Raw genomic sequence first — 67,386 nt, 5'->3', positions numbered from 1 at the left:
CCAGTCGACATTTGTGGTGCCTACAACTCAGAAATTGTTAACTACGTACACGACCAGATACAAAGCACTAATGTTGAAGCACTGTCTAGACTGGCTGAAACATTTTCTTACGGTAAAAATATAAACAAATAAAGTAATCAGCTAGAGATTGTTTGTTTCTGAAAATTTGGTATAATTTTTTTTATATCTACTACTTAGCACTGACAAATGTAATAGCGGAAGCAGAGTAGAATCTCACAGTCATGTTAGAATCGTTGGGTGGAACGGAACAGCAGATTCATGTATAGGCGATTTCGCATTTGTTTATATAGAAACTGCTGCGGATCATGTTAGAAGTGCCGGTTAAAGGTCAATGTCACTGTTTAAGGTCAAGTAAAAGTTGTTCCAACTCAATAACGTTTATATGTATTGAAAGGTTTCCCTTTAATTACTACACCTTAATGTTCCCATTGATTAGAATATGTGTCCCACACATATCCCATAGTTGTCAGTCAAAGGTCATTGTCACTATTAAAGGTCAATTTAAATTGCTTCCACTCCTTAACTTTTATGTACATTGAGGGAATGTCTTAGCATGGCACTAAAATTTCCCCATGATAAGAAAATTTGTCGCTTACATGATCTTTGCTTGTAGGTCAAGGTCACTATTCAAATTTAGGCAAAGTATTGATTTCCTAACTCCTAATTGCCTAGAAGCATTGTCAGTCCTAACACTGTTGCTAAACAAACACAAGAGACGGACACTAACAAAGTTTTCCACCGCTGCTGACTTCTGTCTTGCCGCTGCTGTACTCTGTCGCTTGATAATTAAAGTCTATTTACAAGTCTTATTTTTTATAAATATGATTCTTCATGTGAGGAAGCCATCCAGCTGGCTAACGGAGGGTCGGTGGTTCTATCAAGGTGCCTGCTCGTGACGAAATAATGTACGGATCCTGGGGCACCTGGGGTCTTCATCCACCATAAAAGCTGGAAAGTTACCATATGACCTATGGTTGTGTCGGTGCGACGTTAAACCTAACGAAATAAATAAATTAAACATTTTAGACAAGAAAAGCAGATGATCGTCTGACTGAGTCTGTTAATAAATGGTTAAGAAATTTCAAGAGCCGACAATTTAAAAAAAATCCTTTAGTTGAATTAAATGTTTGTGATATTGGCAAAACAGCAAGACAGTTATTTATTAATGGCTTTTATCGGCCACTGTTGACTCAGTTATGTGATTTTATTCTATCAAAGTGAACTTTATATTTGCTGTTGGTTTTACCCTGTACAGTTAAAATCGACACATTGTCATACATGAATTACTGCATTATTGACATCCTGGTTATCATTAACAAAAGTATAAAACAATATTATACACTAGAGATAAGTTGACAAAGATGTATGCAATATAATCGCCTGACATATATATAATTACCATAAGGAAACATTTTAAATTACCGCGATAGCCGTTCCTTACGAGTAATCAAATGAACCGAGTAATAACACTATAGAATTTTTAACATTTGTGTCTTTCAGCCCTACATTATAACCAATTATTTGGATAATTGTATCAGATATGGATGTCATCCAAGTTCAACTTGTAAAAACAGGCCGACCTTGTAATAATGTAACATCACCTGTCTATACCTCCAAGGAGGGTATTTATTTCGATTTAATTGACCGTCATGTATATGTGTCCAAATGCAATATAAATACGTTTTTATGACAGTTTTGTATAATATTGTGAATGAATGTTCTTTGATAGCTGTTTCAGTGAAAAGTTTGCAAATATTTGTTTATTTCACATGTATGCCAACTTTCTGATATATATATTACAGCTACTTGTAAAGCATAAATTCTAAACAGAAATGACAGCGCCAGAATCTATTAACGTATTTAGATGGTTTGCATTCTCGAATTGATTTTAACTGGAACAGAAAAATAAGGAAACTTCACAGGTCGCTCAACACGACAAAAACGAAAATGTTGCAGGCTCTGTTTGATTGAGCCTGGCCACGGTAGTGGAAATGAAAGCTACCGTCCACGCCCTCTAGCCCCGGGTTGAGCAGAACTCAATGTTTACACATGCTAAAAGTACAAAAAGCAATTTAGAGACATCCGCAGATGTATTCAAACGGCGGTGAACATGTGTCACGTGTACCGAGCGTTACTAATTATTAAACTGTATATATATAATTTTTCTCAAGCTATCTGCTTTTGATTACTATAAAACGTGTATAATGAATTTTCCTTAAGCTGCCTTGCTTCTGATTGGTTTTACCAATGATTTGTAAATGACTGTTTGAAACATAAATGAACTAAAAATCGAGCAGATAATCAGTTTACCATGCGGTCCTTCTTGTACACAAGCTGGTTTCAAACAACCTAAATTTATGACCTTTAACCAGCTGTTTCAAACCGTACGTTTCAACACTGTCACGAACCACTCGACCTAGAATGTGTATTTGGATTGGAAACCCCACAAATATGAGCATACGCTGCAAGGATGAGAGACTGACCTTTTCCACAACCCACCTAGGTCCAAACCTTAACACTATTTCAAACCAAATGTCTCAAACACCTAACAGTTTTCGCTTAAACCTATGTTTTAAACCTTGTCTCAAACCTACCAAAGTTCAGCACTGTAACCTAAAACCATCAGCTTATACTGCGACCCGAACCAATAAGATAATATAGCTATCAAGAGGACCCAGCAAGGATGAGTCTAAGCTGCAAATATGAGAGTGCCTCAGCTAAATTATTTAAACCAAAGTCCCAGTAATAATTATTATATAAATTATCTCTCCAGTTTCTCTTCGATGTGCACTCTTCGAGCTCCCAGGACAATCTGCTCAAACTGGATGCGCAGTGTGTATTTATATGGCCGTATGACGTCACATGCATACGGACATACCTTCGACTTTTACAATGACTACTGTATACTAATACAATTTACCGAAATGCACTTAAAGCGCGAAAAGACCAATTTCGCGACACATGGAACTTTCAATGATACACATGTTGAGGCGTGTAATTCCATGAAGAGCGGCGTTTGGCCCATAATAACAACATAACAGCTCCTTTTAAATCCGACTGTTAGAGTAAGAGAAATAAAAAGAAATAGTCACGTTATTACACTGCAGGTTCCGCCCTTCTTCATCGAATTTGCAAAACTATTTACCAATAAGTAAAATGATATAAAAAGACTTGACGTTCACGCAAATAATCTAGATTGCTTCATATTTACAATTTAACACTCCAAATAGGGCTTCGAACCTTCATTGGTGAGAGGCAAGAGAATAGAAATTAGCGAACTTAACCACTTGGTCACGATGGCTTCTTGAAACCCTTTACATATAAGGTCAGGAGAGAACAATGAAAGCAGGGGGTCGAACGTAAAGTGTTGTGGGAGTCTTTATGTGAGGAGTTTTGTTGTGGGAGTAGTCAAAATGGCGGAAAATGACGGGGTTTTTTTTTTGACGGGAATTTTCATGACACCAGGAATGAAATTTTGACTAATTTTGCTTTAAGATAGTTCTGCACGTTCGGATCGAATTGTCTTCAACAATGTAGAATTTGATTAAACCCTGATTGTTCAATCAAAACTTCAGAATAAACTTCAGCAAATAAAAATGATAAGGCCTTGTGCTTAATTTAATGCTAGACCGATTTGAAAGAATGGGACCTCGCGCAATTTTTCATAAAAGGAGTCTATGGGGAAATTACTACATTCTTAACAATGTAGGTTTTAATGAAATATCTTAAATAGACATATGGTCTATTATATGGTGAAATAAAATGTATAGGTCCGTGAGTTAATTTTTAAGATGTTTGATATGATTTAATTGAACTGCATATTCTATGCTAATTCTAAGACATTATTTTGAATTATTAAACGTGTCAGATTTTTGAATATCATATTTTAATCCTAGATAGATAGTAATAGTGCAATTGTAATAAATTTACTCAACGGTTGCCATTAATTAATAAAATGAGCCATGCCATGAGCAAATCAACATAATGACTTTGCGACCAGCATGGATCCAGACCAGCCTGCGCATCCGCGCAGTCTGATCAGGATCCATGCTGTTCCCTAACAGTTTCTCCAATTGCAATAGGCTTTGAAAGCGAACAGCATGGATCCTGACCAGACTGCGCGGATGCGTAACTTACGTAACATTTTTATGACTGCAGCTTTCGACACGAGATAAAGAGCACCGTACCCGGCCTGGAGTATACTATTCTGCGGTAGTGTTCCATATTGTACGTATAGCTTGGTTTTTGCTCGAAAACGCGAACAGTTGGCAAAGAGGGTATGAGCTGTACCACACTTTTGTCTAAGAAAGTGAGTTTTGACCGTATTTTCGTGAAATGAGGGCAGTTTTGACGCTCATTTAATATCAGTGACTAGCATAATAGTCAACCATTGTTTTATGTTGCTGTTTACAAGGATATCTGACGATATTTTATTCAAAACAAACAACATTATTAAAATGAGAACATCCACACTGACGACTTTGTTGGAGAACATCCACACTCTTAATTACCATTATTGCAAATATGCTTCCTGAATGCTGTGTCTTAGGCAGTCAAGCTACGTTGTTCAACAACAAATGTCGTCTATACATACAATCAGCAGTTCAAACCATTTACCGCGAGGCTGTAGACCAGTTAAAATAGATCTGCCAAATCATATAGCAATGGCTGAGCACATGTTAACATGAGCTAACATTAATCTCTGTGTATAGTGTGGCATAAGGACACGGTGTTCAGATTGATTGCATCTTAGGAAAAACATTATTTTAAGATAACAAGACAAATTCGCGTATAAGTCCTGCACACAAAGTTTAAAAGCAAATAGAGGATTGGAATAGTTATTGTATTGTTATTTTGTTTATAACTATATCCATCCCAAAGTGCATAAAACACGGATAGTTAGTACTTTAACTAAATATTATAACTGTAAGATAATTTAAGATATTTTAAATCTTATTTCAGCAAATGGAAGTCTCTTTCAAATATCAAATACAATCAAACCTTATACATAAAAAGGGCATTATAACTTAAGGTGATTATGCACATTTGATAAACCGACAGAAAGGCATACGATGTATTATCATTACGTAGACTAAAGCCTGGGTTCTGCATACGGAACCGAAATTCATTTATTGAATGGCAATCCCATGACAACAATATTATATTTCTAAAGATAAAACATGATATTAAAATTGTTCGAACATTAAATAGTTCTAAATAGTGTCTTTAAATCAGCTTGAAATGCGCTGATCTCTTACAATAAAGGCAACGTCTATAGCCTAGTGATAGAGCGTCCGCTTCGAGTGCGCGAGGTCGTGGGTTCGATCCCCGGCCGCGTCATACCAAAGACGTGAAAAATGGTACCAGTAGCTCCCTTGCTTGGCGCTCAGTATTAAAAGGGAAACTGGCCTCTTCTCTCATACCCTCGTGGCGACTGATCCCATCAGGAACGAGGGGTCGAGAGTGATTAAAATAAGTTGTAGAACTTCCTTCACAATCGACCTAAAATGAATTCTGTAAAAACTAAAATAAAGGCAAACATAAAAGCACACGGTTTTATACATTTGATTTAATCACACGTAAGACCGTAGCTTATATTTTCGACTGAGAGGATTCATTAAAAGCTTCATTGGGGACAATTTACTTTTGAAAAGATGATTTCCTATAGGCACATATTACAAAAAGTTATTTACGGTCAAACATTTTGTTTAGCAGAAAAAGCACATGACACTATCAATTTACATTTGCCAAAAGTTGCAAGTTTATTCTAAAATCGGAGTTTAATCAAATTTCAAATCAGTGAAGAAAAAAAATGGATCCGAACTTGTAGAACTACCTTAAGCATCATACGGGAAAGATTTTCATGTGACGCCATAAACTTTCGTCAGTACTTATACACCTTTCCACACTCCTCACATCCTTGGTTTTCTCTCTCCGCTGTGACTGTCTAAGTGTTCCCGCAGAGCAGGTTTTCCGGCTGAAGCTTAGCCCCTAATATCGCACTTCAATCAAATGCTGATTTATTAAAATAAATTTCCCATAATTTGAAATGTACTGCAATGCCGTTGGACAAAAAATAATTTCAAACACTAAATACTGTTACAACTGTTTTAATAAATTAACTGGTTGCGGACACCTATTCACAATAGCAGATCTTAATAATTTCAAATGTTTTATAGAGCTTGTGCCGTATTGGTCGTTAATAGTAGTTCAGCCAGGAAAATTGTAAGGGTGTTCAAAAGAAATTTACATATACTTTGTTATCTCGCATATGTAATTGGTGCCAAAATAATTTAAATGGGATGAGAAGTTTTATTTTTCTAACTGTTGGCTAACCTGTTAAGTGTTTAAAATTATTTTTTGTTTACATATTTAAGCTCCGCGTACAGTATGTGACTTACCGGGTTAATAAACGACTGGATGTAAATGTTGATTTACCAAAATTTACTTCCCCATAATTCCAAAAATACTGCAATGACATTGGAGAAAAATAATTTCAAACACTAAAAGGGTGGAAAAAAGATTTATGTTTTCTTTTCCATTTTTATATCATATATTATATTATATATAACACACTCTTATTCATGTAGAATCTACTCTTAGACTACTAAATATTTATATAGATCAAACGCCCTACGGATTGCAACAATATTTTCAAATTGACATTATTAAATTTATGTCATAAAAAGAAACAAATACTGTCATCCGAAACAAAATAATGAATGACGCGCAGATTGAATGCAGTGAAACTTATCACTTTTACTTTACTTTTTCACATGTCAGATTTTAAAACAAAAACGGGTTTGTCTTAGATTTTTCTAAATAGTGCATGATAATAGTGTGGATGTTCTCCAACAAAGTCGTCAGTGTGGATGTTCTCATTTTTATAATGTTGTTTGTTTTGAATAAAATATCGTCAGATATCCTTGAAAATAGCAAAATAAAACAATGATTGACTATTATGCTAGTCACTGATATTAAATGAGCGTCAAATCTGTCCTCATGGTACAGCTCATACCCTCTTTGCCAACTGTTCGCGTTTTCGAGCAAAAACCAAGCTATACGTACAATATGGAACACTACCGCAGAATAGTATACTCCAGGCCGGGTACGGTGCTCTTTATCTGGAGTTGAAAGCTGCAGTAATAAAAAGGTTACAAGACTTTTCTGGCCTGAATCGACGTAAATTTGTGTGTGGTCAGCTCATTTGCGCTGGGTTTTGATGACGTTGCATTCTTGGTTTCCCCACCGTGAAGCCTATATGTTGGTTTTCTCATGGCGCGGCTCAAATGGTTTTGATTTTAGTACTCTGAATCTAGGCTTTATTCTACGTTTTCGGATAAATGACGTTACGCCATCACTTCCGGTTTATCAAACTTGCAGAACTACCTTATACCTAATTTTTACCTTTAATACAAAAAACAATGTAAGTATATTCCATATACTTGAAAACAATTTAAAAAAAGAAGAAACAATAATTAGAAAGAATTCATAGCGCTTTGAATTTAGTGGAAAGATATTCGTGCTCTTGAAGTTATCAACTGAGAAATATATCCATACATGTTTCAAATCAATCTTTTGAATGTAAAGAGCCAGCGGGAAATAGCGGCTAGAATAGAAGTCCCCTGTAGTATCAGGAGTGCTGTTTTATTTTGCGAAAATAATCTTAGTATTCAAGTTTCGAACAGATCTATACAAAAGAGAATGTTCTTATATACATAATAATATCTGCTTTACATGTATTGAGAAATTATCCTTTAACTACAAAGTTGATGCCATTTTGATTTGTTTAAAAGCATTGTCGGCAAAAAAGGACTATCACTGATATACGTCACATATTAATATTAATAGGACATTTATTCCTTAGACTGTATGATGTGTATAATACTTGTTTGCTAGTAAGCGGGACATATTTCAATAGACATTTGTTTTTTTTTATTTAGTTCAACTGTGAGTAATACTTCACAGATACAAGATCATTATGGCCATCTTGGTTTAAGATAAAGCTATTTCAACTGCTCGATATCGTATCTGGAGCAAACAAAATCTCATCTGGAGAACATTACATCTAACTCCAGCGTAAGATGGCACCTTGTCCCGATCAAACATCATCTTATCATCTTTACCCAAGCTCACAACATTTTATCTGAATCGCCCGACATCATTTCTCAAACACATGATATTATTTCCCGAGCTAAGGATATCTTTTCATCAGCGCACTATATCTTGTCTCGAGCGCATGACATCTAATCTGAATTGCACGGCATCTTTTCATTCGACCGAATCGATGTTTGGTACTAACTACGAAAATGCATCAGGCATAGTCCAGTACCAGTCTTAATGTAGTATCATAATACTTTGGATATTTATACAACACACATAAAACAGTATAATGATTAATTATATTGTTTTTGTGATTGTTTTCGACCATTTTTGTTTGACGAATGAGAAAATATTAGTTCAAATTAAATTCAAGTCTACTACCAAAAATGGAGATTCGAGTAAAAAAACTGCAAACTCAATTCAAGTAAAAGAGAATAGAATTTTTTACACTCTTAATCAAAGAAATATTTATGTGTGCACCAAAAACGAAACTTTGTGTTAGATTCCTAAATATCATAACTTTAAAATTTGTGTATTGTCTTATCTCAGGAGGGTTCCAAAAACCACTGCTTGCATTTAAGGATGAAAAAAAAGAAAAAAAAGAAAAAGAAAAACTACTTCAACATTTTACTGCAGCAAGGTGTCAGCTCAAGAATTGTAAACATAGTTTATAATATTCCAAATTTGTGCATAGCTAACAAAGATCTCCTTGATGACCCCTCAAACACCACTAAAGGCTTTATTATTTAAGAAAAATGCATATGCTCATGACTGCAGAAAATATTTTGTTTCAATGTAAGTAAATACCAGGTATCGGCAAATGACATCAAAACGCTAGAACACTTTAAAAAATAATGTCAATGTTCTCATCCTTTCTTAGTAACCCTTGTAACACATTTTCCAATACCGAAATTCAGTGAGTTTCTGAAGTAACTACAATATTCTGATGCGTTACCTTTATCTGTGTATTAAGCATACTGCGCTTCAAAGATCACAGACTATAATGTCGCGTCAAACTGACAATGATAAGTGTATGAGCACAATTCGTTTGAGTTATTTCAGCCACAAATAAAATAGAAAAAAAACTACACAGGTCACCCAACACGACAAGAATGAATATGATGCACGCTCTTACTTGTTGCGCCTATTTATGGACAATAGTGGTATTGCATGCTATAGTCCGCGCCCTCTAGTCCCGAGTTGAGCAGAACGCAACATTTACACATGTCGTAAGTAGAAGAATATTCTTTAGAGACGCGTAAGCAGAATAATACAAAGGTTAACGTAAAAACGTGGTTTTCAAAATGAAAGCAAGCATATTAAAGTCTTCGTTCAGTTGCCTAGTATGAAATCTTTTGACCATACAAAAGTAGTAATAACGACTATACAATGATGAACATGTGAAACAGTGGATTCTATTTTGTATCCAAAGAATGTACTGGGATGTATCAAATATGCACATGATTTATGGATGTACAGGGAGTCTGTTCTAGAATTTCGAGTAATTCTTGTTCTGATACATTTATCGACTTAAACTAATCAAAGATATCAATACGGTACTTGCTAAAATGCTGAGTACATTCTATACCAAATTATCATGTATAAATATTCAAATCTTTAAAAGTAAAGTCTTAAAGTTCTAAACATAATATATTAGACATTGTTATCTATTTGATTATTTAGCTTATATATTTAGTTAATGGCGTACATGTGTAGTCTTGTTTCACATTTAAACTGACACCAATTCTAAATAAATCGCTTTATTGTTATTTTGTTCATTTTAAACACTATTCGTTTGCCAGAAGCCGTACAAACACGAGTTACTGATCCGGATGCGCTTTTGACGAAATCGTTTTAATTGGGTCGTATGGCATTGTCTTGAATGTTAAATCAGATCAGATATTGAATTACGTAGTTTGCTGAAGAGGCAATGCGGTGAATGTGTGATAATTACATACTATATGTTTTACTATTAATGTAAAGGGTTTAAACAGTGAAGATCATACCAACGCTTTTATCTCCCCTTCTATAACAGAGCCTATTTTAAAGTTAATAACAATTATTCATCATCCCTTGTTGAATCTTTAGACTCTCTTAATGATACGAACATATATCAGCATCTTAATTGCACTAGCTTGATTCAACCTAATAACACCCTAGACAGCCCTAACCTATCCATTTTGTCAATATATGGCTCCTCAGCACATTACGCAACTCCCCGAGCTACCTCGACTCCTCATACGAAATCTAAAGCCAGTACAAAGACACGGCAAAACCCAGTATAAATGAAAGAATTACCACCCTGAACATCAACTGTCGATTCATCAAGATTAAAATTCCCGAACTTCACCAAGTAATTGAACAGACCAAACCAGACATCATTTGTTGTACTGAAACTAGGCTTAAACCAGAAATAAAAACGTCAGATATTTGCCCCCTAGTCTTAACTTATATATAGATGATAGAACCAACAGCCAGGGTGGTGGCGTACTGGTAGCCATATCAAAGTCAATACATAGTCAGGAACAACCAGACCTGAAGACAGACTGCAATCTCTGCTGGGCTAAAATCACCATATCAGGTATCCGGTCAGTCTTTATTGGTTCTTATTACAAGCCCCATGAGAATGATGCTAAATCCCTCGATCAACTTTGGTAATTTTTAAACATCATCCCCAAAAATTGCATTATATGGCTGCTTGGAGATTTCAACTGAAATCTTTTAAACACATATTTTATTCACTTTGTGTGCATATCAAATTACAACTAACATGATCTGCTATACACTAACTGACTAATGGGAAAATATGGGGATTACCCAAAATAATTTAGTTTCAGTTCATGTATGTTTAGCACATATCTAACAAAAGTAAGAAAATATTTCAATGAAGCATTTAGGAGACGATTGAAGTCAGACTGACAAATTTTTGAACTAGTGATCGACATTGGTTTGAAATATAGGATAATGAAACCATATCTTTATTGTGTAATCATTTTCAGTAGTTTTCTGATATACTCATAATACAGATATTTAAGGTCAAACTATCGCAAATAGTGCTCCTATATATTATATATAGTAAAATAACATTTTTAATGAGCTACCAAACACAGGTAGACCCTTTTCAGAGAACAAATCCTTACTTCATTTGAAAGAGTTATGATAAAACTGACATAAAATGCCTACTGTAAAATCACATTAAAATCGCACTGCTGTAACCCGGAAGTACTACTCAAATTGAGATTCACTTCACCAAAAATGTCAAAGAACACCCACAATGAAATTTGAACAGAAACCAACTTTAAATTAGACCGCTCTCGGTATGCCAGTGTTCAAAAACCTGTCCGCCATTATGCGACCAAATGCTGATTCTTTTACTTTAGTTAGGCCTTAAACGTGTCAGACTAAAAACTGAGAAAAGGTAATTTATATAGCACCGTCTGGACGTTATATTATCGTTTGAAAAACTCGTTGATAATATAGTCACTTACCACTGAAAATGTGTCTTCTGTCAATAAATTGACAAATATCGCCACTTTTTTCTTGCCTAAAACAGCAAATATTAATAACAAAATACGTCCACCCCATGATATAATCGAATAAAAAGTAAAATTATCTTGTATTAATTAAAAATTAAAATTATATTATATATATATAATTAAAGTTATTCAACCATGCAACATTTGCATAAATCACGTCAAGTAAGTTATGTAGGGCCCCAAGTTTTAGATATTTAAATCTGATATCTATGTAATAGGGACGTATTAAAAATGATTTAAGAATCATCAACACTAAAATGTCTTTACAGTAAAATCAAAACATCATTCTAGTTGTTCCCATCATGCCTAATATTTTGAATCAAAATTTAACAGGCGGTTAGTTTGACAGCCGATTACAATTTCGAACAATTGTGCCCTGCATGAAGTTTATAAACGTGATAATTTTTGTTTTCATCTACAAACACCATTCAGTGATTGATAAATAACCAGATAGTTCAGATTGCTTTCGGGTTGTAAAAAGTTCATTGTATATATGTATGATTAAAAACAAAATATAAAGAAAGGAACACTATCACTTACTAAAATGTGTCGGGTACTATGTGATAGAACAAAATGCCCAACGTGATGTAAATATGTTTGTCGACAATAAGGGTATGACATTTATATTGCATGAAACACCCGTGTAAAACATATTATTTTATAGTTTCAGTACACCAGGGTTTGATACAATATGTTATTTTATCTCTGCTTTTTGTATATATGACATAAGAAACTGTAAGTTTATTTATTTTAGTTTGCTACTTAAATATACATTACCGTACACATTAAAATCCGTTTATAGCGAACTCCTTGAGACAAAATGTGTTTGTTATAGCCAGAGTTTCTTCTGTACCTGTTCTTTTGCTGTTCAGTATATAATACAATGTCATAAATTGATTAAATATATTTGAGAAAATCGGTTGCATTTTCAACTCTAAAAGGTTTTGAATAGGACATTATGCCGGGTAGTTAAACACTACAGATTTAATTTGTCTCTCGTAATGATTATTCTTCTTTTTTGCAGGTATCATAGATATATCTTATTGTTATTACAAGGTTGAAGAAAATATAATCTGAGAGAAATCAAATAATTACACCAATTTGAAATTATGTGTAATACAGAGGTAATAAGACCGATACAAAGTCATGCGATATACAAGTACCTTTTGTGTTTAATAAGATAACTATGGTCTTTCTTTATAATTGGTTGCACATTTTTCATTCATTGGTATCATACCTAAATTGCATGTATCATATTTCAGAAAACCTTAAAGATTATCAATCAAGATTTCAGAGATAAATGTACTTGGTTTTAAATGCCATTAAGATAAATCAACAATCAGGCTGTTATTTAAATTACTTTTATGGTTTTGGGTTCTGCTAACCAATAATATCGTAAAATCCGTTCATAAAAGATACTGACAATAATATTGTAGGGTCGCCTTTTCCTGTGTTATCATTCAATGTATTTGGATATTTGGATCTTTTATTTAATCTCGGCGATATATGACCATTTTGTGTCGATTCGCCGTAAAACCCAACTCACTCACTCACTTTTATTTAATAATTCATGATACAGATATTCAGCGAGGTTATGGAGAACAAGGAATCCACCACCATATAACAGCGTGTTGTCTATAAAATGTGTTGAAACAGTAGACTCAACTTTTTTTTATTGATAAAACCTGTATTAATATAGCTTGAAAAGTAAAATGGGGTTTTTCCTAAAATACACGTCTGATTTATAATTTCCATGCAAATTGTCACGAATATTGGATTGATTTTGTGATGATTTGTCATTATTGATTATGTTAGTGTTCATGTTTCACGAAGCAGTCTTATGAGTAAAAAAAGTTTGAACATCAATAAATCATAGAAAGAAAGTAAGTTTAAGAAACAAACATCAAAGCAATGAACCAGATTGTCACCATACATTTGTACCTGTACTTATGGAACAAATATCAATTATGCTTATTTGATAAACGACATTGTGTCTGAAATCATTAGTCCTCCACCTCTGATTTATGTGGGGAAATTGGCAGTTACTTGCGGAGAACAGGTTTGTACTGGTACAGAATCCAGGAACACTGGTTAGGATAACTGCCCGCCGTTACATGACTGAAATACTGTTCAAAAACGGCGTTAAACCCAAAACAAACAAATAATAGCAAATAGTGCATGACTCGCAAGTTTTGTTTTCAATTTTTATGATGTCCTTGAAATATGCCATTGCTGTATACATTTGTACAGTTATTATTTATTTTATGGTCTGTCCATTAAGATATCGGATTAAATAAGTACTTGTGTTAAATCTGAAAAAAAGAGATTTTCATACAGGGAATTAATTGTTGAAGGCAGTTTGAATGTACAGACACTTTCAAGGGTTAAATTACCTAACAAAAATGAATGGCCGTGAAGTGAACCTACACATATTGTTAAGACATGATTTATTATGTCAAGCTTTTGAATTATGCTCATTAAAGATTCTTTTTCAAAATGCTATATTTCATGCATAATTGATGAAAGGCCTGCCTGGATAATTCCTCCTACTTTTCAATTGTAGAAAGAGAAAGTTTGATTAAATCTATAGCTAAAAGTGAAGGCCTGGTATATTGGAAATAACATGGATTGCAAATAAAATGAGCAATATAAGTATTGTTATTTTCCATTTACATTTACCTTAAATCACAAAATAATGTGGATCACGCAAACAAAAGCAGATAATGAATCTATATGATGACAAACAAGTGAGGAATATATGTGATTAAGGGGCATGTTATCCCAAACCGACGGCCAATTTATTTGATGACTTCTAACTTATTCTCGTGTATTCATCATCGGCCTGAAATCGACTATTCCGTCATCACAAAGATTCTTCGTTGGCTTGAAGTAGCTAGTTGTTATCAAGTAGATTGTACGTCGGTTCGAGATAGCTTCTACCGCATTCAAATGTATTCGTCATTGGCCTGAAAATGGCTGTTTTCATTTGCTTGAAGCAGCTAGTTCTTTTTCAAATAGTTTGTCTTAAGAGCTACGATGTTTTAAAGATTTATAGAATGGTTTACTGACATGTAGATAGAATATTCTTGAACACTGTACATTAGTTTAAATAAATGAATAAAAAAAGTCATGGTTTGTAGTGTAGCAATTTTACAGCCTCGAACTCACAACACCGTTATAGGCAGCTGTATCTGTGTCAGCTAAGAAATGCATATCTTCTTAGTTTTAACGCTATTTAGGTTCGGACATAAGATTAGATTACGGAAATATTCGAAATATTCATGAGTGCCGGGTCAGGATTTAAGTAAAACAATGTGTCCAGTTTCATTCGATTTTGTCAAAATGTGGTAGAGATGAAATAACAAGTTAGAAAAATTGTTGAGTATATTTCACAAATACTTTTAACAAAGGTGTTAATTTCGCGAGGTGTTTGTCAATATTATATATACGTTTCTTATCAGTTCTATGTAAGTGAAGATCTCCGAGTTTGCACTGACTGTATATCAATTTTGTACAGATTGCTGAACTAAGCCGACAGACCTTGAACGACAATATCACCTTTCAAGGCAGACGGTTTATTTTATGACCTACAGATCAAACAAAATAACTCCATATATAGTTATCAAACTAACTATTCTAGCTATTCAATGTCAAGGGTATATGCATGTAGTTTGTTCAAGTGTGACATTTTAACGTTTACGTTTTCTTTGCAAACCTTGCATTGATTTGATATGTACATAATATGTTGTATGTAACTTCTACTTTGGGTAATAAATTGAAACCTTTTTATTAAACTCAGTTCTTAAAAAAAGAACTTTGAATTTCTTGGGCGAAATAAATTTTTGAAAGTTGAATTACAAATACAGGGCTATATGTTCATTCCAAACCAATATTTACGTTCACCATGCATGTATTTGCATAAAACAACTTTACATATAAACAAAATTAGTGCATAATACCATGGGTCACCTCAACTGATGAGATGTTATTTACATAAAATGGCGTCAATCGAAAGTAATCTTCTAAAAGCAACAACTGCATTTTAATTAAAGCTACTCGCCAACAGCTTGTTGTTTTTTTTTTCAACATGTTAATTTCCACCAAGTTTGTCATACAATGAATTTATTGGAGAGGCAGATAGACAGGGAGACAAAAAAAAACGACCGACCAGGAAATGTCACTATCTTTCCGTATAATATGAAACACTTACGGAAAATGACATTGACCCAGTTACCATGACGACAAGTGCTACGGACCTGCATTATAAAACCAATAACCAAACATATATTCGTGTTAACAAAGCATTTATTAACATTGTTATTAATTATATTTGATTATTTATTCAAGATTTTCAAACTGACACGGCTTAATTATGAAGCGTTGGTCGCCGCCAAGATATCTTGACCCTGATTGTCACTTAGCACATAAGAAGTACATATTTGAGTATGGTTGCTAGCAACGGGTGTGGCGACTACTAGCAACCCTAATGTCTATTTGACAAATTACACAGTGTGACATTATTGATAAAGTCTGACGCTGTTTGCACACATCTAAGAAGGTACTCATTCTTTTCACATTCAAGACTGTCGACAAAGAAAACATGTTCCGCTTTGTATAAAGGCATGTTGTTGAGTCTCTCAAGAAAAGAAAGAGAAACAGCAGCAGCAATGTTTCCCAAACAAGCTTTCCCAAATTTACCATAACAATTTATATATATTTGCATCTTCACAGAGTTAGATAGTAATGTATTTCTGCTTTGTCTTTGATGTGACAAGGAGTAACCATTTGTTTTGGCATAAACATGATTTTGGCCAGATTTTTTGCCGTTTAAAACTTTTACAACAGTAACTAAGTTATTAACAGACGGGCAGTTACCGGAACAATAAGATATTTTATTTTTCAAATGTTGCTTGAAATTGCAAGAGAAGCCTTCTAGGTGGAGAAGGATGGGTATCATTTTCTAACCCGTTGTTTGCTGAAGAGGCAATGCGGTGAATGTGTTAATTAATTATAAACTACATATTTACCGTAAAAGGGAAATAACCAGTGGAGATCATACCGATGCTGTTATCCCCCCTCCAATAACAGAGCCTATTTTAAAGGAATAGGTACCATTATGACACTTAAAAAACTGGTATAGTATATGAGAATACAAGTTAGATAATGATACAAATGCAAGAAGAATGTCATTTTTTCTGCATTATTATGCCCCCCTTCGAAGAAGGAGGGGTATATTGTTTTGCAGATGTCGGTCGGTCGGTCGGTCGGAATGTAGACCAATCCGTTTCCGGATGATAACTCAAGAACGCTTGGGCCTAGGATCATGAAAGTTGATAGGGAGGTTGGTCATCACAAGCAGATGACCCCTATTGATTTTGAGGTCTGTATGTCAAAGGTCAAGGTCACAGTGACCCTGAATAGTAAAACGGTTTCCGGATGATAACTCAAGAACACTTGGGCCTAGGATCATGAAAGTTGATAGGGAGATTGGTCATCACCAGCAGATGACCCCTATTGATTTTGAGGTCTGTATGTCAAAGGTCAATGTCACAGTGACCCTGAATTGTGAAACGGTTTCCGGATGATAACTCAAAAACACTTGGGCCTAGGATCATGAAAGTTGATAGATAGGTTGGTAATGATCAGCAGATGACCCCTATTGATTTTGAGGTCAGTATGTTAAAGGTCAAGGTCACAGTGACCCTGAACAGTAAAACGGTATCCAGATGATAACTCAAGAACGCTGAGGCCTAGGGTCACGAAAGTTGATAAGAAGGTTGGTCATGACCAGCAGATGACCTCCTATTGATTTTGAGGTCAGTATGTCAAAGGTCAAGGTCACAGTGACCAGAAACAGTAAAATGGCTCCTAGGCAATAACTCTAGAATGCTTGGGCCTAGTGTCAGGAAAATTGATAGTTTGGCCATGACTAGCAGATGACCCCTATTGACTTTGAGGTCATTAGGTCAAAGGTCAAGGTCACAAGGTCACAAACAAGGAACAGTTAAAACGGTTTCTGATCTTCTTGTCCAAAACCATAGGGCCTAGGGCTTTGATATTTGGTAGCTTTCAAATTTGGACCACATACACATTGTTTTGTACCGAAATGAAATTTGACATTGATTTTGACCTTGAGCTAGTCTTGAAATTTGAAACATTCAAAAATGGCTCAGCGGATGGAGCCAGGATCACTCTGTAATCTCTTGTTAGGTTAATAGGTTAAAGGTCAAGGTCAGATTAAACCAGAATAGTAGAACTTTTGTTTTATATAATACAGTGAGCATATAATTTCTGTTCCTTGTGCAATTATTAAATGCATCAAGGGGGGGCATTTCGTGTTCGACGAGCTCTTGTTTCAATAGCGTTGTAGCAGTTAATTACTTTCTGCACACTATTTTGGTTATTTATAAAAATATTGTTCAAAAACCTTATGTCTATAAATTTGGAGTACTCATTATATCTTTCCCCCACCACCCCACCCCCTCTGGGGAAGGCATATTGTTTTTGCCATGTCCGTCCGTCCGTACATACGTACGTCACACTTCATTTCCGATCAATAACTGGATAACGATTTAATCTAGAACCTTCAAACTTCATAGGATTGTAGGGCTGCTGGAGTAGACGACCCCTATTGTTTTTGGGGTCACTCCATCAAAGGTCAAGGTCACAGTGGCCTGAACATTGAAAACCATTTCCGATCAATAACTAGAGAACCACTTAGCCCAGAATGTTGAAACTTCATAGGATGATTGCTCATATAGAGTAAATGACCCCTATTCTTTTTGGGGTCACTCCGTTAAAGGTCAAGGTCACAGGGGCCTGAACATTGAAAACCATTTCCGATCAATAACTTGAGTACCACTTGACCCAGATTGTTGAAACTTCATAAGATGATTGAACATGCAATGTAGATGACCTCTATTGATTTTAGGGTCACTCTGTTAAAGGTCAAGGTCACAGAAGCCTAAACGTTAAAAACCATTTCCGGTCAGTAACTTGAACCACTTGACCCAGAATGTTGAAACTTAATAGGGTGATTGATCATGCAGAGTAGACCCCTATCGATTTTGGGGTTACTTTGTTAAAGGGCAAGGTAACAGGGGCCTGAACATGGAAAACCGTTTCCGATCAATAACTTGAGAACTTCTTAGCCCAGAATGTTAAAACTTCATAGGATAATTGGACATGCAGTGTTAATGACTCCAATTAATTTTGGGGTCACTCTGTTAAAGGTCAATGTCACAGGGGCCTAAACATGGAAAACAATTTCCGGTCAGTAACTTGAGAACCACTCGACCCAGAATGTTGAAACTTCATAGAATGATTAGTCATGCAGAGTAAATGACCCCTATTGCTTTTGGGGTCACTCCGTTAAAGGTCAAGGTCACAGGGGCCTGAACATTGAAAACCATTTCCGATCAATAACTTGAGAACCTCTTGATCCAGAATGTTGAAACTTCATAGGATGATTGAACATGCAGAGTAGATGATTTCTATCAATTTTGGGGTCACTCTTAAAGGTCAAGGTCATAGGAGACTGAACATAGAAAATAATTTCCGATCAATACCTTGAGAACCCCTTGACCCAAAATGTTGAAACTTCATAGGATGATTGAACTTGCAGAGTAGATGACCCCTATTGATTTTTTGGTCAGACTGTTAAAGGTGAAGGTCATAAGGGCCTGATCATGTAAAATCATTTCCGGAAAATAACTTGAGAGCCACTTGACCTAGAATGTTGAAACTTAATAGGATGATTGGACATGCAGAGTAGATGACCCCTATTTATTTTGGGGTCACTTGTTCAAAGGTCAAGGTCACAGGAGCCTGAATAGTGACTTGAGAACCACTAGGCGAAGAGTGTTGAAACTTAGCGGGATGACTGGACATGCCAAGTAGATGATCCCTATTGCAGCCAGCCATCAGTGTCTCTTTGACTTTCGCTCCTGACCCCTATTGACTTTTTGCCTATACGACTTTGCATTGGGGGAGACATGCGCTTTTTTACAAAAGCATCTTCTAGTTTCACTTTTTCACTTATTATATGTGTAAGTACCTTGAAAACTAAACTTCACAGTCGGCACGACTGTTTATGTTATCAGGTTTTTTTTATTCAGGAGCTGTAATGTTATCAAAAGGCGAAATACAATAAGGCGTGAAAAAATGTTTGTTCCGGTATCTCAACCTACCCTAAATTTTTGGCCCGACCCTATATGTTTTTATGGCCTTGGAGATTTTTTAAAAACTTTTTAATAAAATGTTGCAAAACTACACTTTTTATGCTTTAAACATGGCCAGTGATGTTAGAAATCAACTTGTTGATGATCTAAAGACATTGCGCCCTTATTTGCATTCATTTTTGACACAAAATGATTTCAGAAAAGTCTCCCTTAATAAAAAATCAAAAAAAAAAAAAAAAAAAATCAGACCTACCTACCCTATTTTTTAGCATGTTACCAGAAACAAAGAATTTAGATTTTTTTTAGGCCTAAATCTTCTTGTTTGCTGGAGAGGCAAGTCACGGGTCGTAACCGCAATGTTACGGATGTTTGTGTTCAGTAGTTTTCATTTTGTATGTTATATCTGTATACTAACACGTATTTTTGATGGCAGTATGAACAGAATAAATAAATACCACTTTAACAGTATGAGATATATATACTTCTGCATTTCTCACAACATATTCCTCTTTAATGTATTAACAAATATTCTAAATTTATCTTTATTTAACACATAAAACAATTAATCGGAATGCGTTCTACTTTTATTACATTTATACCCTGCGTGTATAATCACAAATGTTAAATTAAACAAAATCGACAATTTAATTAACACGAACCGATTCATTTTCCTATTCAACAAAGAAGGCTGAAAACAGTGAATAATAATACAACAATTTTTTTTTCTGACGTTACAATAAATACGTCATAGCGTCAAACGGCTTAGCGGTGCACTTGGTAACGTGATATATCTTGTTCAGATGCGTATTATTATATCACTCGGGCTGCGACAATTCATTGCCTTATATTATAATATTGCAACGTGCGTTAGCACGTGGACAGTTTAAGTGTTGTGATTATATGAAGACATTGATGAACACATTTATTAAACAGACAATGGATTATAGCTTTCTGAGGCACAATCAAAGGGAATAGACGCGCTTAGCTAAGGTGACTTTAGTTACATCTATTTAGTCTGTTTTTGATAATTTTCAATTCAGAGGAAAATATTTTTTGGCGAGTGTAATACTTTAATAACCCGATTTAAGGCTCGATAGAAGCTAAAAACGCTGTGTAACGCCCTTCTACTTTATTTTCCATAACTACTAATAAAACTTCCAGAAGAAGTACTAAAAAGTAGTTCACCAAACTGCATGAATGAAAGCCAGTTTGTTAATATTTCTTCAATTGCCCTATCTCCGCCGAAGCTGCCTCACTGGCCCGAGGACAATCGTAAGCTACAATAGCTTTCTGTCCAATTCCTTAACTTAATAATGTTTTGTGATGGTTTCATGAATTTCAGAAGTCATATATGTTCAAATTGAAGCCGCCACGCGGTTGCAGTACCTACATCAGTCTCCCGTCTAGTCCTATTGCCTGCTGATTTAGAAGGACTTGTCAAAATGCATTACAAGTGCAATAATTTCATATCATGAAAAGGATCAGCCTTCAAAAATATGATATTTAAAAGCTACCGTAGTATACACACCTATAAATATCTTAGTAACTACTTTTACTGTAAGATCTTATCTGGTTTCGAAAACAAATTCATTAATTACATCGTAATTTATTAATTGATTAAGCGGTTGAATGGTGTTATTGCAGATATTGTATTTGTTTCGCCTTAGTTCCCACAGGCAAGAATGAATTTTAATTTATAAAATATGTTTTAGCAAAACTATATACATTAAATTAGAAAACAGCATTGTGCGTTATGAATGCAGAATCATTTTAATAGAAAAGCTCTAAAAACGATGAGAACAAACTATTAAAATATAAAACCTTGTGTGATTAATGATTTAAGAAACTATCTTAAAAGGGGGTTGTGCTTTGGTGAACTATTTCTCAGTGAGCTAATATTAATCAAGTTAACGTATCAGATCAGATATTGTCTGGAATCGCTGCAATAGTACTTCTTTACTTCTAACATGAATATAATATTGGTAATTTGTAATACATACTTTTTTGGTCATTATGGAGTCTGTACAATAACAGAATGGCAAAATGTTATTCGAAATTGTTTTTTGTATAATACTATAAAGAGTCTTGGCAGTCATAAGTTTGATAATTAAACAATCAATGTGATACTAGATATCAAAACTTCTATACATTTTTCCATTAGGGACGCTGTATTTGAAAAAATAACTGGAACGAAAGTACGATGGTACGGTGTAGAGCAGACATATCCTACATGTTTGACAATGCGCGTGTCTGCTATTTATTTATTTATTTATTTATTTATAGTTAATTAAAGTAGTTCCGTAGTTATCAACGTTGAATTAGTTTTATGACATCTAACATTGAATAAGTTCCATTGTACATAACGTTGAATTAGTTCCGCAATACCTAAGTTGAATTAGTTCCATAGGACACAACGTTAAATTAGTTTTATAGAACTTTGCTTTGATGAGTTCCATAATTCGTAGTACCTAGATTTGAATAATATTTATAATACCTAATGTTTCGAAGTACATAACGCTGATTAAATTCTATTTACGTAGCGCTGGAATAGCTTAGTAGTAAAACGCGTTGAATAAGAATCATAGAACCTGACATTGAATTTGTTTCACAGTACTAAACGTTTGATGAAATCAGTAATATATAACGCTGAATTAGTAATGAGCTTCTCGTTGTGTTTTTGTAATAATTGGATCAAAACAAGCAATTATTAAAGAGTGAAATATCTTGTGCGCACGACATCTTATCTCATGCGCCCGACATCTCATCTCGTACACACGACGTCTTATCTCGTGCCCTGGAAATGTAATCTCGAGAGCTGGACATCTTATCTCGTGCTTAAGACATCTCATCTCGAGTGCACATTATCTTATCTCATGCGCACGACATCCTACTACGACATTTGAGCATTTGGAAATAAGCATGACACACCGGCCTTCCGTGGGCTCATTACAAAAGTGGAATATTTTCTCTGTTATCAAAAACCCGCTCCAAAAAGATAAATATGAAAGTAATTGTTACGGTTTAGCAGTATATCACAAAACAACAGATTTTTTAGCGAATGAACAGCATCTTGACACACAACTTATCTGTCCAATACATGTTTAACTTTTCTGTCCCACAGAGTTGGATACCTAAAATGTTCTAAATGGGTTGCCCCCCTTTAAATAAGAATGCCATTTGTAAAGAAATAAATGTAACATTATACCTCAGTTCCTGAAAACTGACCAGATCCCACTGTGGGTTCGAAAATTATGGCACCTTAAAAAGTTATGTCGAAATTTCCTATTTTTGGCTTGTGAACAGGATATAGACCTCATTTTTTAATTGATTTAAATAAAACTTGCATTGGCATAATATCCCGGTTTCTTTAAAATAAAAAAAGCTAGATCCCATTATGGTTTCTAGAGTTGTGGCCCCTTAAAGGGGATCGGCGATCTAGTGGATAAGGTGCCGGCCGCTCAGTCCAGGGGTCGTGGGTTCGAGCCCCACTGCGGTCACGACCACGACTTCTCATATGACATCAGTATACTGGTTTTTCCTTGAAGCGGACTCGAGAGTGGTTCCAATAAGCTTGAGTATAAACTAAAGGGCCGAAATTTGCTATTTTTGGCTTGTAAGCAAGATGGAAAGCACATTTTGCAACTGATTCAATAAAACTTGCATGCATCTTGTATTGGCATAATCTCGGTTCTTTTAGAAAACTGGCCACATTCCATCAAAGGTTCTAGAGTTATGGCCAAACATTGCTCTTTTGGCTTTGGCAGCCATATAGAGATTTCGTATATGGTTTGATTTCATACAAACTTGCAAAATCTCTCTTTAACAACAATATATCTTGGATTCCATGATGAATCCGGCAGGTCAAATCATTGGTTCCAGAGTTACCGCCCCTGATTGACCCCTGAAAGTGCCAATATTTGTTAATTTTACCTTATATTCGAATATTCGATTATTTACCAGATTTTACAGTAGGAGAGAATTGGAGAGAACTTCATCGTTTAAGTATTTTACATATACAGTCTGTGTTGAAAAGTTATCAATTACTCGCAGAGAATAGGATAGTACTGGTACAAAATCCAGGCACATAATTTAGGTTAGCTGCGCACCGTTTCAAATAGGACGGATTACACCAAACCGGAAGTGACTACTCAGTGTTACATGTCAAGTAGTCCAAAATCTAGTTCCATGCTATGGATGAAATCTGGTATAATGAGTGACATGAGGAGGTGACAGTTAAATTTTTGGCTTATGTATATTGCTTATAGTATTGAGAATAGATCTAGACCATTTTCATTGTAAAATTCTTGGAATAAGTTTTATTCTTTGCGATAAATGTCTACCTACACGTAACTGCTAAACGGCTGTTTTCATGGGGGCATTTTTAGAGGGTGATGTTTCTCAGAACAGATTATTTTTCTTATATACAACATAACATGTCAATATTTTTCTACTTTTGATAAGAAGACATGTTATACTAAATGACCATATATGGTTTTCATATCATTGAAATGCTCTAAAGTGCTGAAAATGAGGTCTGAATGTTTTGTTATTAATATGAAATAAATAAGGAATTAAATTGGTAGAATGTAACCTATAAGTTGTGCAGGGGTAAAAATTGAAACTTGTTTAGATGTGGCTGTAAACAGGCTAGTTTGGACAGATTATGATAGAAAATGACAATTTCAGTGCAATTTAGCAGAGAAAAAGAAGAAAAACTAAAAATATTTCAAAATCACTGTTTTGGGTGTATTTTTTTCAAAAAATGCATATTTATTGACTAAATATTGGTAAGTTTTATGTGACAGGGGTGAGTTTGAGTATATTTTACAGTAACAGTGTGTGATTTGAGTGCAGTTTATGGTAAAACCTGATAAAATATGGCAAAAATAAGCTCAAGCAAGGAAATGTGGTCAAAAATGATGTCGCGACAGCTTTTTTCCAGGAAATTTGGCACACTAGCATACGTTACTGAAAAAGCCATAAAACCTTGAAAATTGATTGTATCAAACTGAAACTGGTATTTTTTTTCATACATTTAGGTTACTGGTACAATTTAAGTGAAAATAACACATTTTGAGTATGAAAAATGTTTCTTTAAGAACGGATTACATACACCAAACCGGAAGTGACTACTCAGTGTTACATGTGAAGTAGTCCAAAATGTAGTTCCATGCTATGGATGAAATCTGGTATAATGAGTGACATGAGGAGGTGACAGTTAAATTTTTGGCTTTTGTTTATTGCTTATAGTATTGAAAATAGATCTAGACCATTTTCATTGTAAATTTCTTGGAATAAGTTTTATTCCTTGCGAAACATATGGGAAAATTAAACCCATCGTGAAAATCACCATAAAAACCGATAATACGTTTGGCCAGGTAAATCGGCTGTCGGGACTGTTTGCTAGTTTTCGGCCTACTCCGTATTTCAGGCCGATGACTACCACTTCTCCGCCAGATAGATTAGAAAATAGAAAACCTAAATGGTTGTTTAATCAGAATACTATTTATAACGGTATTCTCAACAAACACATTATTATAAAACCAAACAATGACTCTCCAAAAGTAATTTCTACTTTCTTACAATCAGATGGAAACTCGCTTTTATTATACTTTCTTTGATGTTCATGATTATGAATAAAGATTTTAAGTAGTTTTTTTATGTAATCAAATAACTGCACACTTATTATTATGTCGTGAGCAGTGTCCAACTACCTTAGAATTTTATGCCAGCTCGAAGATCAAAATTCAACTTCATAACTTATCGAATTTTGATCCTAAGTACACCTGAAGATTGAAAAACGTCAAATTGCAAGATAGCTTTTAATTTCGGGCCAGCTCAATGATCGAAATTTATAATATTCCAAAAGCCAAATTTTGATCTCGTATTAAATGAACAGCCTGTTCCAAGATTGATATTGAAATGAAAAAGTCAAATATCGAGCAAACAATTAGTGTCGAGCCATCTCGAAAATCGTACTTTTGAAAAGCTAAATTTCAGTATAATACTGAAACTGCGATCTGCTCAAGATTCAAAGATTAAAAATCGTGCAAGATCGGATATATCAAAATTCAACATTTTATGCCCCCGACATCTACTGATGCGGGAGGCATATGATGATTTCCTGTCCGTCCACCCGCCCGTTCGTCCGTCCGTCCATCCATCCGTACGAGGTTAACCAAATGGGACCGTTTCGTCTAGCATCAATACCCTTACTAGAATGACTTGATAAAAATGCAGATGTAACCTGTGACCATTCCTCATCTTCAGACATCACCTGACCTCAGTTTGACCTTGACCTTGAACTTAACCTCGTTTTGGACTTGGGCTGCTTTGTATCGACAAGGATGCCACCGGGGGCATCAAGTGCTTATTGAACACAGCTCCTGGTTAAAGATCTAAATAGATTATTCTCGGTATTATATTTCAAACATGCTCGAATTTTCAAAGCAATCGAATTTAAAACTGGTATCAAATGTGAAACTATCTTTTAAACAGCCAGCTTCCGGGAAAACCTAGTACTGGTGTCATATGAGAAGTCATGGTCGTGACCCCTTTCACGGATGCTCGAACCCACGACCCCTTGGTTGAGCGGCCGATAAATTATTCACTGGACGACCGCTCCCCTCAAAATATTTGAATTTCTGTCATCCTGCTGGATCTAATTTCAATTCTACCTCGAAATTCGACGAATTCTTTTTTATTTTAATTTCGATTTCCTAGTCTGTGCGAAATTCAATGTAAGCGAAATTCAACATCATCCTTTCAAAATTTGAATTTTGATTTTCTACTTCTAACTTGCCCAAAATATGCCGCCTAAAATTTCAACGTTTCTTTTTTAAATTTTGAACTTCTATCCTCAAGCTGTTTAAAATTGACTATTGGCTGTAAACAAATCATATTATGGAGCGTCCACTAATTTATAAATCCGTACATGTGTGCTGTTAAGCGGGTGAGAAGATATCAGTCTTTACCGTTAAGGAGCTTAAGGAGCTTAAATTCCGTAAGAATTGACGGAAACATACGAGAATGTTCGAGTCTTTCCGATAAGGAAAAAAAACCATCTGTAAAATGCTTAAAAAAGACTGAAATTGGTATGAAACAATATCTAAATGAATATAGATTACTAAGTCGTTTGAAAAGGTCTTTAAGCACACATAAGAATCTATTTATTCTTTGTTAAACAGAAGAAATTTCAGCAAATTATCCATATTTTACTATATTTCTAATTGTAAATAGACAGACATAAAGTATACGCAAGAAAGACCATTTTCTTTTAAATTCATTTTTAAAATAAAATGTTCATAAGAAAGACAATGCATTGAATATTATCACATCCGCTGCAAAGCTAAAATACCTATAATATTTTTTCCATGAATTTAAATAAAGTAAAGGGTTCCTTCTTTGCGCTATATAAAATATTTTCACTCGTGTGAAAAAATCGATAGGTCTAATTTTCCAATATGAATGTCTACCTACGCGTAACTGCTAAACGGCTGTTTTCATGGGGGCATTTTTAGAGGGTGATGTTTCTCAGAACAGATTATTTTTCTTATATACAACATAACATGTCAATATTTTTCTACTTTTGATAAGAAGACATGTCACACTAAATGACCATATATGGTTTTCATATCATTGAAATGCTCTAAAGTGCGGAAAATGAGGTCTGAATGTTTTGTTATTAATATGAAATAAATAAGGAATTAAATTGGTAGAATGTTACCAATACCTGGAAGAATGCTTTTAAATTTTAATTTCCGGTTCTGTTTGGTTGAAGTTTTAAAATATGGCGGAATAGAATAAATTGACTGTAAATTATTTGATCAATTTTTATTTCCGATTCTGTATTGTTAAAATTTAAAATTATGACAGAATTGATTGAATATGCATTCTTAAATTTAAAATTTCCTTATATGAGCAATCTTTATTTATCGTTTCTAAGGCAGCAGCGGCCCAAGGCGTGATCATAACGAATGCATGTCAAATGAATTAATAAAAAGTATTCGTGATTACACTTGGGATAATGTTTCTTAGCATTAAATGCATTTTCAACACTTCATACGAACAGATAATATCTTTTCATATAGTATTCTTGTAGTACTGATGAAACACTAAACTCTGTTGCGCCGATCTGTCAGTGAGCTTTTTTATTTTCAACATTTGCCTACACGCAACTGTTTTCTGATGTATAATCCGCCAGCCTGCCTAAGTCATATCTTTTTCAGAATTATTTTGTTTTAATACGATAGGTATTTCATTACGTTTTTTTTTCTATAATTATTCCAAAAACATAGAAATGAATTGATATCAAAAATATTTATTTGAATTTGTAGATGTAATGATAAATGCAATCAGCAATTGTAGAGGTAAATTTCAACCTAAAGATTGTGCATAGTATTGTATAAGTTTATACTGCGGTTGAAATGAGCCCCGTCAAGCATAAAAGGTCCTTATGGTATTTTTTTATGTTTTTTAATTTTTTCCATTTTCTGAAAGAACGCTTAATTTTGTATCAGAAACCGAAATTTCAGTTGTTTATCTTCAGTAATTATGGAAATATGCTATATTTTGTGACATGATATAATAAAACAAAAAAGCAACAATAAGTACTCATTCGGAGTTATTTATTTTGAACAGTATACAGAGTTCATCAGCTTATTATCTGCAGTTAAAAAGTAAGAATCAACTATTTGAATATTCGGCAGCATATACACAAATGATGCTTTTAATCTATAAGATGCAACTGGAATAAAAATTATTATAATTTTCGTTGTCATAGCAACGAATAACAAAATTAACAAATTAAATTCTTTTTAGGAGATCAATGATATTAAAATCGAGAAGAAATGCTCACACTAAAAAAAAGACACCCAAATACATTGAAAATGATATATTTTGCATAAATATGTGTTTCATGTAAAATAATTTCCTTTTAACAGGAAAACATAGGTTTTGGATATCGCATTTAGAAGTTGATGAATCAGTTTTATCATAACTTTCAATCGGTTTCTCTATATGCGTAATAATACATATATATATATTTATATTATTAAATTATTGACTTGTACACTCTTTGTCATGTAAACTGAACATTCGAGTAAAACACAGAATGATCAGAATCAATAGCTACTGTTTCCATGGCAACTGTTTTCTTTTTAAAATATAGTAGCGAAAATTATATTTTAAAAAGGCTCGAAATAGCTACTAATTAATACTTCTGCACGTGATATTTAGAAACCGCTAAAATTCATAAACATGTCCTTTTTGTTCAGTCAATCCCATCAAGCTATTACTTAAACAACAAAGTATAGAAAACAATATAGGCCTAGTGAAGTATGAAGAACAATCAGTGGTAATGAACATTAATCATATATGAAATATTTTTCAACTCGAATTTCATTAGCTGTTTCCTTTTCATTGATTCTATAAAGGCAATTGTACTTGAAACTTTCCCTTCCACACAGGTTTTACAGAATAATAGCAAATAGTTACTACCAAGAATTTATCGTTTCCATGGTAACACTATGGTATGATATTGTTTCCTAAAAATCGCTAAAATGTGACTTTCAAGGAATGACCTTCGGAACATTTCAAATTCAGTACGATTATTGAATATGTTACGCAAATCACTAAAGTTCCGTTACTAGAAAGAACGTCTGCTTACTTACTGCATACGATAGTTACACAGGTTTTGGAAAATATTAAACAATAACACAGTAGTTTTTGTTTTTAACGTTCATATAATGCTTCTTAAAACGGGTACGTAAACATAAAAGTTGAGTTCATTCTGAATAAGTTGTCAGAAATAATCTTCAATTATAACACTTTCCGATGAATTTTAATAGCTGCTTTAATAATTTATTATATGTTTCCATGGTAACGTTTAAAGTTTTGTGCAATACTCTAAATTGTCACGTCGTTTCAAAAAATCGTCTATTACCTATACTGGCATTAAACTAAACACTAATCGACTCTATTCCGTCTGAGTAGGAATCGGGCAAAGTATGTCCTGAAATGGTTGCCTAACAAGTGGTCTCACGTGCCGGAACAAGTATTCCTGTCTCTCTTGCTCAATCCGCCAGGTGGCAGTACGTCCGGAATATCGGTGACATCCATTGGTAGGTAATGCGTTTTACAGATGATGAATCGGATTTCATCTATATCGTCTGCGTTTTCTTTCATATAGACGACGCCGGGTTGTTCAATGGTGAATCTGAAACTGTGGTATTTTGATATGTTCGGAACTTTTTTAAATCTGTCTGACAGAAATACTTTCCACGCCCGCCATATCCATCCGTCTGCACCATAGGCTACAGGAAAGTTGCTGACTGACGACTTTCCAACTACTTCAGCTATATGTTGCGGTGTGTCACAGTCTGTTCTCCGGTATAACTTTTTAATGTTTCCAAATCCCGCATCAATCAAGCACCTGTGAAATGACAATAAAGTAAGTTTAAGTCGATAGAAAAGCGTTAAAGTTATTACTTTTTATATATATTTATCAAGCAGGTACTGACATAGTCTTTTATGTACATAGGATAATCCGAACTTCATCTCTTAATGTCTGCATATCCGGTAATGACAGGATTTTGTCTTATAATGACCCATAGTGTTTTAAATTTGCAAAACAGTAGACACGTAAATATTACATGCAAGTTGCTAGCATTACATCTGGAATATCAATGAATGAAAGAAAGTGACTGTGATTACGACAGGTCGTTTGAAGGAACTTACGTACGCAGCAGACGACATAATTTGTCATTTTTAATTTCCGACTCAAGCAGATTTTCGCATGAAAAGATGTTCTGATAGTAAAATGATAAAGAGCATAGATATGTAACGCATATGAAACGTGTTATCTTAACCATACCGAGTATGTCCGGGAATCTGCATCATGTATGTAATATTTCTGTGTTTTCCAACCATGATTCTCCAGGCAAAATACGCCAGAACGTAACGATTCTTGTTTTGACCTGTTGAAGATGCACAAAATATTAATTACGTGTAAGTATCACTATCGGCCGACAATCGCGTGCAATACTAAATAAATAAACATTAAACAAGTTTCTAAACACACTAGTTGGGACTAAAGTTCATGGAACAAGACAAAAGTTTACAAAACAAATTTTATTGATTTCCAAACAATAAGCCGTGTCTTACACTTTTTCCTTGGCATTTACGATCATAGTATTCCCATACGTTTAAAGAGCATTCAGGGCTAAATGCCCGAAATCGTTCTTATATCGTTACATGTGACTTCTGAATCAAGGCAAATTACTATATTTTTATGACGTAATTATTTCACTTTTAGTACTGTTGCACCTAACATAGATAAACCAGAATTGTTCTGCTGAACTTCGTTTAACTTGTACAAACTTGAGTTTGCGCATACGAGTAGATTATTATTTTTATGATGAATACACTACTCATTTAAATAGTCATTTAGGAAAGCAGCGAACAGTACAAAACATAATAAAATTAGAAGAATAATCATCAAGCTTACTTACCGAAACAATTGTCAGCATGAATGCTACAGTCGTTCTCACCAGATCCGTATGAATGGAAAGCATGGTCTAACATGGAAATAACTGAATCTGGTCCGTGAGCCAGCTGTCCATCACGACCTGCAATATGTTGATGACTTATTACACATTAGCACACTATACTTTGTTGAAATCATTCATTTTAGAATATTATCAAAATTACCGTCTGTTCTGACAAAACCAATGCATTGTAAAAGTGTATCTAAGGGTATGATATCGAGTTTTCGAATATAAAATAAATTCTTTTATAAGCAAGTGCAGATGGTTACTAAAGTAATAATGGAAACACGCGCACGCTCGCACGCACAAATACCAAATACATAATTACCTAATGTTTCGTTCTCACTGATTAGGTAGTTGTACTGACAGCAACCATCTACCCGGAAACCAAATATCTGTACCTTGACGGGCTGAATAAAATATGTCGGCCCCTTTTCTCTGGAGTGATGTGGCAATTTGACGTACTGGGAAAAGTCAAATGTATAATGTATATCGTCCATTGAAAAATCGTCTCCCGCAGATGGACCAAGTTCTTGTCTTTTCCTAAACATTTCAGCTGACCTTTCTACACATTTCTTGTACACGTCCCTCTCCTTTCTAGCTTGTAGAATATGTGATTGATATCTTCCTGTCGCCGACAACTTATCATCTTCACTCATAGCAAGTTTAATTTCTTGTCTAAAATCTTCGCAAGTGCGACACACATCTTCTATTGGTGAACTTATCTTTATATGCGGAACACATGTTGACCACAGGTCTTTGAATGTTGTTAAACCAACGTATAGTTTGTCATTCTCTATGCACACCTCTTTGTACTGTTGATGGATTGAAAGCTTTGTGTCCGACGACGGCAAATATATTGGAGGTTCATCACTGCGACCTCTGGGAGCTACCGGCTGGGGAAGGCCGACTTCACTTGCGTAGTTGATTAGAAATTGGATTGCATTTCTAATTACGTCTGGCGCAAACGCATTTGGTGCTCGTCTGCCTGTGTGACCATGAACGCGCGGTTCCGTTCCATGTTCTTTCATGTGTGCCAAAATGTTTCTTAGGGTCTTATGTTTAGTGTCAAATATAAATGAAAATGCTTCTTGACAGATCTTTTTGCCATCGAAATAATAGTCATATCTTTGTAGCGTTCTTTCTTTATTTTTACATCTGGAATTGTCACCTATCCGTTTTAATGTCCCCATTAGAAGCATTTCTTTTTCATTCTTGGACATCTCTCGTAGACTAAGAATATGCGTCTGAATTCGGTCCACAGTAAAGTTCAGATAACAATTCCTTTTGCAAGGACAACCTGTATTTATTTTAGTTGAGACGTCATCTATATCACTCTGAGGATCATATTCATTGGTCACAGGGACATGGTCGTCATGTTGATCCTCTGTGTCGTCTGCTTGGCAAGCCTCTTCTGTAACCGCCACTGCTATAAAGAAACGGTTAACACGCTCTTCTAGTGAGGTTTCAGTAGCAAAAGTCGGCGATGTTCTACCGGAAGACTGATCTTGTGAGGCATGTGTGGGTGGTTCGCCTAATCCAAACACCGAAAGCAAGTCATCCAATTCCTGCACAAACACAAGAAAATAAAAAATTTAATTAAAAGTTTTAATGTTGGTACCTTATCTTATATTTAATAAAAAAAAAAGAAAAAAAAAGTTTCCACCAACAGGGATCGAACTCTAGACCTCTGGCTTACAAATTCCCCGCTTAACCTTGGCGCCACGTAGGACTTTGACTTTAAATGTCTTTAATATCTAGATTATTTAATTCCCACGTTAAACAATAAAATAAATCGGTAGCATCGATTTTAAATTCCACAGTTTTCTAAGAATATTACTTTCAACATACCAAAACTAATGCCGCGGTTAATTACCATTTCTTTATAACAGATCTAGATGGAAAACAAACGTCATGCCTATGAAAATTACTTGGAACAAAAATTTAAAACCTGCAGATCTATCTTTAGTTTTATGTTTAAACAATTGTTTTTCTTACTTTGCGCATTTAAAACAACCTACCTACAACAGATAATATCATGTTATAGTCATATAAGTCCATGCTAACAGGTAAACATTGCCATTGGCATATTTTAAACAAATCTGCTTGATGCGAATAACTCGATATTAAAAAAGTTTTATCTGTATTATTCCAGTAGAGAAAGCATGGTAGAATAAATAAACATGTATAGCATTCTATTAAAAGAAATATATGTAAAGTATGCTTTTTATTTTAAATATCACTTGCCTCAAATGTATCCATTATTCTGTTTTTCCTTCCGTTTAACCTTGATGCATGTCAACATCTGGGCGCGGCCATATTGATACGTCATCATTTGACTTTGACGTCATTTATCTCGGAAACGTGTCAATTACGATAAGGACCTTTTATGCTTGACGGGGCTCAAATAATAAGACACTTTTAAGCAGGGAACTTAGTATTTAATGGAAATGTTTTAATCACTTGCTTTATTTTTTAATGTGTAAACATAATAGCTTGAAACAGCAATATATACGCGTACTTTCTTATAAATATCCTTGTAGTAGCTTGATAAATTACAGATATAAATGTCAGAGCAAAATAGAGTACAGATACAAATACTTGAAGATAGTAGCTTACTGATATCAATGTATGAGCATATATTGCAAATACCAATGTGTAAATAAAGCAACTTGCAAATATCAATGTATAAACATAATAGCTTGCAAATATCAATGTATAAACATAATAGCTTCCAAATACCAATGTATAATCATAATAGCTTGCAAATATCAATGTGTGAATATAATAACTTGCAAATATCTATGCATAAGCCAAATATCTATATATAAGCATAATTGTTTGCAAATATGTTTTTATTAAATAGTCGTACAGCGTATGCTTATATCCACAGGTTTGATGCAACAACTGGTTCATTTGATAAGATGTCAATTTAGAGAGTTTTGAATATGGCAACAGCACAAGTACTTCAAAAAAATCAAGTTTACCTCTTCCGACTCCAAACATTGATTATAGATGGAGGAACTGCAGTCGTAAGGAATATATTTGATCAGAAGAGAACAAATGTCCCGCTAAATATTCTTCTGAATAATGAAAAGGGAACAATAAATCGTCTGAGGGCAAGTAAAGCAATAACTCAGACACAATTTGATTTGCTGTATCCACAGAGTGGTCAGCTCCCAACTATAGCTGACTTTGATCTCACTCTTGTCATATGTTTGCTACGGAACCTGAAATGTTGTGGTTTAAATAAACATTTTGCATGGAATGTGATACCACATCCAGGAGACACTTCGCTTGAAGCAGATATATGTCGATTGAGAATGTTCAGAAATGAAGTAAGTCTAACTTTTATTACATTGCAAATGAAAGACATAAAATCTATATGGATATCCATAGAATGCATCCAAGCAAAGTAATAGCAGACTCGGTTTGATTGAGTCTGTTTATGAGATTATGAAAGTTAGTGGAAAGTGCAACACCTCTCACGCCCCCTTGCACCGGCATAAGCGGAACCCTATTACCCATATACTGAATGGACTTCAAGATCCCAAAGGACAGGAAATGTTACAACCTGTTTCTTATATATCAAATTATATTCAGACTTATTACACCTCACGTAAATAACCAAATAAATGCAAATCCCATGTAGGTGCATTAATATAATAATATTTATTATATCATATTCACAAGTAATTTAAAATATCATGCGCAACAGCTCTATTATGGTTTTCTGTGCATTGATATCCCACACTGATATCCCATTGATGTGCCAAAGTGCTGTTTTGTTTAACAGCGCATGCAATATCAATTTTCATATATCCCGTTGATACATCCTTTTTTCGAATTGAGTTACATAATACAATGATAAATTAATATTTGCTTTAAAATCGTTAGTCTAATGACATGCGAGTTTTTCAAAATGTCAAACAAAGACAAAGTAAAAATCTCTAGCAGCTAATTCGCCTACAAAAAATCCTACCTCTGATATATCTATGTTCTATTGGTGTTGATAATCTAATTTTTGTTGTTTTTTTTTTTCATTATTTTGAAATTTCAATAAACTTTCCGTAATGACAAGACTGTCGAATAGTCGAGAATTGCTGTACTCGTATAGCTTTTGTTCATATAGTATCTAATACATCAGTTTGTAAGATAACTCAATGATATTAAACGTTTGTCTTAGTAAGTTTGAGCAGTGATAGGAACACTATATTTGTCTTCTTCTAGATATCACACATATCCTCGACAACTGGGATACATCTGCCCATATTTAGGCAGAAATGGATGGAGATCGAACAGGTAACTGTAGGAATATATATTACATCTCATTTCTCAAAAGAGCAAATCGTCACCTCAGTGCAAAAAGTAGATAACTGCATTGATTTAAAGAAGGACTTATTGACTTACTGCACTAAGGTGACGAAATATAGAAGAAAATTTACGAATAAGAATTTAGGTGACCCTAGCCATTAAAAAGCTTTATTAAATCTATCCACCGGCACTACACCAGAAAGAAAATGCGTTCTGTAAATGCTGGATTTTTATTAATTTGAAACTGACAGTAAAGGTGATAAAAGCTGCAAATACATTGTTTAAACTAAAAAATCTGAATTGAAAATTTAATGGCACGGGATCTTTTGATAAGTAAGTATTTACTTATACTATCTTGCACAAACTAAATCAATGGCAACGGGAAAAACCAAGAGTTGCTAGACTTTGATTTAGTAAAGAACTGCCATATTTCTATATGATTCCCACTTAGCTTCTTCACCAGATCGAACTATTAGGTACGTATCTATATGTTCTTCATTTACTTCACCTCCACCTTATTTTGGGCACGTAGGAGAGAAGATAACTGGAGATAGAAATGAATGAGAGGAGAAGCGATATACATTTACAACATCTCTGTTTTGATCATGATTCTAATCGTTCAACTGTTTGCACTTAACCTTTCTTTTTTCAGATAATTGTCATTTGAGCTAAAAAAAAATTGAAAACAGCTGAAATATTTGAATCAGTTAAAGTTTCAGTCAAAGTGTTATGATTATTATAACCTTATTATCGGTTATAACGTTTTATTTGTGAGGATTTTTTTTTCTACAAATTCTTGGAATTATGCTAAAAGTTTTTTGGATATAAACGCGAATACAATGTGTTAGGATTGGATTTAATATTGTAAGAAACCTCATAACCAGAATCTCTACAGGTTTTATTCAGTGTTTGATTTTTTTAACTTGTTTAGTTTCTAGTATTCTACATTGATAATGCATTTTGATGACTTCTTTGAATACATTTCCTGTCTCAAACGTGATCTTAATTGTAATAAAAAGTGTTTGTGCTGTAAATGAATGTTGGTTACTGATTCTGAAATTATTTTGAACGACGCCATTTTTTTTCATTGACATTGTGCACGTACATATCGCATAAAGAGTTTCCATTTATATTATTGCACCAATGCTGTTTATACAAAAGCATACATTTAATTCTTTCTAAACAAAATACATACAGAATGAAAATATTTCATTATACATTACGTTTTAAATGTAGCCATACAAAATGATCATTTGATAAAGCGTTGTAATGTTCTCCATTGCTTTGAATGCTGATAAAGCGATGGTATGTGTCATGTAAGGCATGGTCTAATGTTTAATTAATCATATAGCTGTTATTTGCTCTTGGTTTATTAATTAACTGCCATGCCATTTATTTGAGCGTTTGTTCTATATATTGCTACACGTTTGCATACCAAACTTTATGGTAGATGTTAAGGTGTGGTGTACAAAAGTTAAGACGCTGTGCCCTTGACCTTGACATTAAGAGCATTGATATTCAAATAAGCGCTACCCTCTTATATATCTTATGCACCCTTTCCAATAATCTGCCATAGCTTAAACCCCATCATTATTTCACTGTAGGTACTCAATCGGCTGAATCTCCTTAATCCTGTTCAGAACCTGCAACAGCTTATCCATGTATACAAGTGCAGTCCTCTTGATCCAGAGGCTGAGAAAAAGTTACAAACAGAAATACAAAACTGGCAAAACACGGAGAAAGGCTTAGAAACTGAAATACATCTTGTAAAGAAAGACGTATTAGATGTAACAAAGGAGGTTGGAAACGTTAAAAAAGAAGTTGACAGCGTGAAGGAAGATGTTAAAATAGTGAGGAAAGATGTAGCAAAAGAGGTTGGCGAAGTAAAAGAAGATATTGACGAAATGAAGAAAGATGTAGCCAAAAAGGTTATCAAAGTAAAAGAAGATGCTGTCGATGTGAAGAAAGATGTAGCAAAAGAGGTTGATAAAGTAAAAGGCGCTGTTGGTGAAGTGAAGAAAGATGTAGCAAAAGAGGTTGGCAGAGTAAAAGAAGATTTTGTCGATTTGAAGAAAGATGTAGCAAAAGAGGTTGGCAGAGTGAAAGAAGATGTTGTCGAAGTGAAGAAAGATGTAACAAAAGAGGTTAGCAAAGTAAACGAAGATGTTGCCGAAGTGAAGAAAAATGTAGCAAAAGAGGTTGACAAAGTAAACGAAGATGTTGCCAAAATGAAGAAATATGTAGCAAAAGAGGTTGGCAAAGTAAAAGATGATGTTGTCGAAGAGAAGAAAGATGTAGCAAAAGAGGGGGGCAAAGTAAAAGAAGATGTTGCCGAAGTGAAGAAAAATGTAGCAAAAGAGGTTGGCAAAGTAAAAGAAGCTGTTGGTGAAGTGAAGAAAGATGTAGCAAAAGAGGTTGGCAGAGTAAAAGAAGATTTTGTCGATGTGAAGAAAAATGTATCAAAAGAGGTTGGCAAAGTAAAAGAAGCTGTTGGTGAAGTGAAGAAAGATGTAGCAAAAGAGGTTGGCAGAGTGAAAGAAGATGTTGTCGAAGTGAAGAAAGATGTAGCAAAAGTGAAGAAAAATGTAGCAAAAGAGGTTGGCAAAGTAAAAGAAGCTGTTGGTGAAGTGAAGAAAGATGTAGCAAAAGAGGTTGGCAGAGTAAAAGAAGATTTTGTCGATGTGAAGAAGGATGTAGCAAAAGAGGTTGGCAGAGTGAAAGAAGATGTTGCCGAAGTGAAGAAAAATGTAGCAAAAGAGGTTGGCAAAGTAAAAGAAGATGTTAACGAAGCGAAGAAAGATGTAGCAAAGGAGTTTTGCAAAGTAAAAGAAGATATTGACGAAGTGAAGAAAGATGTATCAGATGTTGGCAAAGTAATAGAAGATGTTGCCGAAGTAAAGAAAGATGTTGACGTAGTGAAGAAAGAGATAGCAAACGATGTTGGAAAAGTACAAGAGGATGTTGACGCAGTGAAGGAAAATGTCACGCACCATATGAAGGTTGTAAAAGAAAGGATCGGTCAACTAAAATTTGAAAAGAAATTGCCAGGTAAATAATTATTTTAGTAATTTTATTTCTAAAACTTTATTTCCCAAGCATCTGGCAAGGTAGTGGTATATTTTGAAGGCTTGTTAACGCATTCAAGTTGCAAAATCGTATATCGACAAAACATTATTTGTAGTACGTTTTCAATTAAAGAAATTCAAGTTCTGACATGAATAGCGTTTAGATTTTTACAGTCGTTGATTGGTTGCACACATATTTATTAATGCAAAATAACTTCTTTTTTTCACTAGTATTAATGAACATTGTGATATCATACGCCGCCTTAAACACTAATGTTACGTAGCGCAATAGTCAGCCCGGTGAAATTTGGCAAATATTTGTTTAGTTGTTTGAGATTAAACCTAAAATCAGGGTCTTTCTGGTGAATTTTAACGTATTTTTCCTGGCGAACAGAAAAAACATGTATCTTTTGGGTACTAACTTTCGGAAGTTGACCACAGCAAAATGAATTGTAGAAATTATGCAAAATAAGGCTTACACTACGATGCTATGAAAATTGGGAAGATTAAGATCATTTAAAATGTTACGTTCACATTGTCTGTTTGTAGGATTTATATGCAGCCTTTATTGAATCGTGTATTGCATTATCAATTGGTTTCAGTAGATTTCAATCCATTTTAGCTGTTTAATAAATAGTGAAATACAATATTCCCCGGAATCCGGAGATTTTAGTTTTAGCCCGACTAGATACAACATTCCATGAAGTGTGAAAGTTGTCAATTTCTTACGAAAATTGCCTACTGATTAGAAACTATAAAGATAGGTTCCTTAGCAGACCGGATGAGGTAGACAAGAGACTATTTTCTAAGGGTCAAGGGTATTTTTTTTCAGAACGGGAATTATTCTCAATAATCTGAATTGCACATAATGTTAGAAAATGTTTATTTAAAAGATGAAAGTTAACATGAAAATTGCCTACTGATTAGAAACTATAAAGACAGGTTCCTTAGCAGACCGCCGTGAAATAATTGTTGAGAAACGGCGTAAACCCAACACAATTAATGGTTATCAAATGCATAAGTGCAAAAACGTATTTATTTCCTGTCTGCACACTTTAAACGTCTAACATTAACTTTACGTCGTCTTAACTGTGCATATTTCGACCAACTTAAAAGTCAGAATAAGCCGGGAATATAATTTGGGGGGCGGAGTGGGGGGTTGGTTTGGGTTGCGCCCGTTTTCGTAAACATTTTACTTTTCGCAAGCACTAAACTCTTTCCCCACAGTTACTTGTAACTGGGTCATTGAAAAATATTAGTCACGGATAAAGTGACTGTAGAGTGACTGTACCGGACACCAAACCTATGACCGCCCGATGGGCGGGCGGACGCTTCAACCAGTGTGTCATTCGGTCCGACATGAGGGGTGGGGGCATTTTGTGACTGGATGAGTTAGACAAGAGACTATTTTCTAAGGGTCAAGGGTATTTGTTTTCAGAACGGGAATTATTCTAAACAATCTGAATTGCACATAATGCTTAACAATGTTCATTTAAAAGATGAAAGTTAACATGAATTGCTGTATGTTGAAACCATCTGTAGCCCGACCTAATTGTTTTTTTTTTTATTTTCTGCGTTAAAAAGATATACTTATTTATTTATTTATTTATTTAAGGTAGGCAGTAATTATATCCACACCTTTTCTGAACTACAAGTAGATATTTTATTGTTCAAATATCACGAAAAGCTGGATGAAAAAATGAAATCTATAGCATACAAGCTGTTCCAGCAACGTTTAGATGGCGCTGAATTACGCCTGAATTACGCCTTCTTGACCTTAATAGATCTTCATTAAACCTAAACTGAAACATCATTGCAAGATCTTCTCCCGAGTTAGTGTTCAAATGGTGGGCGTTTAGTCCCTTTAAGGTGCTACTACAGCTGAACCTCTCGATAAACCCTCCCTCATTAGAGTATTCAAATGGGTGTGGTTCGCCCCTTTCGAGGCATTGAAAAAACGAGGATTCTCATATACCGCTTCTCGGATCTTCATCAAACCTGGATTGCAGCATCATTATAACGTGTGCTAAGTTCTGCCAAAATTGTTCAAATATGGGCACTTGGCTTATTTTAGTGGCCATTTGAGCTAGGATAAATTATTATTTTTAAATGACTTCAACCCATGATCTTCTTCATTGATATTCATCAAAATCGGTCTAGTGCATCCTTGTAAGGCCCTCTCCTAAAGTTGTTCAACACAGGGTGCTCGGTCATTTTAGGGCCTGCTAAAGTTAGAATAAGAAAAGATTTTAACCAACTTTTATTCACGAACCGCTTGATTGATCTTCATCAAATTTGCTCTGTAGTGTTATTTTTATGTCCTCTTTTCATTTTCTGGAACTACAATAGAAACAACTTTAAACAACCTCATGTCATAAAGTTGCAAATAGATCTTCATCAAACTTAGCTATAGCACTTTTATAAGCTCGCCAGAGCAATGCTCAGGTGAGTTATGTCCGGCGTCTGTCGTCTGTTTGTCTCTCTGTCGTCTGTCATCTGCCATCTGTCAACATTTGGCTTGTGTATGCGATAGAGGCTGTATTTTCCAACTGATCTTCGTGATATTTGGTCAGAATGATTACCTTTATAAAATCTAGGTCGAGTTTGAAAATGGGTCATCTTGGGTCAAAAACTAGGTCACTAGGTCAAATCAAAGAATACCCTTCTGTATGCGATAGAGGCTGTATTTTTCAATTAATCTTCATGAATTTTGGTCAGAATGATAAGCTTGATAAAATCTAGGCCGAGTTTGAAAATGGGTTATCCGGGGTCAAAAACTAGGTCACTAGGTCAAATCAAAGAAAAACCTTGTGTATGCGATAGAGGCTGTATTTTTTTTAGATCTTTATGAATTTTATTCAGAATGATAATCTTGATGATATCTAGGCAGAGTTCGAACATGGTTTATCCGGGGTCAAAAACTAGGCCACTAGGTCAAATCAAAGAAAAACCTTATGAATGCGATAGAGGCTTTGTTTTTCAATTAATCTTCATGAATTTTGGTCAGAATGATTGCCTTGATAAAATCAAGGTCGAGTTTGAATATGGATTATCTTGGGTCAAAAAGTAGGTCACTAGGTCAAATCAAATGCAAACCTTGTATATGCGATAGAGGCTGTGTTTTTCAATTGATCTTCCTGAAATTAAGTAAAAAAAATGACCTTAATGAAATCTAGGCTGAAATTAAAATATGGGTCATCTTGGGTCAAACAGTAGGCCACTAGGTATAATAAAAGAAAACCTTGTGTATGCGATAGATGCTGTATTTTTCAATTGATCTTCATGAAATTTGGTCAGAATGATTGCATTGATAAAATATTGGTTAACTTTGAATATGGGTCATCTGGGGTCAAAAATTAGGTCACTAGGTCAAATAAAAACAATATTGTGTATGCGATAGAGGCTGTATTTTTCAAATTAATCTAAATGAAATTAAGTCAGAATAATAGCCTTGATGAAATCTAGCCCGAGTTTAAATATAGGTCATCTTGGGTCAAAAAGTAGGTCACTAGATCAAATCAAATAAAAAACTTGTGTACGCGATAGAGGCTGTATTTTTCAACTGATCTTCATGAAATTTGCTCAAAATGATTGGCTTTGTAAAATCTACCTTAAGTTTGATTATGGTTTATCTGGGGTCAGAAAGTAGGTCACTAGGCCAAATCAAAGGAAAAGCTTGTATATGCGATAGAGCCTGTATTTTTCGATTGCTCCTCCTGAAATTAAGTCAGATTAATAACCTGAATGAAGTCTAGGCCGAGATTGAAAATAAGTCATCTTGGGTCAAAAAGTAGGTCACTAGGTCAAATCAAAGAAAACCTTGTGTATGCGATAGATGCTGTATTTTTCAATTGATCTTTATGAAATTTGGTCAGTATGATTGCATTGATAAAATATTGGTTAAGTTCGAATATGGGTCATCTGGGGTCAAAATTTAGGTCACTAGGTCAAATAAAAACACTTGTGTATGCGATAGAGGCTGTATTTTTCAACTGAACTTCATGCAATTTTGTCAGAATGATAGACTTGATGAAATCTAGGTCAAGTTTGAATATGAATTAGCTTGATTTAAAAACTAGGTCACTAGGTTAAATCACTGGAAAACATTTGTGTATGCAATAGGGGCTGCATTTTACACTGGATTTCATAATATTTAGTCAGAATTGTTGCCTTGATGAAATCTAGGTGAAGTTTGAATATGGGTAGTCAGGGGTCAAAAACTAGGTCACTAGGTCAAATCGAAGAAAAACCTTGTGTATGCGATAGAAGATGTATTTTTCAATTGATCTTCATGAAATTTTGTCAGAATGATAGCCTTAATGAGATCTAGGTAAAGTTTGAATATGGGTCATCTGGAGTCAAAAACTAGGTTACTAGGTCAAATCAAAGAAAATACTAATTTATACTCAAGATGTTTTGCTACAATTTTAATGATAATTGGTCAGAATATTTTTTTCATGAAATCACTAGGTCAAACATGTTTACACTGTTATGGTGTGTTCTGGTGTGTTTCTCAGGTGAGCGACCTAGGGCCATCTTGGCCCTCTTGTATAGTATTCTGTCAAAGTTCTTCAAATGGGGGCATTTGGCCCCTTTTAAGAGAACTCTTTAGCTAAAAACAGCAATATCTTTCAAAGACTTTGACAATTTGGTCGGTAGCGTCCTTGTAAAGACCTTTCACATGTGTTTAAAGGGTGCACTTGACCATTTTATCGTTGTTTTTTTTTTTTTACTAAACACAGTTGTTACCATTCATTATTCAGTGTGGCATTCATATATTCAAGGTCAAACATTTTAACTTAAATTTGCATCAATCCTCAAGCATAATACAGATTAGCATTAGGACAATTAGGGCTGCCTTGATTTTCTTATGTGTGTGTTATTAGCTCACCTGAGCAATGCTCATGGTGAGCTATTGTGATCACGCTGTGTCTGTCGTCCGTCGTGCGTCCGTTCGTCCGTCCGATGTCAGCAATTTAAAAACTATTGAATGGATTTTATTGAAATTTAGCATGAATAGTCCTTGGATGATCCTCTACCAAAGTTGTTCAAATATTTCTTCTTAGTTGCACATAGCGGCCGCCAGAGCTAAAAATAGAAAAATCATCAAACGGTATCTCCTCCTAAACCGATAGACCGATTTTGAAATTATTTCACACAAATGGTCCTTATGTCACTCTCTACCAAATTTGTTTAAATTATACCGATTCGTCTGAAGAAAAACATGGCCGCCAGAAGGTGTTGCCACTTTTCCCTGTATGTTATAGCTTAAACCTTAAGAAATCTTCTGGTGTGAAACTGCTGGCTCGATTTTAGAATAACTTTACACAATGGTCCTTGTGTGACCCTCTACCAAGATACCAAGATTGTTCAAATTATTTCAATTCGACAAAAAACATGGCTGCCAGGGGTGTGGTCACTTTTTGCTATATGTATATAGTGGAAACTTTAAAAATCTTCTTGTGTGAAACTGTTGTCCCGATTTTAGAATAATTACACACAAATGTTCCTTATATGACCGTCTACCAAGATTGTTCAAATTAAACGGATTCGTCATAAAACATGGCCACCAGAGGTCGTGGTCAGTTTTTTCCTATATGTATATAGGGGAAACTTTAAAAATCTTCTTGTGTGAAACTGTTGGTTCGATTTTAAATTAATTTCACACAAATGATTCTAGTGAGACCTTCTACAAATAATGTTCAAACCTTTCTGATTCATCTAAAAACATGGCCGCCAGAGGACGTGGCCACTTTTCATCAACACTTTCTTTAAACAGTATCTTTTCCAAAACAAAAGAATGGATTTTGATGAAACTTTACACAAATTATTTCTGGATAGCCCTCTTTCAAAATTGTTCCAACGGTTCGGGTTCATTGAACATAAGCGTCTTTATGTTAAAATAGGTTTTTAGCTCTCAGAGTTTAAAAAGCTCTTTCTCTAGAGCTTTGATATTTGGCATGTGATATAAGGATCTGACTCTCTACCATACTTGTCCAAATTGTTACCCTAAGGTTGAAGAAATGGCCATGCCCCTGTGTCTGACATTTACTTACCATAAGCTTTTATATAAGAAACATAGAAAATCTTCTTCCCTAAATCAATAATAACTAGAGCCTTGATATTTTGTGTGTGATATCAAATTTTGTAATTTCTATCGTGATTATTCAAATTGTCGCCCTAGGTTCAAAAATGTGTGTGACATGTGTATAATATAGGCTAACATAGAAGAAACATAACTCTGTACTCAGTATACAGACAAACTTGAAGCCTTGTACACAGGTGAGCGCTTAAGGGTCAGTGACTCTCTTGTTTTTATATTGTCTAACTATAACTACAATGTATGCTGCCTTTGATAGATATGTTTCATAATGTGACATGATAAAAAGGGTGATTTATATAAATCTGATTCTCCTTTTCCTGACTTCGCTTGCAAACAGTAAATGGTAAGTAATAGCATGTTGTAACATTTATTTCTCTCATTCCAGAAAATACGGGCACAAAACAGGCAGGGTATGATCTGTATGTTCGACGTAAAGAACGTAAGTTACAATATTGATATTTTTCACTTGCAACTTTATCTTCCTGTCTTATTATATCCTTCATGTACTCCAGGATATACAAAATTACTTGAAACAATCCTTAATATTGTAGGATTAAAGGTAATGTACCAAATTGATATTCCTTTTTGGTAATTTTAATCGAAAATTAATGTATCATATGTTTGAAGGAAGTACCCTGTCATCCTATTTTCCAGAACTCATCGAAAGCTTTTATGTTTAAAACTTTAAGTGTTTAGAATATTTCCATCAGTATTATATCACAAACGGTGCTCGTTCCTGGAAAAATAGGCGGAAAATGTACATACACTAAAGGTGTTTTTTCACGTTAGAATGATCATATCTTGGTGAGTGTATAACTTCTAAAAACCACCATTCTAACTTGAACCCACTGGATAATACAAGTGTGTGATCACTTTCCAGTTGCCAGTTACTATCTTTTTGTAGGTTTTATATTATAGTTATATTACATTTACCAGCCACCTTGCCGAATTCCACTTCTGCATTTATCATGAAGCGATTTACATCTGCGTGTGCATTTATAATGTCTTTTACTTTTCTGAAACGGAAGCACATTATGACATTGAGTTGTGTATGATAGCCAAAGGTAATTACATTTTCAACAATTTGAGTTGTTTTTTTTATACGGTATCTTAACAGTCAGGGGAGTTACTTAAACCAGTGATCAGAAAAATCACTAAACACAGTGATTTTATTTTGCCCGTTCGTTTAGCAGTAAGATTTGTTTTCCTTTCACTTATAAATCAACATCACTTAGATAAGTGATCACTTCAAAGTTCACCAATCACTTAAATAAGTCATTTCTTGAATTAATTTAAAGAGGGGGATAACTCTATTTTTGTAACCACAGTTCCGTTTACGTACAGTAGTTTCTTCCCTTGATTTAATTTACCGCAAACACTTCAACAAGTGATCTCAAATAATTTATATTTCAAATTATAATTTGATGCACAATTTATGTGACAGATTATATTTAATTTCAGACTGGGCTATATTTATTATACTTGTATTTAAAATCACCTTTTCATGAGACGAGTCATCTTATCAATTAGGTATTGCCAACTTCTAATCTGGATTATTTGCACAAACTGCAAATCAGTTTTCATGTGAAATAATTTTTCTGCTATTTACAACATTATCTTTTTCTTAAATTTCTTGACTATTGTTGCCATCTATGTTGTACCACAGAAAAGTGGTCTCGATTTTTTCCCTACGGCCAACAATAAAAGTTTCAAAATAAGCTATTTATAGTAACATAAAAGGGAAGTAATTCAAACCTTTTTATTGTAAGTGAACAAAAAAGGGATCTGCCAAATAACAAGAGCTGTCCGTAAGACAGCCAAGCTCGACTATTCGAAATATTGTCCCAGAAGCAGGAAAATATTACCCGAAAGATTAAATATCAAAAGAGTTTTAAGTTCAAAAGGGGACATAATTTGACCAAAATACATATCAGAGTTATGGGACTTGCTGCTATCAACTAGTTTTATAACCCCGAAGGCACATGTGAAGTTTCAATTCAATATCTGCAATAGTTTTGGAGATAGTAACTTGCATGTAAAACTATACCCAGATTCTTCTAGGTTCAAAAGGGGACATAATTTGCCCAAAATACATGTCAGAGTTATAGGACTTGACCGAGTGAGGTTGGTAATTGATCTAGAAAAAGAAAAAAAAGTCTCAAATCTATATGCCTTTTAGTAAAAGCTTTGTGTACTTGCACGCAAAACTTCAATAAAAAACAGTGTACATGCAAATTTTGAAGAGATATTATACAAAAATTGTAGTATAACTTTGACTGCGATTGCAAATGTGCAAGAAAAATGTTTAGTAATATAAATACCAATCATGTACAATGCCGAATGACTTGAAACAACATGAATATGTTATTGATAAGTGCGCTAAAATGCCAAAGCGCCAGTACGAGACGATCAGCCGAGAACCAAGTCCTGCCAAGGACAAGCGCATTATCAATAACCCTAAACTGCCACAATCTATTAAGGGCCCCTTCAAATTAAACTGCGCCCCCCAATTTCCACAGATATTCGTGAAAGGTACTCCGGATATCGGAGATGGCTCCGGAGTTTGGACGCCCATAATTTGGGATGGTCCGCTAAAATAGCGATCATATGGCACATCCATTGCATGATCTGTAAATCTGTTTCCGGATCTCGGAAACGTGACGCCGGATTTCGGGGATCAAAAAGGGTGTCCCGGAAATCGGACACCGCTTAAATTGTAATTATAATATCTCTCATATCTCTTCGAACATCGGATCTTATGCCGGAATTTGTTCACCGCTAAAAGCTATGTTCAAAACATCGGAAACTTATCCCGGAATCGGTCATCACTAGTTATTTATTGATTATATCAAATATATAATAAGTATATCTTTTCCGAGACGTCGGAGGTAGTGCCGGAATTCGGTCACCTATATTGCTTAAGTGATAAATACCATATCTCCGCGATAAATACCATATATGTCGGAGTTAGTGAACGATAATGGAAATATGTTAAATAACTATATCTCCTGACATCTGAGCTAGTGCCGAAATTTCGGTCAACGGTAATGGTTATACGACATATTAAATCTATATACCTGAACGTCGGAGCTAGTGCCGGAATTCGGTCACAATTAATGCTTAGATCTCCGGAAGTCGAAGCTAGTGCCGGAATTCGGTCACCAAATAGTGTTTGTATAATATCCAGACGTCAGAGCTAGTGCCGGAATTCGGACCCTGCCAATCTTGAAAAATATAATGAATATAATGCTCAGAATCTTGAAAAAAATATAAAATCTGTTGGAGATATTTTGATTATTTATTATCAAGTTTAAACAGGAAGGTTTATATATTCCGACAGAATTTAATTTAAAAAATTCAAACAAGTTTCGCCTATCGGCTCATCAGTTTATATACAATGTAACGTGACGTTACTATGGTAATGACGCGACGTCAATATAAAGGGACGTACTTCTGACGTTATTTTCTCAAAGGGGTGTAAAAACGTTGTTATTTAATTATTCAGAATATAACTGTTATTGTAGGCTATTAAGTTTTGGTTTAAAGCATTTTATAAAATAATTTTCTTTCGCTTACCTAGCTGAAGTACTATCTACTTTCATTTTAAAAAATGGGAACATTTGAAACTTTAGATCTTTATTACTGCAAATATCTATATGATTACTTAGTGGAATTTGTCTAGTTGAAGGGTCTCGTATTTGTTGTGCGTGGATAGTTCCTCTTGTTCTTATTTTTTTCTCCAGTTTGGCCAATATAATATTCTTTGTATCCGTTGCAGGTGATTACATACAGTACATTTTTAACATCACAGGACATATTTTCATTTACGTAAAATCTTTTGCCGTTAAAATTGTAGTAATTGCTTTCGTTTATATGTTTGCATAAACTGCAGTTGGGTCTCTTGCATTTTGTTACAGTGAAATTTCCGTTTTTATCAGACTTTTTTGTGAATCTAGCTTTTGTCAGTAATTGTTTAAGGTTTGATGGTTGCCGTTTGCTTTTGATAATTTTTGAGTTTGTGAGTACTTCTTTCATTTTAGTGTCTGACATTATTATAGGTAAATTATTTGTGATGATTGTATATTCAGGGTTTTTAGGGTTGAATGTAGATACATGTACGTAAGGAATTGTGTCTTTATGTGGTTTGATTTGTGTTTTAAGTAGTGTCTCTCTTGGAATTTTTAGTGCTTTGTTGATTCCATTTTGGATGGTAGTTTTAGGATAATTTCTGTTAAGAAGTGATGACATAAGTTCTTTTAAGCGTATATTCCTAATGTTAGTATCTGAAACAATTGTGCAAATACGTCTTGCTAGATTATATGGTATACTTAAAGGTCCAATACTAAGGAAAGTGAACATTTTAATTTCTTTTAAAAAGCACAGAAACTTATTCATTTTATTGGAAAATGAAAGTTGGTATGTAGAAATTCGAAATAAATCGCAGTATATGTACAATTATTTTTCTATGAAGTATGAAGAAAGTTAAAAAGACCTGGGGGTCATTCTGTCGATTCATTGAAATTTCAACATAATACACATACATTTCTTTGAGTTCCAAAGACCTTCTGTAAATTTTGACCTGCCAATCTTCATTATTTAGTGTCTTGCAGAAGTTTATGCACTGGCTATGAAAAAAATTGCCAACTCACTTTCCCTTAGTAATGGACCTTTAATTTTGTATGTTTTGGATGGCATGATTTAAAATTAAGGTATTGTTTTGTATCTGTAGTTTTAAGGAAAATGTCTGTTGAAAGATGGCAACCATTTTTCTTAATCAAAATATCTACAAAAGATAATTGTGTTTCCCCTATTTCTATTGTAAATTTAATATCTGGGTTCACGTTATGTAACAGGACGTGGAAATGCTCAAGTAGGTTTTGTGATTTTGTCCAAATAACAAAACGGTCATCTAGGAATCGTTTCCATTTCTTTTTTATATATGTAGCAAATGTTGTGTCTGTTGCATGTTCCAAGATTGTATAAAGCTTTTCTTCCAAGTAACCTGATACTAATGTTGCATATATAGGGTTAGGGTTAGGGTTAGGGTTGTTCCCATAGCTGTTCCCCTGATTTGATTGTAAAATGTTCCATTGAATGAAAAATTGTTATTTTCCAAAATTGTTTTGACGCCTTTTAAGATGAATACTTTTGTAAAATTTAATCTTTTATGAATACAATCAGGATGTTTCTCCAGCCAATGTTGAATTACTTCTAGTCCTAAACTGTGTGAAATATTTGTATAAAGGTTTGTAACATCAAATGAAACTAATAATGCATCTTCAGTTGTAATTGTGGGAATGTGGGAAAGAAAGTCTATATCATCTCTAAAATAAAGTTTAACATGACAGACAGGGTTTTAATAAATTATCTATAAGATGGAAATGTCGGAAGATACTGGCAGTAAACATGTCAGCAGTACTGGTACATAATAATGAATGCTGGTTACGTTACTGTAGTTTGATGCTTGTCAAGTTTTGGGTTAACTATAATTGTGACAATATCTGAGGTATCTTCCAAGCAGTATACACGATCAAGGTTTCCTAGATATACTTGACTTGCTGTACCCCTAGACTTGCTTCACGTCTTAGACTTGCTTCGCTTCTTAGACGTGCTTCACTTCCTGGACTTGCTTCACGTCTTAGATTTGCTTCGCTTCTTAGACTTGCTTCGCTTCTTAGACTTGCTCCTCTAATTTAAATTGCTCCTCTCACTGGACTTGCTGCGCAACCTGGACTTGCTGCACTTGGAAGACTTACTCTTCCAAATTGGACTTGCTCCTTTTACTGGACTTGCTGCGCAACCTGGACTTGCTGCACTTGGAAGACTTACTCTTCCGAATTGGACTTGCTCCTTTTACTGGACTTGCTGCGCAACCTGGACTTGCTGCACTTGGAAGACTTACTCCTCCGAATTGGACTTGCTCCTGTTACTGGACTTGCTGCGCAACCTGCACTTGCTGCACTTGGAAGACTTACTCTTCCAAATTGGACTTGCTCCTTTTACTGGACTTGCTGCGCAACCTGGACTTGCTGCACTTGGAAGACTTACTCTTCCAAATTGGACTTGCTCCTTTTACTGGACTTGCTGCGCAACCTGGACTTGCTGCACTTGGAAGACTTACTCTTCCGAATTGGACTTGCTCCTTTTACTGGACTTGCTGCGCAACCTGGACTTGCTGCACTTGGAAGACTTACTCCTCCGAATTGGACTTGCTCCTGTTACTGGACTTGCTGCGCAACCTGGACTTGCTGCACTTGGAAGACTTACTCTTCCAAATTGGACTTGCTCCTTTTACTGGACTTGCTGCGCAACCTGGACTTGCTGCACTTGGAAGACTTACTCTTCCGAATTGGACTTGCTCCTTTTACTGGACTTGCTGCGCAACCTGGACTTGCTGCACTTGGAAGACTTACTCTTCCAAATTGGACTTGCTCCTTTTACTGGACTTGCTGCGCAACCTGGACTTGCTGCACTTGGAAGACTTACTCTTCCGAACTGGACTTGCTCCTCTTACTGGACTTGCTGCGCAACCTGGACTTGCTGCACTTGGAAGACTTACTCTTCCGAATTGGACTTACACCTTTTACTGGACTTGCTGCGCAACCTGGACTTGCTGCACTTGGAAGACTTACTCTTCCGAATTGGACTTGCTGCGCAACCTGGACTTGCTGCGCTTTGGAGACGTACTCCTCTAACTGAAACTCTTAAGTTTCGTTAGTGACAATACTGGAGGTTTCTTTCTAAACCTTATTTTTTCTCTCCTTTTTTTTATTTCTAATCCATTTCAAGTATAAATACAAAACGCGCGAACCGGATAGAGAGACGCCATTGTGACGTCACGCGAACAAAAATAGCATACACAAAATGGCGGCAAATTGTGTTTGTTTTATACAAATAAATTGATATTTTTGACAACAGCCTTCTTCTAAAGAAATATTCCATATTTCAAAATCATGGCAAAAATATCTGATTTATTCTGTCTGCATATCCTCTGTTGGTATTGTAATGTGGGGACTGTGTTCATCATCTTCATCTTGTCTGCTCAGATAATCTGCAAAGATGTTGTCTGATCCCTTTATTGCCTCAATCCGGAATTTATATGACTGCAAAAATAATGCCCATCTCACTAATCTTCCATTATCTGGTGTGGATTTCTGGATATATGCTAAAGAATTGTGGTCTGTTTGTATGACGAATTCCTTGCCATAAAGATACTTCTGGAATTTTTTTATTCCGAATACTATGGCAAGGCACTCTCTTTCTCCAACTGAGTAGTTCTTCTCACGATCGAGCAGTTTCTTGCTGGCAAAGGCAACTGGAAATAAACCCTCTTCATACTGCTGCAGTAACGCCGCTCCGATCCCGGTACTTGAACCATCACACTGTAAAATGAATTGTTTAGAAAAATCTGGTAGTCGAAGAATAGGCGATCTGGTGAGTTGATCCTTCAAGGTATTAAAAGCACTATCTTGACTTGCTTCCCATTTGACATAATTCGGCTGTCCCTTTTTCGTCAAGTCTGTGTAGAGGTGCTGCTATTTCGGCAAATGAAGGTATGAATTTTCTGTAATAGCCCGCTAATCCTAAAAATGCCCTAACTTGTCTTTTGGTTTTTGGAACTGCTGCTTGCCTTATGCGATTAAGTTTCTCCTCTTCCATCTGAACTATTCCATTTCAAACCATATGTCCTGTAAATCCAATATTGCCAAACCCGATAAAACATTTTGATGGTTTAACTGTAAGACATGCTTCTTTAAGTCTTTGGAGGAGGTCTCGTAGCATAACAAGATGATCATTCCAAGTTGGAGTATGTCCTATCATATCGTCGATATAATTATCAACGTTGTTACATCCTGCTAGCAGCTTCCTCATCATACGATTGAAGGTCGCCCAGAGTTGACCATTCCAAATGGCATTTTCTTAAACTGGTAACTCCCTCTGTCTGTAGAAAATGCTGTCATTCTTCGGCAACTTTCAGCAACTGGAATCTGCCAGTAACCTTTACATAAGTCGATCTTTGTAAAAAACTCATCATCTTTCAGTCTTGCCAGAATATCATCCACACTAGCCATAGGTTCGGTATCAAACTTGGTCACAGAATTAAGGCGTCGAAAGTCAATGCAGAATCTATTGCTTCCGTCTTTCTTCTTTACAATTACGATAGGTGCATTGTACTCGGATACAGATTGTTCTATAACATCAGCTTCTAGCATCTTCTTAATTTCATCTTCCACATCTTGACGCTTAGCGTATGGTATTTGGTACTGCTTCACTCGGATAGGTTTCTGGTCAATCAGTTCGACGTGGTGCTGTATGAGAGGAGTTGTTCCTGGTTGTTCGGAGAACACCTCACTAAATTCTTGAAGAAAATCTAAGACTTGCTTTCTCTGTTCCTGAGTAAGTCTTTCACAGATCTTGACATCACAAAATGTTTCACCACTTGTGTATCCTGGAAACTCTAGAAGACTTTCATCATCTACCGCTCCACCTTGAATATGGTTGTCATCTTCTATAATTGCCACACTTGCTGCAATCGTGTCTTTGCGTTCTTCATACTTCTTTAGCAAATTAATGTGATATGTTCTCGTTCTATCACCAACATTTATTCTATAGTCAACTCCGTTGATAGCCTCAACAACTTCATATGGTCCTTTCCATTGTAGCATCATCTTATTCTTATCTGTCGGAAGCAGGAGTAGTACTTTGTCGCCAAGTTTTAATACTCGTTTTCGAGCTTTCTTATCGTAATGATGTTTGTATGTCTTCTGAGCTCTATTTAGACTTTCTCTTGCTATCTTGCACGTTTCTTCCAACCACTGTTTTAAATCAAATATATATTGATATGTGTTCTGTGTCTCAGGATTTTCTTTCGCTGTCCATATTTCTTTCAAAACTTGCATTGGTCCCCGCACTGTTCTTCCATATAAAAGTTCAAAGGGTGAGAATCCTGTACTTGATTGTGGTACTTCTCTATAGGCAAATAATACTGCCGAAAGGTATCTATCCCAATCTTTGGGTCTTTCTTGGCACATCTTCTTTAACATGCTCTTCAGGACTCCATTCATACGCTCACAAAATCCATTGCACTTCGGGTTGTATGGTGTGGTGAAGAGTTGCTTCACTGATATAAGACGACTTACTTCTTTCATCAGGTCAGATGTAAATTGGCTGCCTCTGTCACTTAAAACTTCACCTGGAAGACCTACTCTCGAAAAGATGTCAAGAAGTGCTTCTGCTACTCTTTCTGTGTCAATTCGTGGTAATGCTACCGCTTCTGGGTATCGCGTGGCATAATCCACCACTGTTCATATATATCTGTTTCCACTGTCTGACACTGGTGCAATAGGTCCTATTAAATCTATGGCTATTCTGTGGAAGGGTTCTTCAATCACTGGCATGTCTCCTAAAGGAACCTTCTTAACTCGGCCTTTCGGAATGGTCTTTTGGCATTTGTCACAAGATCGGCAAAATCGTCCAACTTCACTTGAAATCCCAGGCCAATAAAAACTTGACGTGATCCTGTCCTCAGTTTTCTTTGCTGAAAGATGTCCTCCAACGATCGATTCGTGAGCAAGTTCCATCACTCTTTTGCGTTTGCTCGCTGGTACGACAATCTGTTTGGTCTCGTAGTCATATGCCCCTTTCGTCTGAAGATAAACTCTATACAGCACTCCATTTCTTATTGCAAATTTGTATTTTGCACCACCCTTGGTTTCGAGCATGTCTTCTGTCTTTGCTAAATCCCACAGCTTTTGCAATGCTTTATCTTCCTTCTGTGATTCCTTTAATGTCTCCACATTAACTTCTGTTTCACAGGAGGGTCTCGGCTCATTCAGTGCTTTCATTGGTAGCTCTGCCTTTCTACTCTGTGATCTTGTCATAACCGCAGCTACTGATGTATAAGCAATCTTCTTTTTCCATTCAGGATCAGGTCCATCAAGTACACCAGGAACATTCCCAATGACTAAGTCACAAATCAACGATGTTGGTACCATTGCCTCAATTTCTCCAATGTAATACGGAGTGTCAACCCATATCTTCGCCATAGGTACAACTTTGGCGTCCCCATCTATTGTGATCATCACTATTTCTTTGCCTAGAAATTGCTCTTCTTTGACTAAGTCTCTTCTTACAGCAGCGGATTCGCATCCAGTGTCCCTTAACACTTTTACTTCTTCTGTTCCTACGAATCCTCTCTGTACCTCTAAGTTCCTCTCCCCTTTTAAGCTGTCAATGGTACAAACTCCTGCAAGTATTGGGACTGACTCCCCACTTGCCAACTTCAATTTTCCGTCTTCAGTATTGTTTTTCAACGGACTGTTTTCTACTTCCGTTTGAACACACACTGCTGCTAACTTCTGGTCATTCTTTCCTGGAGCTGATCTCATCTGCTTACAATCTCTGGCTAAGTGTCCTGCTTTATTACAGATAAAGCAACTCTTTGGAGTGTTACTCCTGCTGTTTTGTCTACAGTCACGCGCTAAATGACCTGCTTTATTACATATAAAGCAGGTTTTCCGCAACCCATTCTTCTCTTCTGTCCTTCGACTGGACTGCTCATGACTTGTGGAGCTGTGCTTCCTTTGTGGCGCAACACTCTTCGACAATATTGAAGATGTCCCCTTATGTGCTTCGATGTACTGCTCTGCAAGACGTGTTATCTCGTCCATCGACTTTGGTGTTCTCTCTTTCAGAAATACCGCTAATTCGGCCGAACAACCTTCAATAAACTGCTCTCTTATCATTAAATCACATAAGGATTCATACGTCTTTTCTATTCCAGCCAGTTCAGTCCAACGACTGAAGTATCTCTTTATTCTTGACACAAATTGAAAGACCGACTCTCCTTGGTCTGGTTTACTTTGTCGAAATTTAGATCTGAATCCCTCTTCAGTCAACTGATACCTCCTTAGGATCGCTTTCTTGAGAGAATCGTAATTACAGGCCTCTTCTTGTGGCATGCTTGTGTACACCTCCAGTCCCATTCCTGTTAAAAGTGAGCTAAGACTTATGGCCCAGCTCTCCTCTTCCCAATTTTGACTTTGAGCATATCTCTCAAACCTTTCCAGATATGCGTCAATGTTATCGTGCTCTTCATCACACTTTGGAATCTTAGGTCTGTACGCCTTACAAGTATCAGTACTGTCTACTCTGTTGACCCTCAAACGCTCAATCTCTAAGTCTCTCTCCTTCATTTGCAGTTCAAAGTTCATCTCCATCTGTCTCCTTTCTTCATCACGTCGTTGAGCTCTCTCTTCCCTTGCTATACATTCCTCTTCCTTATCTTTGATGAAGAGGATCAAGTCTCCACCGGACAATCCAAGTCTCTTGCCAAGTCTCAACCATTCATCGTAATACATCATGCTTGTTATGATAGCTGCAATATTATTATAGTTAATCCCGGACGAGCCCCCAATTTGTCAAGTTTTGGGTTAACTATAATGGTGACAATATCTGAGGTATCTTCCAAGCAGTATACACGATGAAGGTTTCCTAGATATACTTGACTTGCTGTACCCCTAGACTTGCTTCGCTTCTTAGACGTGCTTCACTTCCTGGACTTGCTTCACGTCTTAGATTTGCTTCGCTTCTTAGACTTGCTTCGCTTCTTAGACTTGCTCCTCTAATTTAAATTGCTCCTCTCACTGGACTTGCTGCGCAACCTGGACTTGCTGCACTTGGAAGACTTACTCCTCCGAATTGGACTTGCTCCTGTTACTGGACTTGCTGCGCAACCTGGACTTGCTGCACTTGGAAGACTTACTCTTCCAAATTGGACTTGCTCCTTTTACTGGACTTGCTGCGCAACCTGGACTTGCTGCACTTGGAAGACTTACTCTTCCGAATTGGACTTGCTCCTTTTACTGGACTTGCTGCGCAACCTGGACTTGCTGCACTTGGAAGACTTACTCTTCCAAATTGGACTTGCTCCTTTTACTGGACTTGCTGCGCAACCTGGACTTGCTGCACTTGGAAGACTTACTCTTCCGAACTGGACTTGCTCCTTTTACTGGACTGGCTGCGCAACCTGGACTTGCTGCACTTGGAAGACTTACTCTTCCGAACTGGACTTGCTCCTCTTACTGGACTTGCTGCGCAACCTGGACTTGCTGCACTTGGAAGACTTACTCTTCCGAATTGGACTTACACCTTTTACTGGACTTGCTGCGCAACCTGGACTTGCTGCATTTGGAAGACTTACTCTTCCGAATTGGACTTGCTGCGCAACCTGGACTTGCTGCGCTTTGGAGACGTACTCCTCTAACTGAAACTCTTAAGTTTCGTTAGTGACAATACTGGAGGTTTCTTTCTAAACCTTATTTTTTTCTCTCCTTTTTTTTATTTCTAATCCATTTCAAGTATAAATACAAAACGCGCGAACCGGATAGAGAGACGCCATTGTGACGTCACGCGAACAAAAATAGCATACACAAAATGGCGGCAAATTGTGTTTGTTTTATACAAATAAATTGATATTTTTGACAATGCTAAACAAGTGTTATAAATAGAAATTAACCCACAATAAACGAACAAACAAACATTGTCAATTTTGAAATAATTGTATTGACTGTTCACATTATACAGGGAATTCACACTAAAATGATGAATAAAAAACTGGGACAGAGTTAATATTCATCACAAATGTAAACGCGGTAGGTGTGTACATCAGTTATAGTATCAATCAGTTCATAAATTGTTTAATATCAAGTTGAATATTAATGCTAGTTATCGTACTTTTGATATTTCTCTTACTTTATAGCTACTAAAGGTTTGTACAACATAATAAAGGTTGTTTAAAAATCAGACGTTTAACAAAACAGTTGTGGATAGCCTGATACATCACTAAATATGCACTACAGCTATCACACATGCTCCAAAAAGTAAGATTTTCTGTTTGCAGCGTGAATTTAAGATGTCCTGTCCCAAAGCTCAAAGAACAGCACTACCTCATTATTCCGTCAGAGGATACCTCCAGAAGAAAATGTTTGCATTAAATGTGATGAACAATTCTGCTAGAATATCTGGATGTAGTTCTAACATTCTAAAACATTCCGAATGCAAGTTAAGAATATCTAAGTCTCTTATTGGTTTTAGTCAAAATTCTATATTTTAATTGAAAGAATTAAGAAGCGATAGCGAGCAATATCAAACTATTTTTTTAAAATGTATTGAAATAATTTAAAACACTTTGGCTCAAGATTTTGTAGTCATATGCAAAATTTTGTATAACTGTCTTACCTGCCTTTGCAGCAACTTCTATAAGGCAACCACTTGCCTCAAGCAGCAAGTCAGCTAACTTTCTAGATTGTAATATATGTTCAAAAATTCAGCTTGTCTTTATCAATTAGACTGTCACTCGCTTTGCTTGTTTTTTTCAATACATTCCAGGACATGGGGATATATTTAAAGTTATATAATTTATTGGAATGAAATTACATGTAATGGTATAAATGAAATTACTGACACGCATGCATATTTCAAATTGCCGATTGATGTTGCCTTTGTTGAAGGTATATTCCCTGTTAAGGAACCCTCCTCCAGAATTATAACTTTACTTCACACAGGTGAAATAGTTGTTTGACGCTCTATCAAGATATGCATCATTATAACCAACCGACAGTAGTTGATTTTAGTAAATTTTCCATTCTAAATTTTAAAGTATTTATAACTGATTAACTGCCTTAATTATAAAGCTTTGTATTTAACGGACGTTAAGTATGAAGTTAGCTATGGTATACAAGTGGAGGAAAGTTTTTATTGCCGATGCGCCCGACTCGGATATTGTCAGGTTTGACATAATTGACATGTGCATAGTTTCATTAAAAATGAAAAGAAACCTAAATTAGATGCCAATACTGGTTCTTTCCAGGAAAGACTGCTTTGCGTGTATCGGTGCTATACGCCGGACACGTCAAAACACCAGACTGTCTATTCAAAATTAGTTTTTAACTTATTGAATGGGGCTGACTATAGGTAATTATAATGGAGCCTTAATTTCGGCTAAAAAGTAACCCCAGAACAAAATACTAATTCAGCTACATCTTGTGACATATTTGTTAACAATAACTTATTAAGCGTATTCATTGGAAAATACCGTGGTCAGGGTTTTATAACTACTCCATTTTCCTATTACAGAACCCAGATTCACACATTAATACAGTTTTTAAATTTTATTATCTTTTGTTTTTGAATGTCAATTGTAATTTAGAAAACAACAAAATGCATCCACTCACATTATCACTGCATTGTGTTATTGTATGAAGCCCTTTTCGTGATAAACAAGTTCAAGGCGCTTAACATAGCGCAAAAGGCAGCCACTCAAGGCGCCGAATTCATCATTAAAGTATAGACACAGAGCGATCTGACTAAAGGGACAGTGAGACACAGACCTTAGAATAGAGCGAGAAAGAGAAATCTTTATAGATACAGGCCTGTCCGTCAAACTAGCCTAGTTCTTTCCGAATATTTGCCTATAGAAGTCCTATCAAATAACTAAGTATAAAGCGTTTACAGTTTCAAGGTAATTGTGACCTTGAGTATTGGAAAATTTTCTGACCACAAGTCCTCCTCTTATGATTTTTTGAGGAAAACAACTCAGGGCATTCTATTGAGCAGAAATAACTGTCAGTCTCAGTCATTTTTTCTTTTCTTTTTTTTTTGTGTTTTCTCTCTCGCACCGTCACAATATAGGTCATATAGCAGTTTCCTCATTCAATATGACATAGGCCTTCCTATAAAATAGGCGTTATGTTCTGATAATAGGCAGTCATTCTATGAAGTTTCACAATCATTAGTCCGAGCATACTTCATATGATAATAATAGAAAAATAGAAATCTGAGCTTGAGAAATTGAAATAATATCAGAACTACTGGATACGTGTAATTCCCAACGCTAAATTACCATAATTCTAGCATTGTCACATATGTGACCACTTGTTACGTTACCAACAAACACGTCAAGGATGCAGAAATAAGACATCATGTCCAGCCCTAGAGTCATCTAGCATTTGGGTGACATATGGTATTTGCTAAAAATATTTGAATATTTAAGAAAAACTTATACGATTATAGCATTGGAATCGCTAAAACATTATGACAATTTTGGACCTGTGGAAAGCGACTACTCTTTTTTTCTGAATCAAAACAAACAACATTATATCAGTTGAGATGGTATTATTTTCAATCTGAAACAAAGGATATTATCAAGGCAATAACATCCGAATCAATAACTTTTCCGTTTCAGTTCAAGCGAGCTTTAAAAGTTCCTATTTTCTCCCAACAGCAATATTTGTCTTTTTATAAATGTCTATTACCAATGACTTTAAAATAACATTTTTTTATAATGAGAATTCTCAATTACACGCAAATACCAAAGAAAAATAGGAAGCGAATTAGAATGCTCTTTTAAGAACATTAAATATTATATAATTTACACATATGTTTCTGAGTTTTGATTGTAGTACCTGCACACAGACATAATTGCACTGCGAAAAAAAGAGTTAATATACGGGAGTGTACGGGATTCCGTATATTACCAATATACGGGAAGAAATACGGGAAAACTAAAATACGGGCGTATACGGGACTTGTATATTTAAAAGTCCGTATACTAATAAAGTACGGATTTCCGTATACTATGAAATACGGAATTCTTGATATACGATACCCCGTATATTACTGAAATACGGGAATTTTTAAAAAGGGTTATTCTGATCGTATACAACACTTTATATTATTTCCCGTATATGTCTTGTGTACGGGAATAAATTAACCCGTATATTACGGAAATACGGGCCGTATATTTCCCGTATATGTTTCGTATACAACCTCGTATATTTCCCGTATATTCTGGAAATACGGGATATGAATAATTTGTATATTTCGAAAATACGGGACTTTTATTTCCCGTACATTGTTCGTATACAACTCCGTATATTGTCCGTATATGCCGGAAATACGGGATTTAAATAATTTGTATATTTCAAAAATACGGGACTGATATTTCCCGTATATTCTTTGTATACAACCCCGTATATTTCCCGTTTATTCTGGAAATTCGGGATATGAATATTTTGTATATTTAAAAAATATGGGACTTATATTTCCCGTATATTCTTGGTATACAACACCGTATATGTCCGGTATATTCTGGAAATACGGGATATGAATAATTTGTATATTTCGAAAATACGGGACTTATATTTCTCGTATATTCTTCGTATACAACTCCGTATATTTCTCGTATATGCCGGAAATACGGGATTTAAATAACTTGTATATTTCAAACTTTGAATACGGGACGTATATTTCCCGTATATGCTTGGTATACAACTCCGTATATTTGCCGTATGTGTCGGAAATACGCGATTCAGAATATGTATATAATCATACTTAGAAATGTTTGGCAAAAATATAAATGATAATAATCTGGTCATTAAAAGGGTAGAGCAATAATTAAAAGGAAATTCTGTTCACAAAGTTTTTGCTAGTGGAATATGACACTCTTAGGTTAAAATTGCAGCAAAGATTCATGGGTTAAAGGTACATTGCTTTTTTATATACATTATGATAGAGCTTTTGAAAATCTAAATGAAATGTGCATGTTAGTTGCCTTTATTAAAGCACAAGAGTGACCTTGATCTTGAAGCGAGCAATCCGAAACATGCGCTCTGCACGTCGTCTCGATGTTGTTGACATTTATGCCAAGTTTCTTTAAATCCTTCAAGCAGTTCAGGAGTAGTTACAGAGCGGACGCGAAACAATATCATATAACTTTTGACCTCTATGTGTGACCTTGATATTGAAGCGAGCCATTAAACCGTTGTCTCGATATGGTGAACATTTGTGTCAAGATTTCTTACAGAGCGGTTACAGAAAAGCTAACGGACAGGCGGACACCGGCGTCATATTATTACACGTACTCTTCGGGCGTATAAAAATCAACGACACTGATTAATTCATCCTTTCTTCCACGTTTCGAACTTTCTACAATGTGCAATATATATTCCTTCGTGTTTTCATAACTTCTACATTCAGTGTATACAGACAAAGAATCTAGTCCGATATTCACTAAATTTTCCATTCATAATCTATATTAGACTGAAAACGTTTTTCACGGGGTACCGAAGGTAAACTGCGTTAATTATAAAGCTTTATTTAAACGGTCGTACAAATTCCTCCGTGGTGTGTTGGTCAAGATGTTTAGGGGCTTTATATTGCCTAGGCAATCCTGGTTCGATTCCCAACTCATAAATATCTTTTGCTTTGTTTAACATTCTTTTAATAAAAAAAGTGTAGAAAGAATAACTTGTTCTACTTTACATAATAATTATGACCATTTTTTTATTTTTAAAGAAAGATTATATTAGCTAAAATCTGGAGTCAAGACCCTTTAATATTGATAGAAGAAGATTGATTTCTTACAGTAAACACATTCAAATGGAAAATCAACACATGGAATAATTCATTCTTTGTTCTTGCGCGTCCAAAATTGAAAAAATAAACATTCGCAGACAATCGCAAATATAAAATCTAAGACCTCAAGTAATTCATCCTTTCTTCTTGTATCTTGCATGTTTGTTTTTTTCTTCTTCTTCGTTTTCAATACAAGCAATTAAGATTGATTAAGCTATCAATTTCTTTCCTTGTCGGTACTAATGAAAAATCATTATGTATGATAATCCATGCAATCAATATATGTAGTGAAAATTAAATTCTCCGGCCATTTCAAAGGCCAAAACGTTTTGCATGTTTTTGAACGTGTACATATATGCAAAATGAATGCTAATATTAAAAAAAATAGATGTATAAACACTAATATTTCATGAACTGATAAAAACATTCGCGGACTAAAACAGGTAAAAAATCAAAGACATGAATAAATCCACCATTTCTTCTTGCGCGTTTCCGAATTATTTTTACATTCAATCTACATATCCGATTGAGAAAAAAAAATCATTCATCCTTATTTAGTTGTAGTGATAAACACATTCGGGTATTATCGCCATTGTAAAAATCAAATGCATGCATAAATTACTCTATCTGCTGCACATTTCCAACGCTCGTGTATACAATGCAAATAATTATAGAAAAAAATCAATTAATCCATCCCTGTTTTATACAGTAAAAATATATAAGACCTTCCGTAGAATATAACACCAAAGACGTGTGTTGATACTTTACTTATGAAATCGATTCTAAAATTTTTACAGACGCCAAAAAAAACGATATAATAAGTCAACTACCTCAAAGGAGTTTTTTTTAAGAGAAAATGACAGTTTGAGCGAATTCCTCGATTTCTGAGCGTGATCGCGAAAATATTCTAGTGCCATGACTTTCTACTCGCATTTTTTATTCTTACTCGAATATGGCGAGATCCTGGTCTGCTACCGTCCGGGTAGGTCGTTTTTGTTGGATTTAGTGTAACATCGATATAATTATTGATCCTATAGCGACTTGCCAGCTTTGTTGGTGGAGGAATACACCAGGCGCCCCTCCGTGCAATATTTCATCACGAGCTGGCACCTGGGTAGCCCCACCGACCTTCCGTAAGCCAGCTTGATGGCTTCCTCACATGGAGATTTCAACACCCCGAGTGAGGCTCGGACCCACATCGGTGAGGGGCAAGTTGTTGAAGTCAGCGATCTAAACCACTCGGCCACTGAGGCCCCATCCGTGTAAGTCGGACCTTTAAACCAACGTGTAGATAACATAGCATTTTGATTATTAAGAAAGCACATAATTAACCGTAGTCGTTCTGTTGAGTTCAATTCAGAGAGCTATAAAATGAATTTTTATACTTCTTTGTTAAATTCTAACTGTAACTTATGAATTATTAAGTGAAATCTGTGTTCGTATTTTCAAAATAATTCCGCAGATACTTCTATGTATACTACGGTTGCATAGCGGGGACATAGGAAACATTTCATTTATCACGTGCGCACGTGTTAGCTACCACAAGCGAACGTGTTAGCTAACACAAGCGAACATGATAGCTAACAAGTGCGAACATGTCCCCTCTATGCTACCGTGGTATACACGTACTGTTCCAAGTTATTTCTCGTAGTTGTAGTTGCCGTTGGTAGTGACCTCATGAACCTGGCACTCATGAATATTTCGTATATTTCCGTATATTGATTTTCAGTGTCCGATCACCAATAGCTATATAAATATTATATATATAACTCTTATTTGATATACTGTTGCATGTGCAGGTAGCTGAGTGGACAAGCGGTATTGCTCCCAATATCAGGGTAGTGGGTTCGAATCCTACCTCTGACCATACCTTTTCCCCCAAATTTTATATGCAAACTTACCAATATCACTTATTTGATCAAACGTATCGTGATATTTATGGTCTATTTATTAAAATTTATCATATTCACTCATTGTAACAAAGTGGAATAATTTGTTTAAAGTATCTTAGATAAAAAGGCATGTTACCCGTCATAAGCGTACCAGAATATAAAAACTACAAGAGAAAACAATTAAAATTTAAAAAAAAAATGATACATAAATTAATGTAAAAATAGAACAGGTATCGTTAATATTACATTACATTTCATTAAAAAAAAATGATATCCGTGGTAACGTGTGTGGAAGTCAGACCCACAGTGATATTGGTTAGCTGTATAATATAGATATTTTCAGGATACAAATATTAAGTAATTAACGAAAACGCCCGAAAATATTTGCAAAGGTTAATGAGTGCCAGGTCAAACCTTACGGACACTATACGATTATTATGAAAATAAATACAATCGTCTATCATAGACTTTTCATCAAATGCTATATAAGTATTTTCACTGATTCATCCATCTCGTAAATAAACTGTACATATAAGTTCTGCGGCACAGTTTTCCTGCAACAAATAATTGATAATAATTGTATGCATATTAACTAAATTTATGAGATAATCGGCATGGCCTAATCTAACCCTCTGCCGTTTAATGGAATCGACCAATCAGCGCGCGTTCATCTAGCCCGAGGCGATAACATCTGGTCGAAGTGACCGCACGCACTAATCTGTATTGCAAAAATGTCTTGACATTGGCGTTATTCTGCAGAGGAAGATGAAGGCTCGGGTAAGTACTTATTTGATTTAATTTTTGATAAACTGAATTAGACAGATCTTTTTCTCAATATGAATTCTTTTTGTAACAAGGCAGATCATGAATTACATTTCAATTAATCGGAAACACGAGTTGCTGCAATTTAATGGAAAATATTTAATGTAGATCATAAAAATGTCAATTTACTAAATTATATAATTATAATATGAAAAAAAGGAAATTCAGAATAGCCGTTAAAGGCCCATCTAGACGGTACTCCCTGCTGTATAAACCTGAGTTGTACATTTTTTAAGGAGTACACCTTGTACATCTACACGGCAAATCATGGTTTATGCAACTCATTATCCTTTATTTAATTTCCCTCCAACATTCCTTCTGCACAATGGAAACGCTTGAAGAAGACCTTTTGTTGTGTGTTTGCTTAGTAATAATTTGTGTTACTGTTGAGCAAATATAAAGGGATAATTTGATAGGAAGACAATGGGTGAGGTCATTGATAGCCAGGAGGGATCAATTTGGTACATACAATGCACTGTTACATGAACCTGATGCTGAAGATCCGACAGCATTTAAAACTTTATACGCATAGACAGACCTTCATTTCTTGAACTGTTGGAATTAGTCACACCCCAAATCAAAAGTGCTCTTTGTCTGCAGTCTTTCTTGGAGTAATTAGGATTTCTTATATTCCATAATCCTTCTTCCCCATGATGATATTCAGTTAATTTTTCTGTGTCTGCGATGCTCCAACTAGCTGACATTTTTGTATATAATCACAAATAAATCCATAAATTGTACACTTTCATACTCTCAATACTTCTGGAATGTCATACAACAACACTTTAATTCGATGTAATTGGTAAAATAAACAAAATCGGCACAGCCAAGGTTTACAGAAATAGAACATGCTCTTGCTGTATACTCCCAGACAGTGTAGTAGACCCCATCCACACGGTAAACTTTGATGTATAGATCAAAATTTATACAGCAAGGAGTACCGTCTAGATGGGCCTTAAGTAGTTTCATTCATTCGTGAAATCATTCATTCATTCATTCATACATCCATTCATTCAAGCACAATTAATTTATCAATTATTTCATTCATTCTTCCATTCATTAGTAGACAAGAATTTCAGTCACCAAAAGTTGATGTTGCAAGGGTTTGAAATAAAAGAAAATATCGTGCCAAAATATTCGTGAATACCATTGTGGTTAAACGAGAAAAAAAAGTTGTAAAAACAAAAAAAAATATGTCGCAGAAGCAAAGTAGCCAAGGCTAACTTCTTTACGAATGAATTAGGCGGCAGTTACATTCATTCATTCGATCAAAATTGGAATCTCATGAAAGCATTCATGAAGTTACAGTATTTACGATCTTTTATCTATAGAAAATGGGTAAACTAACTGACAAAATAACGCTTTTCTAGACTAAAATGTAAGCGGTTGTGATGCGTATTATTGTCATAGTATCATATCAAAAAAGGTTAATTATAATAAAATTTCAGAATTTTTTTAAAGTTTGATTCTCTTTCTATATGAAAAAAATACACACCTACTCTAGATCTTATGTTTGCCTAGGGTTTATATATTTTGAAAACAACTGTAAGAACATTAAAAAATCTCGCGGGAAGGCCGATCTGTGCACGTAAAAGTATTTTTACTCTAGCCAGACCTGTTCACATGCACAGATTGACCTGCGCGCGTGCATATTCAATAATCCTGAAAACAAAGAGGTCATTTGTTAGAAAAGAAATCGAGTATGTCTGTAATTTCGATCTTAAAACATATAATGAAATATTTAGACATCGTTAGATATTATACATCTAACACATAAGTTTACTTTCGTGTAAATATATGAAACATGATATTAAACATATGAGCCGCGCCATGAGAAAACCAACATAGCGGCTTTGCGACCTGCATGGATCCAGACCAGCCTGCGCATCCGCGCAGTCTGGTCAGGATCCATGCTGTTCGCTAACGGTTTCTCTAATTGCAATAAGGTTTGAAGACGAACAGCTTAGATCCTGACCAGACTACGCGGATGCGCAAGCTGGTCTGGATCCAGGCTGATCGCAAACGCATTATGTTGGTTTTTTACCATGGCGCGGCTCATATTTATTATATCTATGTACAAAATATAAGTAATTGCTTAGCTAAGTCTTTTATTTCAAATTTACGCAACCTACTGATTTTCAACGGACTATTACGATATTTTCACAAATTAAATTGATGATGTTTCCGAAAGGCTGGTATATTTTCAGTTTTCTGTTATCCATTTTGCAGCCATGACCACAAACGTCTTTTTTTTCAGCAGAGCGCAAAATGACGTACTTTACAGGTTTTCTTAGTAGCGTTTTTATATACAACAAAAATACAGCAAAAAATCTTTATTTTCTAGTGTAGGGATAACGCATGTTTTTTCGTGTTATAACGTATGCAGAAT

General features: G+C 35.2%; 2 protein-coding genes and 1 pseudogene across 2 annotated transcripts; 1 reads left to right on the top strand and 2 right to left on the bottom strand.

The window, feature by feature from the left end:
- Positions 1-28,273: 28,273 nt before the first annotated feature.
- Positions 28,274-33,777, bottom strand: LOC123549462 (uncharacterized; annotated as a pseudogene).
- A 549-nt stretch (positions 33,778-34,326) lies between these two features.
- LOC128553300 (E3 ubiquitin-protein ligase DZIP3-like) lies at positions 34,327-40,560 on the top strand. The gene is made up of 4 exons (XM_053534431.1): positions 34,327-34,724; positions 35,617-35,688; positions 37,305-38,699; positions 40,381-40,560. The coding sequence occupies exons 1-4, from the start codon at positions 34,335-34,337 to the stop codon at positions 40,558-40,560; spliced, it is 2,037 nt and encodes a 678-aa protein (XP_053390406.1). The 5' UTR covers positions 34,327-34,334.
- Positions 40,561-54,173: 13,613 nt separating this feature from the next.
- On the bottom strand, positions 54,174-56,228 carry LOC123553061 (uncharacterized). Its single transcript, XM_045342814.2, has one exon. The coding sequence runs from the start codon at positions 56,226-56,228 to the stop codon at positions 54,174-54,176; it is 2,055 nt and encodes a 684-aa protein (XP_045198749.2).
- Between the last annotated feature and the right edge of the window lie 11,158 nt (positions 56,229-67,386).

The sequence above is a fragment of the Mercenaria mercenaria genome, unplaced genomic scaffold, assembly GCF_021730395.1.
Source record: "Mercenaria mercenaria strain notata unplaced genomic scaffold, MADL_Memer_1 contig_3689, whole genome shotgun sequence".
Lineage (NCBI taxonomy): Eukaryota > Metazoa > Mollusca > Bivalvia > Venerida > Veneridae > Mercenaria > Mercenaria mercenaria.
The sequence above is the reverse complement of the archived record's forward strand: the minus strand, read 5'-3'. Positions and strand labels throughout refer to the sequence as shown.

Excerpts from the sequence above, each read along its gene's own strand:
- LOC123553061 (XM_045342814.2), bottom strand. The coding sequence starts at position 56,228 with ATGTATTACGATGAATGGTTGAGACTTGGCAAGAGACTTGGATTGTCC.
- LOC128553300 (XM_053534431.1), top strand. The coding sequence starts at position 34,335 with ATGGCAACAGCACAAGTACTTCAAAAAAATCAAGTTTACCTCTTCCGA. Across the intron at positions 34,725-35,616 it reads TGAGAATGTTCAGAAATGAA|ATATCACACATATCCTCGAC; the intron begins GTAAGTCTAACT and ends GTCTTCTTCTAG. Across the intron at positions 38,700-40,380 it reads ATGTCACGCACCATATGAAG|GTAGGCAGTAATTATATCCA; the intron begins GTTGTAAAAGAA and ends TATTTATTTAAG.